The following is a 72,089-nucleotide window of genomic DNA, read 5'->3' as shown; positions in this document are numbered from 1 at the left end:
TAGCCGCTTTTACGGGTGTAGTGGCGGCGGTGTGTGGGCTCGCATCGGCGTTTATTCAGCGCTGATTGCGGGACGGTCCATTGCCGTCGCACTTTTTGCTGACAAATGTTGGCGACTTTCAAGCCTTTGAGTCGCCGAGCAGCTGAATAGGGGAATAATGTTGACTTAAAACGTTAGTCAAAGTTCCAAGTTAAAACTCCTTTATTTGTTATCAAATCCTTAAAATCCGTAGAAAAACAGTGATCAAAAACATTCCAAGCTTGAGCGGTCAGCAAAAGTCTACTTCCCCCATCACCCACTCATTCACAAAATTTCCCTCGGGCCGTGAACAGGTGATATAGCAATCACTATTACAGACACCACGTGACCCAAAGCTACGCCTATCCATAACAATATCCTTTAGTCTAGATTGTGTGCTGTGTATGTAGCTTAGTTTCCATTATATTCTTGGGTTAAAAGAATGTGACCATTTTTGGATTTGTTAGACAGGCGTGCATTACCCTGTACCCTTGATCTGCTGTGAATGTGTTACACTGTTTCTTGACATTTCATACTGCTGAATCATGAAGAGAATGTTGTGTGCAGAGGACCTTGTGCCGATAATAGAAGAGACTGACCACATTCCATACCCCCACCTTTACAGAGAGCAGAGAAACAAGGAGCCGAGATCATAACTTAGGCGCCGTAAGAGAGAAAGAATGTAATGTTTAGGCTTTTACGACTAGGTGGGGGCCACTAGAGGCTATAAGAAGCGGAGTAGCCCGTCACCATTTTGAGATTTGCTGTGACCCTCTTCACGCATGTCTCCCCATCCGGATGGCTTATGCTCATAAGTGTTGAATTGTATGGAAATAAAGGATTGTTGATTGAGCATTTATACACCGAGTATTGTCCTTCCTTCAGCCCAAAGATTAAAAGAATTGGGAGATTTTAACACCCTGCATCAAAAGCATTCTTAAACATTCTTCACTGTATGGATTTTACCAGCACGTCACGCAGCGACTCACAACAGAGGACACACTCTGGACCTCGTGACCCATGGGCTGTTCACCAGTGTGTCCTCTGTTGTTGACTTGGCTGTCTCTGACCACTACTGTGTGTTTTTAACATCACCTGTTTTAGTCAGCAAGAGATCTCGGTGCGAATTGTGAGGAGGCGCTATCTAACCTCTGAAGTGGCTGCAAATTTTACCAGGGTTTTAGACAAATGCCCCCCTTTGATTCTACCTGCACCCTGTGATTTGATTCTTAATCATTTTAACAGCAAACTGAAGAAAAGCCTTGACTCCGTTGCGCCACTCACCACCAAAAAGATTAATGTAAAACGTGCATCACCCTGGAGAAACGAAGAAGTCAAAACACTCAAAAGAAATTGCAGGAAAAATAAAAATGTAATTAACCATCAAATACTCTGAGAACAACTTAAAATGTACAATAATACACTAAGGAATTCAAGAAATTCATACTTTGCCAAAATAATCAGTAATAACAAAAATAATCCCAAGGTCCTCTTTTCCACCATAGATCATTTATTTAACCCTGATTTTAACAGCTCCCAAAGAAGCCCCACAGACTCGCTCTGTGAGCAGTTTGCAGACCACTTCAGGGGAAAGATCAGCGCCATCAGATCTGATATTTTATTTAATTGTGATATGATTTTAAACACATCTGAGGGCTCGATTGTACCTGAGGAGACACTGGACAGCTTTGTCCTGGTTAATGCTGAGAACCTTCAGAAAGTTTTCTCCACAGTGAGACCCACCACATGTCTTTTAGATCCAATCCCTTCTTCACTTTTTAAAACACTTTATGGATTTTTTGAGGCTGAGCTTTTATACATGATGAATTGCTCTCTTCAGTTGGATGTCTTCCCTGCTGCCTTTAAAACGGCGGCGGCGAGGCCCCTTCTGAAGAAGAGCAATTTGGATTGTAATGATTTTAATAATTACAGACCTGTATCCAACTTACCATTTTTAGGTAAAATCTTAGAAAAACTTGTTTTTACTCAGATTAATGACTTTTTGAATGATAGACAGATCCTGGAGATATTCCAGTCTGGATTTAGGGTGAACCACAGCACAGAGACGGCTCTCCTAAAGGTTTTAAATGATCTTAGATGTAACTGGGACTCCCAAAAGCTCTCAGTCCTGGTGCTACTGGGGCAGCCTTTGATACAGTAGACCACGCTATTCTTTTAAACAGACTGAAACACATGGTGGGCCTCTCTGGTGGCGCACAGAACTGGTTCACTTCCTATCTCTCAGACAGAACTTATGTGAATATGGATACATGCTCCTCTAAGATCCATAAAATTACATGTGGTGTGCCCCAAGGGTCGATTCTAGGCCCTGTACTTTTTAATTTGTATACGCTCCCTCTTGGCGGTGTCATCAGGAGGCATGGAGTGAACTCCCACAGTTACGCTGTTGACACGCAGCTGTACATCTCTGTGTCTCCTGATGACACCAGACCAATGGATGCTCTTTTTAACTGTATTCTAGATATTAAATCTTGGATAGCAGAAAATTTTTTACAGCTTAACCAGGACAAAACTGAAATTTTAATCATCGGTCCCGAGGCTCAGAGAGAGAAACTCTTGTCTAAATTAGAGGCATTTTCACTGTCCATCGCTACAAGTGAAAAACCTGGGTGTTATTTTTGACTCTGAGCTTGGTTTTATCCCACATGTTAAACATGTAACCAAAATGGGATTTTATTATCTAAAAAATATAGCCAGAGTCCGCCCTATTCTCTCTCGGGCCAACACGGAGATGCTGATGCGTGCTTTTATTACCAGTCGCATTGATTATTGTAATGCCCTGCTCTCTGGTCTTCCTAAGAAGAAGAAGAATATTTCACCTTTACAACTTTTACAAAACTCTGCAGCTCGTGTGCTGACGAAGACCAGAGGGCGGGCCCACATTACACCGGTTTTAGAATCGCTGCATTGGCTCCCCGTATGTTTCAGGATTGATTTTAAAGTTCTTTTATTGGTTTTTAAATGTCTTAATGGTCTTGGGCCTTCTTATCTCTCAGATCTGCTTTTACCATATGAGCCCTCGCGGACTCTGAGGGCCTGAGTCATATGGGCCTGCATGAATAAACTTTCTGAATCCTTTATCATCTGCAACTGAAAATAGTTGTGGATGATTAATATAGCTTTCTAATGTGACGTTCTTGTCCCTGGCTCTCTCTCTCTCCCTCCCGCTCTGTTCCTGTGCTACTGCAAGTGTAACTACTGCCCCTCCCCCCTTTGCCCAGCGCAAAACACAAGGCTCGCATGCGGAGTGAAGGCAAAAAAAAGTGAGAGAGAGAGAGAGGGTGAGAGAAAGAAAAAAAAAACACTAGTCTGACACCACTAGCCGTGTCTGGGTCTAAACTCTGCTGCAGGTCCATATATCAAACGATCACTATGGCATTACTGAGAGTTGAAAAACTGTCTAAAGTCTTTCATCTTTAATAAAATGATCAGCGTTCTGCTCTACCAGGTGTAACAATTGAGTTTAACATCCAGGCATCCATGAAAACTGAATTTATGACATTTAACGGAGTTAGAAGTTAGCAGGGAGTTAGCTCGCTAGCTTCTATCTAAATACAATATAGCATGTCCTGACTGCGGGGTTTTGGAAACAAATTAAAACGTACAGCTCTGCTATCACTTGCAGCATAAATGAAGACAGAAAACTAAACAGCAGTGACGTTTGTAAGGTTACTGAAGTTGGGCTAGCTGGTATATAATGATGTGCTACGTGACCGCTAGCGACACAGCTATGTTAGCATAATATAAACAAGCTAACTTTTTTCCACTCGATAAAAGTTAACGTGAGTGTTCTCGGTGGTCAGGAACAAATGTAATCGCATGGCAGGATGCTGTAAAACTTCAGCCAGGAGAACAACTGAGATAATCCATCCACAATACGAGGTTAGTCATTCATATACTGCTGCATGGGCTGGGCTGTAGTTACATCCTAAGGTTTTAAAAACTGAGCTTAAATAAATGATTAGCTGTAATAAAAGCCGAGGGAGGTCAACAGTGATCACTGACTGTTTTAGGAGCTTTTTGAGGTCAAATAGAAGAAAATACAACACAAAAGCCATATTAAACGCAGACTACTTTAGACCTGGAAGTAGGATTCGTCGCGTCATCACTGAACAACCGGATAAGGAGCCAGCTCTCGTCGTTCACGTCAAAGATCCGGCTCTAAGAGCCTTTTCACTAGCGCACGCGCGCAGCTTAGAAGGAGCATTGCTCCTAGCCATTAGGAACCCTCATATTAACCTTTATCGAGTGGAAAAAAGTCCACCGTTTGTTAGCGTTCGTCCTCCAGCTTTACTGTTTATCTTATGCTAACATAGCTTGTCGCGCTAGCGATCAAATAGCACATCATTATATACCAGCTAGCCCAACTTCAGTAACCCTACAAACGTCGCTGCTGTTTACATTCCTTTTGTCATTTATGTTGGAAGTGATAGCAGAGTTGTACGTTTTAATTTGTTTAGTAAATCTCCCAGTCAGAACATGGTATATTATATTTAGATGGAAGCTAGCGAGCTAACTCCCTGCTAACTTCTAACTCCGTTAAATTTCATAAATTCAGTTTTCATGGATGCCTGGATGTTAAACTTAATTGTTACACCTGGCAAAGCAGCCACACTGATCATATTATTACAGATGAACAAATTTAGACAGTTTTTCAACTCTCGGTAATGCTGCAGTGATCATATTATTGCACTTTTGCAGTGGAGTTTGGGCCCATACATGGCTAATAACGTCTGACATATTGTTGTAATGTTGGCACTTTTAATATAGAGGACACAAAAGAAAACACCTGAAAGTTCAAAGAAAGCACTTGATTTTTTAAAATTGTTTTTTAACAGGTTTTGCCTAAACATGATTTCCTTTACATTTTCCAGTTTACTGACTCATTACTTCCACAATAGAAGGATCTAATTTTCATTGTAATCAGACAAAGTAAATTAAATACAAACAACCACAATTTAAATATCAGAAACATTTCATGTATGGAGTTAAACATGAATCATTGTTTCAATAATATATTTATTGTTGTCATAAACAGACAAGAAGACAACAACAAACTGCTCCTCCCATTCAACACATGTCAGTCCATATCCCAGCAAACTAAATCAGAAAGAAAGAAACAGTGAGAACTAAAAGAGAAACAAAGAGCTTTGGAACAACGAGGCAGCAGGAGGACAGCTGCAGTTTAACAGCTTCAACTCACTGACAGAAAACAACATGAGAAACATCATCATCCTCAACTCATGTGCTGCACTGACACCTTCAACGGACACACCTTCACTTTACCAACAGTGCTAATACATGGGAACATCCTGTGAGTGAAAGTGTGTGTGAAGGTGTGTATGTGTGTGTTAGTATCAGGATCAGAGAACGACAGCTTTCCTCTGTTCCAGTCCAGATTCACTCTGATCCTCTGGAACTTCTTCTGGACTGAGAGAGCAGAATCTGCTGATGGTGAACGCGCTGAATATTTACCTAAAAAGAAACCTATTCTCCATAATCCAGACAGCATGATTCCCTTCCTCTGCACAGACTCTGCAAATACACCCAGTCCCCACCATTTACTGTCTCCAACATCAACATCCCAGTTGTGAGTCCCTGAGTTAAAGCCCTCAGAGCCCAGGACAGAGCTGAATAATTCAAACCTCTCTGGATTATCAGGAAGCTGCTGCCTCTCTCCTTCAGTCACACTGGTCAGATCTTCAGACAGGATGAGGTTTGGATGAGCAGTGTTTGGGTCCAGAATGAGAGGAGTGTAGGAGACCATGTCCTTCATGTTGTTCCAGATGTTGAAGGTCAGGTTGCCCAGGTGTTTGGCCTGGTCTATCAGAGCTCCTGAGGGCAGCTGTGGATCATCCAGCAGGGGGCAGCGCTGGACTCTTTCCACTGCAGCCTTGTAGTTGTGCAGGAATGAGACGTCTTCAGCTCTCAGCTCCTCCTCTGTGGCTCTGACTGTGTCTGAAAGAGCTGCTATCTCTCTGCTCAGAGCCTCCATCTTCTCCTTCATCATCCCACTCTTCTGCTCCTTTTCCTCCCTCAGTGCAGCCAGCCTGGCCTCCTCTTCCTCTGCTAGAAACTGGTGAAGCTTCTTAAACTGCTCCTTAATCTGCCTCTCTGTGTGTCGGGCCTGGACCTTAATGTGTTCTGCTGTTTGATCAAACTTCACTTGAACTTCCTCACAAACCTTTAACTTCTTCTTTAAGGGCTCCAGAGTTTCCTGAAGTTCCTTCTTGTGTTGTTGTGCAGCTTCATCGATGGGTCTGAATCTGTGATTGGTGTGTTTTTCTGAGTCTCTGCAGATGACACACACTGGCTGCTGATGGTCCAGACAGAAGAGTTTGAGTTTCTCAGAGTGCAGACTGCAGAGAGCCTCTGAAGCTCTCTGATCTCTCTCCTGTAAGAACGACTCACACAGGTTCTTTAAAGCCAGGTTTGAAGGTGGATCATCCACTGATATTTCCTTACAAACTGGACACTCACGTGTTGGTGTCTCTTTCCACTGTCTCTTCAGACAGTGTTCACAGAAGCTGTGGCTACATGACAGAAGAACAGGATCTCTGAAGACCTCCTGACAGACCGGACAGCAGAGATCCTCCTCTGATCTGGAAGCCATTGAGTCTGTGAGTGAAGCTGAAAACAGCAGACAGGCAGTACAGTCAGTCCTGGCTCCCCTCCCTCCTCTACCACCTTCACTGAAACTTCCTTTGAGTCGTGTTTTTGCTCAAACTCACATTCAGTGTGTGGAGCGTCAGCAGCTTGAAGCAGCAGTGTTGGAGTTTTCCACTTTTCTCTCCTGTAGCTGGACTCACTCAGAGGAAGCTGCTAGTTTGGTCTGAGCTCAGTCTGATCGTCTGTGCGTCTCTCTTTACGGGGGAAGAAAAACAGCCTGTTTCCTGGTCTGTTGCATTTGAGTAATGTGGGGGGCGGAGCTTCATTCAACTTCCTCTTATAAATGTGTGAGTGTGACATCAGAGCGCAGAGTTATATTGCAGGTCAGAAATGAAACCTTTTCTCAAACTCAGAAAACAAAGTGTGACTCAGTGGTGCAGCTGTTTGGCAGTTTTTTATTTCAGACTTTGTTCTGGTTATTGTTCAGGTTCCACAGCATTGGGAGTGTAATGCAGGCTCACAAACAGGGTGGATGTACTTTGTGACAGACTTTTAAAAGTGAAATGGATTGTAAATGTGTGTTTTTGGCTCCTCTCACTCGTTTAATCTTCACATATCTGGCTGGTTTGTCAAGAGAGAGCCTCTTTGCATAAGTGCTTCGATGATTTTGGAGATGTCTGCCCATATGTCCTACATGTTTCAGTCGCCAATTCTGAATTATAACTAACATTAAAAACATGTTTTATTTATTTATTTATTTATTAACCTTTATTTTAACCAGGAAGATCCCATTGAAATTAAAAACCTCTTTTTCAAGGGAGACCTGGCCAAGATAGGCAGCAGCAGATGTCTCACAGTTACAGAAATTACTCAAACACAGGCAGCAACAACACACATGCAACAATAAGTGAAAGAATACAAATAAAATAAAAATAAAATTCAATAAAATTCAAATAAAATAAAAAGTCAGTTAAAATGACAATCAATCTAATTGAAACAGTTGCATGTTATGGACTTGGCCTAAAGGATTCGTAGTTTAGATTTAAAATCACTGTTTATGGAAGACAGAGAGCAAATAAATCAGATTAACATCCGATCGTTGGGGTTTTGTTCAATAATCAGCGTATCCTTTGTATAAACGCATGAACTTTATTAAAGAGATAATCAGGGGTGATTTTAGCCCATTTCGCTAAAAGTGGAAGGCCTTTTTTGAAAAATTAACCTGTAATAAGACATACCATATCAAGATAGAATTGTTACTATAAAACTAAAGACGAATCAAACTGTTGACAATTTTAATCTAGTTCTCAATTTTAAGAAAGGCTGGTGACCCCTGCTATTGAGTCTGACAGCTGCAGGGATTATATACAAATATTCAACTGGTTCTATGCCAGATTTAAACCAAGTCTAAATTTTAAAAAAGGACTTTATAAGATAGATCTTTTGACTATCACTACAAAGATTACCAACAGTGGTCCTCATACCACAGTTTGATATCAGAAAACACCGAGAGCATACATTGATATGACACCACAGCCAAGGCCAGGAAGATCGTGAAGGACCTCAGCCATCTGTTCTCTCTGTTGAGGTCAGGAAAGCGATTCCGCTCCCTGAAGACCAACACAGAGACTGAGGAGGAGCTTCTTCCCGCAGGCGATACGGTCTCTCAATCACAATCACACCACCACACAGTACTGACCCACACATACAGTTCTTACACACACACTGGACATTCTGGACATTTGTTTTCACTTCATCACTTAAATCACTTTAAGCATATTTGCACTGCACAAGACATAATGTGGATTGCACAACACTGGACATTATACTCCTCATTTCCAGCTAATACTTGTACAGCTGCTGTTATTTTGTATATATATATATATATATTTATTTATATTTCTTCATACATTCTTATATAGTTCTATACTGTGTATTGTGTATTTTGTTGTACAGTTATTAGTACAGTTACACTGAAAAAGTACACAACAATGGGGAAAGTACAAGAGGAAAAAAAGAGACCTCTGCTCATGCTGGGCACCTATGGGAGGACAGCATGAGAACAGGAAACTAAAAAACTCCTCTGCACAGAGAGCACATAAATGTCCACAGTACAACATTGGAGCACGTGACAAGCCACGGGGTTGGGTAGGCGGTGAGGAGTAGTGCGAAGGAAAACACAGCAGTCATCCTGCACAGCGCTACCATTCCAGCGCGGCACACAGACCCGCCATCTTCCCCCACAGGAAAAAAGGATCGAAGGCGTTTGGAAAGGGAGGGGGATAAGTGTTTGCTTTTCAGTGTAAATGTATGTGTGTGCGTGTCCAGAGTTCAGCGGGGACAGTGTCCTTCGCCCTATCAGGCTAAGTAAACAGTCTGCAAGCCAACCCGGGTGGCCTTACACAGAATGGGAAGGATAGTCATCACACAGTCGTTATCAGGGAATTGTTTTTGTTCAGCACCAGCCTTGGACCCGCAGCTGGCGCCGTGGTGTCCATATGTTGATGTCGTTGATTTTTCTTCTCTGCGAGCAGCTCAGGAGAATTTCAAAGCTGTTCTTTAACAGTCCGACACTGGTCTCTCAATCTCCCGTTGGATAGCCGCGAGCCTCCCCACGATGGTATCAAACTTCTGTTCCGTGGTGTTGGTGAGACCCCACAACTGCGGTGATCCGTTCTGCGATGTGATCCAACTTTCGCTCAAGGGTCTCATTTTGAGCAGGCCTCTCTTTGATGTATCCCGCTGCCAATTTTATTTTTTTGACGGTGCAAAATGTTTCGTCAACATCGTCGACATACAGCACTGCACTTCAGAGTCACACTGCTAGCGATCGATGCAGCGATTCTGTACTGTACAGGAGACGGCACGGAGGAGATCGTTTGCAGCGATCAGGACACAATGTGATGTAAAAAAAAATGCAAACTTGCACTAAAAAAATCTGTGAAACAGCGAGGTGAAAGGTGAACTGCGTTATAGCGAGGGACCTCTGTAATTTTGAAGGTAAGTCACAACATACCCTTCGTAAATACTAATGTATAGAAACCCTTACCAGCAATCGTTCATTTTTTGTGTGGCTTTTTTTTTTCACAGTTTGTTAACATGCTGTGTAGTTGTGTACTTGACTAGCTGATATCGACATAATGGGGAAACATCTGGTTTGACTATTGTTCACCTGTAGTTTGAATGCTGAACATTTGCCTGTTTAAATCATGAGACCAGTCACTATACAGAGATGTGCTTCTGAATGTGGACGATGTGTCTTCTGCTGCAGTGATGCCGTTCTGCTTGTGTTGAGTGATGTAAACAACTGATCGATCTAAACTCTTTAAACGTCAAAATTGATCATTAGATTTTTTATGACACAACAGTGGTGAGTGTTCCCACCTTATGCTCTTTGTAACGTAATGCAATCTTTCAGTTTTTGAGTTTTGGACATGATTTTGGAGGATATCTTCGCAGTAGCGATTGACCGCAAAGTAAAGCTACAGGAAATGTATAACCCCACATCCGGTCTCAAACCAGGAAGTTAGCATTTTCTTGTGCACAGGGTCTATTATGGATCTTCAGATCCACATTATGTCAGCAGCTATTCTCCACCGTGAATTATGTTAAAAACAAACACCGCTCGCGCCTCACAGATGGCAGCTTACAGTCCTGCATAAAGATGAAAGTAAAGCCCCGATTTGCAGACGCTGTGCGTAGAGGTTCTGGAGCAGAAGTCCCATTGTAAACATACCACGGCAGACCCGACGATGTTTGCATGATGGTTTTTTTTTTGCAATATCTTTTGAAAGCCAGGTCAAGTCTCCAAAAGTCCAAAGGCGAAATAAGGGAGGCGGCTCACAACAGTTTTTGTTTGCTTGTCATGGTCCCTGTGCCTTCTTAGCTGACTCTGTATGGCTAGAAGTGTTTCCTGTTGTGCTGTCTCTCTCTCTCTCTCTCTCTCTCTCTCTCTCTCTCTCTCTCTCTCTCTCTCTCTCTCGCGTGCGCATAACTGCCTGACCTCATCGGCCACTGGACTGTCGCCGTTCGAAGCCTCTCTGGGCTACCAACCACCACTGTTCCCAGCCGTGGAGGGTGAGCATGCCATCCCTTCAGTGCAACACCATTTCTGCAGGTACCACTGGGCATGGCGTGCCACCGAAGCCGCTCTGCTACAGACAGCGGAGTGCAACAAGATGCTGACCGCCGCCAGGTCCCTGCTCCTCGCAACATGTGTATACATAATGTATTTCATGTCTCCCAGGTCAAACGCGTGCTGTCCAGCCCGTTGTGCCCTACTTTCAGGCCCCCTCTGCCCGCCCGGCTTGTGGATGGGCAGGAAGTGTTTAATATCACCTGCACTATGCATTATGTCTCTCTTCCACAGCATGTCTTTATCCTGTCTTCCTTCTCTCACCCCAACCGGTCGCAGCAGATGGCCCCGCCCCTCCCTGAGCCTGGTTCTGCCGGAGGTTTCTTCCTGTTTTTTTTTTTTTTTTTTTTTTTGGCCTGTCCCGTTTGGCTCTTTTGCCATCAGAATTGTTGTCTAAAGGCAAAGAAAGATGCCCAACGGATTTACTTTACCAAATTGACCATCCCAGCCTTGCCGTAATGGTCCATTTGATTCACCTTTTATTGTTTATTTTATTTTCACTTGTTGAATACGGGACAGACTTGACTGGGGGAAAGAAGGGGAGAAAGAAAGAGGGAAAGAGAAACAGCTGAGAAGAGGGACGGGGGAGAAGGGCAAAAAACATAAACCAACAGAACGGGCAGAGAAAAAAAATGCATATATCAATCACCTGGATCACCTGCTGAGAAAGAAAAAAGAAAGCAAGCAGAAGAGAACAAGAGTAATAGAATAAACAACATCACAATGATATATGGGAATATGACAGTAAATACTAAATGTTAAACATTATTGTGCAGCACATAAGATCAACAGAACACAGTGTGCTTTGAGGTAGGAGCCAAAAAGGGTGTAGTTTGTGGGTGTGATCACCCGTGTGTACACCTGTGAGCATGGACGCGCTTGTTTTTTGTTTTTTTAAAAGGTTCCTTCATGTAATAATCTGCTAGAGGGTGTGGGGGGGCCACAGCCCCGTCCTCCAGGGCGTGAAGCAGGTGTGGAGGAGATCAAAACTCCAGACATCCAGACGCCCCCAGAACACAAGAGACCAAGGAAGACCAACAGAGGGGCAGCTGCGCCACTGTCCCGGAAAGAGCTGAGGAGAGTCCCAGATGAGGGCTCACTCAGCAGCCGCGGAGCAGAAGCCAGGGGGAGTTGCAGTGACGCGCCCGTGAGCTCCGCCGGCAGCCAGCTGCGCCTGAGTGACCGAGCCCCAGGCCGAGAGGCCGGGGGCACCCCACCTCCGAAGTGGCCCGAGCGAGCCCCAGGCTCCAGGCCCCGATAAGCGGCCGCCAAGGAGTGAGCCGGTGTGTACCTGGACGCCCATCCCCGGACACAAAGAACCACCAACGCACCGATGTCTGAGGGGGTCCGCCACTGGCAGGGGAAGTGGTGGTAGGGGGAGATAGGCCTCCAAACCTTGGAGGGCCTGAGGTGTCCCCAGAGAGGTGGCGCCTGACACCCAACCTGACATATAGACACAGACATACAGGCACACACAGATACAAACATCCATTCCCACCCTCATGCTCTCATATGCACTTACTCCACACTCAACCAACGTGGAGACATACATAAAGAGACGTTGTACACACGAGGTTTCTTCCTGTTAAAAGGGAGTTTTTCCTTCCCACTGTCGCCAAAGTGCTTGCTCATAGGGGGTCATATGATTGTTGGGTTTTTCTCTGTATTTATTATTGTGCTATCTACTGTACAATATGAAGCACCTTGAGGCGACTGTTTGTTGTGATTTGGCGCTGTATAAATAAAATTGAATTGAATTGAAAATTGAATTAATATTCAGCAGTAGGATAGTGCAAAACATAGTATTAATAACTCTAACGAAGTAATATACACTGAACAAAAATATAAACGCAACACCTTTGTTACTGCTCCCATTCCCCATGGGATGGACGTAGAGACCTAAAATTCATTCCAGATACACAATATAACCATCCCTCCCAAACAGTGGTCACAAATCAGTCCAAATGTGTGGTAGTGGGCACATCTGCTATATTGAGATAATCCATCCCACCTCACAGGTGTGCCACATCAGGATGCTGATCTGACATCATGAGTAGTGCACAGGTGTACCTCAGACTGCCCACAACAAAAGGCCACCCTGGAATGTGCAGTTTTGTCTCACAGCAAAATGCCACAGATGCCACAAGCAATGAGGGAGCGGGCAATTGGCATGCTGACAGCAGGAATGTCAACCAGATCTGTCGCCCGTGCATTGAATGTTCATTTCTCAACCATAAGCCGTCTCCACAGGCGTTTCAGAGAATATGGCAGCACATCCAACCGGCCTCACAACCGCAGACCTCGTGTAACCACACCAGCCCAGGACCTCCACATCCAGCAGGTTCACCTCCAAGATCGTCTGAGACCAGCCACCCAGACAGCTGCTGGAACAATTGGTTTGCACAACCAAACAATTTCTGCACAAACTGTCAGAAACCGTCTCAGGGACGCTCAACTGCATGCCCGTCGTCCTCATCGGGGTCTTGACCTGACTCCAGCTCGTCGCCGTAACAGACTTGTGTGGGCAAATGCTCACATTCGATGGCGTCTGGCACGTTGGAGAGGTGTGCGCTTCACGGATGAATCATGGTTCACATTGTTCAGGGCAGATGGCAGCTGAGAATGTCCCAGTTCTTGCATGGCCAGCATACTCACCGGACATGTCACCCATTGAGCATGTTCGGGATGTGCTTGACCGGCGTATATGACAGCGTGTACCAGTTCCCACGAATATCCAACAACCTCGCACAGCCATTGAAGTGGAGTGGACCAACATTCCACAGGCCACAATTGACAATCTGATAGACTCCATGCGACGATGTGTTGCACTGCATGAGGCAAATGGTGGTCACACCAGATACTGACCGGTTCTGGGTCCCCAGACCCCCAATAGCGCAAAAAGCTTTAGTTATGATAATATATATAATAATATATATAATAATATATATAAATTTCCAGTGTGTGGGGATCATTTGTCACCAACTGCATCAGGTGCTACAACCCTGGTCTACATATCACCGTTGATGAACAGCTTTTCCCATCAAAGACCTGGTGCTGTTTCCTGCAGTATATTGCAAGTAAACCTGACAAGTTTGGGATCAAGTTTTGGGTGGCTTGCGACCTAAAATCCAAGTACATTTGCAATGTCTTCCCATATCTTGGCAAGGACCCCAATCGTCCCACTGGGGAGAGACTTTCTGAAAATGTAGTCATGAGGCTGATGGAACCATTCCTAGACAAGGGCAGAAATGTTACCACGGACAATTTTTTCACATCGCTTTCACTTGCGCAAAAACTTCTTAGACGGAAAACCACCATCCTCGGCACAGTCAACAAGATTTGCAGGGAAATTCCTCAATCCACTAGACAGACAGATCGCAATGAATTCACCACTCAGGTATGTTGCAGGTCTTTTGTGGTTCTATGTTTATGTGTTTCATTGTGTGTAAAAGGGCTATGGAAATAACAATTTATCTTATTTCTTAGGTGTTTTCAACCTCTGCTGCCACGCTGACGGCGTATGCGGCCAAACGGAAGAAGACAGTCTATATTCTTAGCAGCATGCACAGCGTGGTTCAGACTGATAACACTACCAAAAGGAAGCCAAACACTGTCACCCTTTACAACAAAACAAAGTGTGGCGTGGATGTGATGGACCAGATGGTTCGGGAGTACACTGTCCGCAGAGGAACACGGCGCTGGCCAGTTGCCGTGTTTTATAACATGATTGACATGGCAGCACTGAATGCACATGTGCTGTATCAAGCATGCACCGGGATGAAGGAAAGACAGGTGGACTTCCTGGTGGAGCTTGCAAGAGAGTTGGCTCACTCTCATGTAGCTGCGAAGAAGGCAAGAAAATAACAGTTGCTTTGGACACAACCCTCCACACCTAGCCCTGGAAAAAGAGCCATGTGTCAGGTCAAACACAAATGCAAGAACAATCATGCCACTGTGCGATGTGTTCACTGCAACAGATACACATGTGGTAAATGCAGACTACAGATACCATGGCAGTGCCAGGATTGTGAGTGATTGCTGAAAATGTTGAAATGTACTCACTCACTTTTTATTATTATTTGTAAATATGTGTACAAATGGTTGGTTTTTTGTACTGTTTTTATCAATAAATCTCAGCAACAAAGGACGATGAAACACAAAAGGAAGTTCACAGCTTTTAGCAGCTCCCCCACCCCCTCATTCACACACCCCCACTCCCCTCCTTTCAGAATTCCCAGGTAACAACTTAATATACATATGAATGACTAGCCAATTTAGCTTCCACTTGGCTGAAGCTAAAGCCTAGCTAAAAGCCATTTGGCTGCTCTCCGGGTTTTAAAGGTAGAAAAGCCAAATGGCTGCTCTCCGGGGGTTTAAGTGTGAACATGCTGTTGCAAACTCTGCTTTAGTGGTTGCACTCAGATGTAGAAGCCAAAGTGTCATGGGTGCAAAACCTCTGTTTTTTATGATTTGCTGTTTCATCCACTTTAGTAAAGTGTCCTGTGTTACAGCAACAGTGAGTTGTGGTATCACTTAATGAATGTTAGGTTTTAATCTGCATTAGACTTACTGACCTTCTTTCAATCAGCATCCCAATAGTCCTAAGTGCACTGACAAAAAATACAAGTATAAATAGATAAAATGCTGTTTTGGAGAAGATTCTCTCAGAGGGTATCGATGTTGCCACAATGCACAGTGTCGGTGTCGTCACTTTGGCAAAACTTGGATAAATTGAAGCCTTGGTATCCCACCAGCTCAGTGGGTCTGCACTTCTCTGGCAAAGGGCCCCATCAATGTAGGATCTCACTTCCAGTATTGCATTTGCTGAGGGATTCCTTCTGGTAGTGTCTGTACTTGCTTGTCTGTGAAGGTTCTCAGTCATCCAGGTCATCGTAGTCAAAGGAGCTTGCAAAGAAAAGCGTCTGGACTTCTTTAAGTTGCTTGAAGACGTTTCACCTCTCATCCGAGAAGCTTCTTCAGTTCTAAGGTCAAATGGTGGAGAGACCCAGATATAAACCTAGTGGGAGTGACCCCCACAGAGGGACAAAAGGACCCCCTGATGATCCTCTAATCACCTGAGCCAAGGTGTGAAATTGGGTGTGGGACCCAATCAGCCAGAGTTTCGGGTGTGTTCATTGTGAAACCTGGCCCCACCTTGTCATGCGAATTCCTGAGGTCAGATGGCCCAGGATGTGAGTGGGCGTTAAGGCGTCTGGAGGCGTCTTGAGATCCCTTCCCAGACGCCTTAACGGTCACTCCCACTAGGTTTATATCTGGGACTCTCCACCATTTGACCTTAGAACTGAAGAAGCTTCTCGGATGAGAGGTGAAACGTCTTCAAGCAACTTAAAGAAGTCCAGACGCTTTTCTTTGCAAGCTCCTTTGTCTGTAGTTGCTTGTTCTTCAAAGAACCTCCAAAGAGCAGATGCTTGTTGCTCCTTCTGTTTACCCTCTTCTCCCTCTTGGTCCCCTGGCAGTGGAGTTGGTTTGCTGGATCTTGCTGCTGCAGTTATTCTCTGAAGAGCTTCATCCACCGCTCTGTTGTCATTAAAGACCAGCTTCTTAAATCTTGGATCAAGAATGGTGTTTTCAGAGGGAACAGCGTTATATTCCACTCTGTGGAACTTTCTGTGCATACATAGGATTCAATGCATGAATAAACTTTCTGAATCCTTTATCACCCACAAGTAAAAATGGTTGGAAATCAAGTGCAATCCAGATTGCCAGGTCTTTATCTTGCTGGGGTCACAGACTTCTGCATAACTGTGTGTCTGGGTTGTTGTAGGTGGTTATGGTGATATACTGCATGATGCCGTAGAAACTCAATTTCAATTTTCAATTCAATTTTATTTATATAGCGCCAAATCACAACAACAGTCACCTCAAGGCGCTTTATATTGTACAGTAGATTGTACAGTAATAGATACAGAGAAAAACCCAACAATCACATGACCCCCTATGAGCAAGCACCTTGGCGACAGTGGGAAGGAAAAACTCCCTTTTAACAGGAAGAAACCTCCGTGGGTCAGTGGTGGGCCTCTTCAGATGCAATTTGTTTTTCTCTAAGACAATGAGACAAAAGTGCAGTTTGTAAGAACTGACCTGTTCCGTTCTAGAGAGAAAAGTTTCTCAGGTATGAGGTAAAAAAAAAAAGGATCTGTGAATCTTGACTATGTTTAGCTCCACACAAAAGAGACAACAGTTTTCTCCACAGTGAAGATAGTATCATTCCCAGCTCATCAATGAGCTACTCCACATGTGTATGAGGACTCCATTCACGCCAAGGTTTAAAATCCTGGCTGTATAAGCTAGAGCTAAATCCCCCCACTGAGCAGAAAAATGGGGGAAATTTGACTCAAACGTATTGCAAAAATGTTTGATACGCTCCACAAGCATAAACTAAGACTTACAAATGTGTAAAATGATTTGTGTAACTTACAACTGCGTGCTTCAATCCACACATAATCACGAAGCAATCTGATCACACGTTTGAATTTACTTTTTATCTTTGACATTTACATAACCCATTATTTTAAAATTTCACAATTACCTCATAACTCATACAACACATTTGTTTTATCATTTACTTTCACACGTGTATTGTAGAATAGCTTTGGATTAAGATTGTTACACTCTGATACTAACAGACACAAAACTACGACTGCCTCTCAGGAATGTGGATGGTGGTTGTAAACCAATGTAGTGTGGTTTGTACTATGGTTGCCATGGTGATGTGAGAGGCGTCATCCTGATATGAAAGGCGCAAGACATGAAACGTGAGCTGGACACTGGATTCAAAGCAAATAAGGGGAACTAGGGTTTTCCCCCAACTTTGTGACCAATAAAACAAACATAATAAATAATAGTAATGATAATAAAAATTCTGCTTTTATCACGCAATTATTTTATTATTTACCACACGCAATTAAAGTGTTTACAGCTTGGGTGTGTGTGTCACTCTGAGCAGTTTGGGGAGGTGGAGGTCAATGGCGCCATGTAAAACTAAATTGAAATTCTAACAGTTTAACAAGAAATTGTGAAAACGTGTAATTTCAGCATATTTTTCTTCTCTCTCATAAAATGAACTGGACACAGGTGTGTAGATCCTTTATATAAAGAAAGTGTTTTAGAAGAGAAAATGAGCAAATTCATGAAGCTGAACTTTTGCATAAAATATCAGTATTCAGGTTTGAGCATATGATTTGTAAAATCGTTTTTACGTGTGGTCATTTCTCTCTAATTAAAATGGTAAATGCGCTTTTCTAGTCCCTAAGGACCCCAAAACGCTTTACACAACCCATTCACACACTGGTGATGGCAGCTACATGTAGCAACAGCCACCCTGGGGCGCACTGACAGAGGCGAGGCTGCCGGACACTGACCACCACCAGTAGGCAACGGGTGAAGGGTCTTGCCCAAGGACGCAACGACTGAGACTGTCCAAGCCGGGGCTCGAACCGGCAGCCTTCCGATTACAAGGCGAACTCCCAACTCTTGAGCCTCTTGAGCCACAATTGCCCACGGTAGTAATAGTAGTAATAGGGAGAGAAGAAGGGGAAACTCTGGCACGTTTCAAATTCTTAAGCTTTGTTGAGATTTGCAACGTTGGTTGAGATTGTTTAATCAGAAAGTGGAAAAGAGGGAAATTCAAGCTTTTCCTCCCTTTTTGTTTCATTTTTCTGAAGTTACGCACTTCATTTGAACATCCACAATTTGAAATTTGTTCACTTATATGTTGGGTGATGAAAAATAGTTTTTTAACTATTTGTCAAATTACTTATCTAATGTTGTTGTTAAGTGCGTGTGTATGTAATCTAACAGTTGACATTATGATCAATAAAATTCCAAGTACACTTCTTTAAATTTTAGTGGATTAGCCCAGGTTTAAAGATTCAAATATTTAATATCACATTTGACCTCTGACTTTTACTTTAAAGTCAAAACTGTCATGGTCCTGGGTCGTTGACCCAGCGTTTTGTGATTATTTTCCTCTGTTCTGGTTGTTCTGTGTCCTCCCCCCTTGTGTCCGGTTCGGGTCCTAGATTTCCTGTTTTGTTTTGAAAGTCTGTGTCTGTTGCCATTGTGTTCAGCTTGTCTCCTCCGGTCCTCATGTGTATTAAGTTCAGCTGTTCTTCCCTCCTGTGTGTGATTACCTGATTACCTTGTGTGTGTGTGTGTATATTTAGTGGGTGTCGTTCTGTGTTCGTTGTCGGCTCGTCTGCGTTCCCTGCGTTCTCTGCATTCATCCGTGTATCTCTGTGTTCTATGGTGTTCCTATTCCTGCGTCTCTCTGCCCCGCACCCCTTTTGTATGGTCTCAGGTTTGTCATTTAGTTCTCCCAGTTTAGGTTTCTTCAGTCGTTTTGTCATGCCTCACTGCCTGTTTCTGCCATTGCTACTTTGTAAATAAACATCACTCGTATCATCAGTCACTGCTGCATTTTGGGTCCTCCTTTTCCTCCACACCACACGGCTCACCCCGCCAGCCGTGACAAAAACACTGATTTGAAGGTCAACGTCACTATAATATTATAACGGACTACTTAATATAACAATAATTTTCAGACTGACAAGAAAACACTGGTAAGGAATAATTAACTAAGATGATTTATTTTATTGTAATGACTATTTTCACTTCAGATTTACATATTTACAAAAGTGTTTGTCCCCTTCCTGATTTTCTTTTTTTGTTTCTCATACTTCAATGTTGAAGATTATCAAACAAATTTTGAATTTGAATTTATTTATTTAAAAGGGACAGTGCAGTTTAACATAGTCCAAGTACAAAACATGAAGCTGATGTAACGCACATAAGTTTATAGCTATTGCTAATTTTCAACAATTGTCCCTTGTTGGGCTTACAATCAAAATAGATACATTTTACAATAAAATATACATTTTCATTTCATCACACAAAGATAACACAAGTAAACACGTCACCGTTTCTAAATGAAGATGTTTTTATTAAGTAGAACCCTCATATTTAGTCTTTTTGTATACCTACTTTATGTCTCATCTATCCAAAGAGCTGCTAAATATTAAAGCACAGCAAACACCCAAAGACCACATAAAAACCCTGTAAAATATAACATGTATACATCTGAAAGATACTATAACAAAAATAGACAAACATGATAACATGAATGGGGGAAAAAGTACAAAACTACGACCACAACAGTAACTATGCAAAAAGAACTTCACACATCACCTACTCTGCTTAGTAGAGTCAGCTTCCTCTGCTTCTGCAAAGTAACAGTTAAGGTAAAGTGTCAGATACAAGTACATCCAGCATGCATTGCAACTGGACTCACTTGAAAGCTGTGATCCAAATTTTAATTAGGTACGGTTTAGGACTCTTATGGTGCCGTTTATCGCTGCAATTGTTATGGGAATCAAAAAGTCTATCTAAGCAGTAAACTGACATTAATAGTGCAATGTTTTGTGTTTTTAATCCTCCCTAAGTTATATTTTGGTTCTTCAAGTCAGCAGAGGAAAGAAATAGAAGTATAGATCTTAATACAATGCTTCCACAAAAACCTGCGCAGTGACTCCAGAAGAACAGTGTCGAAAATGATGAATGTAAGTCTGTCACTTCAGATGATTACAAAATTAATGAGTCTAAAATTATTTCTACCAAACTACAACTGCAGCTGAACAAATGAGCTGTTGGTGGAACTTTACACTCTGAAATATTGAAAGATTTAAAGGATGAGACAGCTCAGCACAGCATGTTATTAACTTCACACATGAAGTGGTTCAGTCCAGTCAGTCTTCAGTTTTGCAGCCACCGTCCACATCCTGCTTCTTCAACTGGTCGTCACGGTAACTCTGGACTTTCCTCCAACGAATCCTGAAGTCTGTCAGTCCTTCTGACAGCATGAGGCCTGACAGCTGGACAAAATGTGCAGATGATGAAAAACATGAAGCATAGTTTGAACTTGTGTCAAGTTTGTGTTGGTGACTGAACTGCTGACCTGCTGTGAAACCTGCTGCTGGATCTCTGTGCTGTGCATGTCTGCCTCTGACTGAAGCTTCATTTTCACCACTGTTTGCTTTGTCACTGCTAAAAATGAACCACATATAACAACACAAACATTAGTGTTTTACATGATGACAGGATCTTACAGTGTTTGCATTCTGGACCTCACCTGTGAAACAGAAAAAACGAACTTTGCCGCTACACATGCCATCAGACCATTTCCCTGAGATTAAATGAAATGATACACAGTACTCAACAAAATTCGGATTATTATTAGGCTCAGCAGGATTCCAGTTAGTGAATGTGGAGGTTGTGTTGTCAGACCAGGGGGCCCAGGGATCCCTGTAGAGGCCAATCCACACATACTGAACCCCTGATCTCTTCAAAGTGAGCGTGATGTTGGATTTCTCCTCTTTGCTTCTTATACTGGTCAGGTCTGTGTGGTATGTCCTGCAGTACGACTGAGCCGCTGACCAGGAGCGGCTCTCCTTCACTAAGATGTAACTTGTGTTTTTGGCTGTAAAAGATTCAAGAAAGGACGAATTTTGAAACACGTTATGAAGCTCATAAAATTGTAGGACAACTATGCCAACAATTCTTTTTTCCTACCATTGTAACACAGGAAAGGGTAAGAATCTCCACAGGGTCTATCATCCATCTGTGTTTGTCCCTGAAGAGCCACACAGTATTCCTTTGCATTTACACAGTCTGGTTGGCCGTTAGCCCAGATCAAAAATTCATGTGTGCTGCCAACATAAAAAAGTGTTCCCTCCATTGACCACTTCCATCTGTAACGATCATTATATAGACCTATCCAAGCATAGTCATCAACGTTTGGTGCCATTGAGAAAAGCAGTTGGTTGATGTTGCTGTTGTAGATGGTGACCAAGTCAGTGAAGTGTTCTCTGCAGTAACTCTGAGCTTCAGTCCAGGTCTTCAGCTGGCTCACAAAGTGGTATTCTCTGGAGTCGGGAGGAAGAGTGGAAAGTCCTCCTGAAAAAAGTATCACTAATTATTGTTGAAACTGGGCTCTTGGGCTGAAAAAGACAAACTTACAGAAATAACAATTACAAATATTTACTATGTGATGCAAGTATGAGGTGGGACATATGGTATTAATACATCAGATAAAGACATGCATTTATTTACATGTTATTTAGTTTTATTCTTTCTTACACAGATTTCTGTAGTTTTTATTTCACCTCACTGTGCGCCTTTGAACATCAAACTTATTTAGGCTAAACAGAGACAACAATAACACCAAAAAGACAGTTCTACTGGTTAATCCATTAGCGGGACTTATACAATAAAAAGAGCAAAAAGAGGCAAAAACATATACCGTAATTGTCGGGCTATAAGCCGCTACTTTTTGCACAAGCTTTGAACCCTGCGGCTTTTAGTCAGGTGCGGCTTTTCTATGGATTTTCCATGATTTTTGTGATATCGTAAGACGATTTGTTTTGTTTGTTCCGCTGTTGTACGGCACTACGTTGCCTGGCGGAAGGATTGGGGTTCAAGAGTGGTATGTTAGTCACATGTCCGTCCGCCAGGCAACGTAGTGCCGTACGAAGTAGCGCGAAAAACAAACTTCAAAGTAGCGCTACGCATTCAGCGGGAGGCGTGGATGACGAGCGGCGATAAACTTGCGAAAAGCAAGTTATGCTCAACTCCACCGGTGGATTCTGACAGCGTGGAAAAGTGCGAAAACATCCACGATTACCAACGGATTTTGAAGGGCTGGACTGCTGCATGATGGAGAGGAGGACACCGCCACGGCCCTTCTGAGGGTGTTCGACTCTGACACTGACAACGAGGATTTCTTTGGTTTTGAAAGTGACAACGAAGGAGAGAAGCGGAGAGTGGATGACGAAGCCATCCTGAGCCTGTTCGTTTCCGACACTGGAGAAGAGGACTTTGGTGGTTTTAGAGCGCAGGAAGAAGAGAAAGATGGTGAATGACTGACTTTTCTTCTTGTTAAAGCCGTGTCACTGCACCTGAGCCTAAAAGGTAGTCCGAATCTATTTTTCTGGTGTGCTGTAGGTTACTGTTATGTACTACATGTGCAAATATGTACCCATAACTTGTTTTTCAAAATATTAATAAAAGGGGTGTGTCTCCAAACAGCCATCTCTTTCCTGACAATTCCCTTTGTGCATATTCTCTTACATATGATAAGTCAACATTGAAACACCTGCGGCTTTTAGTCAGGTGCGGCTAATGTATGTACAAAACAGGATTTTCCCCTGATTTTAGCTTGTGCGGCTAATATTCAGGTGCGCTTTGTAGTCCGGGAAATACGGTAATTATGTTTAAATATATGTAACATATGTTGAAGGTAAGATTGTTTTGAGGAAATCTGAAAGTGGTTCTTTATGGCCTCAAACTCTTCCCACACCGGAGATATTGCTCGGGATCAGCTGCCTCCAAAGACCTAAAGGCTAACTAAGCTTGATATTATCACTCCGTTTTCAGCTTAATGGCTTCTCGCTGCTTTGAGTGCATCTTGATCAGTTGACCAGCTCAGACTCCCTTTTCACCCGGATATTCAGATTCAAATTGTGGTTGTAACACTACATCACTCGGGTTTAGATCAGGTCAGCCATTCCTTCCAATCATGCCCTGGATTACCCACACAACCATTGAAGTCTCCCACTAAAAGAGTGGGAGTACCTACTCTTGAGGGTTTTTCACCCAGAGTCCCCAGGTGAAAAACAGTCAAACACAGGGAGGATCTCTGGCTGGCTTTAGTGGCATCTAATAACCAGCTCGCAAAATAAAACAAAATAAAAACAAACCAACAAATTAGGGCTGTCAACATTAACGCAGTCACCACGATTAACGTGATTAAAATTTTTTTATCGTAATTAATCTATTTAGAGCTCAGAGTGAATCAAAATCCCTGAAATGTCACTGCCAACACATTTCTGGTAGCTTGTCCAAAGTTTGTCCATTCTGTGCTGCAGATTGGTTCATTTGAATCGCGTTAACCGTGATGACGGCGCTAACGCGTTAACGTCGTCAGCCCTACAACAAACACAAAAACTGAAGACATTATGATACAGACTTATAATTTGCACCCATGTGTTTTCTAAATTCTATCACACACATATACGTCAAAAGTGAGCGTGAGGGCCCTCACTGCACCTACTGCTGCTGCGGTTGCAGGTGTTAACAAAAGGTGAGATGTTATTTGGCTGTAAGAGATAGCAAAACATGAAACTAAGAAAACAAAGAAGAATGAAAACACTGCGTGAACTAAAAGACGATGACACTCAGTTAAAACACCATGAATAAACTATAAACTGAGTAAACTATGAAACACAATGACTGTAACAATGGTGATGATATCAGACGACCTGACACCTACTGAACGGAAACACGCAGACTAAATACACATAAGTAATGATCAAGGGAAGTGGAATCACATGGGGAAACAGCTGACAATGAACATAATGACAGGACAGGCGAAGTGGAACTAAATCTGACAAACAGAAAACACTGGACTCTTTTTTAAAAACAAAACAGGAAACATGAAGACATGGATATGACACAGACTTGACAATGAGAATCACACAAACCCAAAACATGACAGATAAGACACACGTAACAACTAAGGAACTTTAACACAGGGGTGAACACACAAGTGGAACCTGATAAACCATGAGTAAAACTGTAAACTAGGCATGACCAAATGTATCTAGATAACTGGAGAAAAAACTACAATACAGATGAAAGGACAGGATAACATGGAGCTCAGAAATACTGGGTCGCATGACCCAGGACCATGACAATTAGTTTATGTTGTGGGGTTGGGTGCTGATACTGGAGTGCAAAATTACTTATGGAAGATAGACAAGAAAAGGTCAAAGCCATCAGGTCCGCAGGAAACTAAAATAATTTTAAATCACATGAGCCAAGTTTGTATTCAAAGCAGAAAAAAAAAATAACAGAACAAATGTTTGAACAGAGAAATTTAACAATTTTATACACTAAGTTCGCTCATTTAAAATTTGATTCCTGCTACAGGTCCTGAAACAGTTGGGACAGAGGCAACAGATGTTTGAAAAAAATGTAGAAGAACCCACCCACCACTTTAATCACACTCTAGATCTTGTTTTAACATATGGCATAGAAACAGAACATTTAACAGTGTTTCCTGAAAACCCTCTCCTGTCTGATCATTTCCTGATAACATTTACATTTACAATAATTGATTACACAGCAGTGGAGAGTAGACTTTATCTTAGACTTTAGTAGATGTCTTTCTGAAAGCGCTGTAACTAGGTTTAAGAATATAATCCACCCACTGTTATCATCTTCAATGGCCTGTACCAACACAGAGCAGAGCAGCTATTTGAACGCTACTCCAACAGAGGTCGATTATCTTCTTAATAATTTTACCTCCTCACTATATTAAGCACCTTGTGGTGACCGTTGTTGTGATTTGGCGCTGTTTAATAGAACTGAATTATTCTCCTTGTGTTGAAATATTTACCACAAAGACAGAGATGGGCCACAAAGACGCGGGTATTGTAATGGGGAAATTCTAGTTGTTCTGTTATCACTAAAAGTTGTAAAATGTTGTATCACTAAAATATCATTCTCAGTTAGTTGTTATTTAATATGTTTACAGCGCCCTCTGTGGTTGCTTCAAGTAATGCACTTTAGAAACGGCTTTATTTTGAAACAACTTTATTGACCAGGAAGTCGGCACAAGAAAGCAAGTGAGTAAAACAAAGGGAAACATATCGGCACACAGTTTATGGTGTCCTGTTGGAAAAAATACTGTCCACATCTTCGGTTTATGGTTGTATCGCCGGTATGTATTTAAAGTATAAATTGCAACTTTTTGTACAATATGTTGCCCGCTAATGCAGTATTTGGCTGTAAAGCTAGTCCTTTTGTTAAGCTAGTTACCCGCGATTTTGGAGGTCGTCTGGGATAGCATTAGTAGTAGTTTAAAAAGTTTACATAATTAGACATATGCTATGTAGTAGCATTGTGGTATATAAATGCATATTATGTTGCACATATGTATGTCATGACTGTATTATTTGTCTTGGGTTTAGATTTACACTTTTGAATGTCAGTAAACCTGTTGACAACGCTCATCGGTCTTCAGAGTGGTGATATAAGAAAGGTGTTAACGCCCCTGCATCGGACATGCACCCATAACACACACTAGTCTATCCTCACATTTAGATTTAGATGAAAGATTTGTGTCAATATGACCTGATGAAAACTGCTTAGCTTTGCTTAACGATGTTTAACTATGTTATCTGCTAAGTATTAGGACATAGAAAAATGAAACTCCCAAGAAGACCAGTGCCAAGAGCTTCCTGCAGAATAAATAGTGGGAAAGTCTTCCCTGCCTAGCAACAGTTAGGGGGGACAATAAACAGTTGAAAGTAAAAGGTTACAGCGAGAATGTGTGATGTTATAAAAGGGATGCTGCGAAATCCCAAGGTCAGCTCTCCAGCATGCAGTAATTAAAATATCTTGACCACAGCTGACCTTGTTGCAAATCTCATTGTTAGCAAAATGTTTCATTTGGCAAAGACTTGACGTCAGGTGTTGTTCCTGATGGAACTCTACTTTGTTTGTGCTTAGTCTCAGCAGTAGTAATACACTGGTTTGTGGTTAATAACAGTAAAAATAAGAAGGAGGAGAAAAAGAAGCAAGAAAAAAATCCCCATTATTGGGACAATATTAACTCAGCAGTGAAAACATGAAAAACATCTTAGTTTAATAGATCTTACATAAATAACTATAAAAAGTCCTTTAATAAATCCAAAATTAAATGTAAAAAAATGAATTTACATTTGAAATTAATGAAGGTGTTGTAGCATGAGGAGATGAGATTTCATCTTTGTCCTTGTGGCTGATGTGTTAATAAATACATGGTTAAAAAACATTACATGTAATCTGATTACCAAAATGACAGCAGTCTGTCTCGATGTGTTTATAGACTATATTTCAAATGTTTTAGATATTAATATCACTGACCTGAGAGCAGCAGGATGAGAAATAAACAGGTTTCTTCCATTCTTTGCTTCTGTATAATAGATGTAGTCATCAAAGATGTTTATCATTTAAGGTTTCTTATCTCCAGTCCAATAAGTTGCTTAGTTTATATGCATATCCACAATAATTATATCAAAAAGGTTTTGAGCATTTAAAATCTATAATTCCCTAAAACAATAGTTTAAATCAGAATAATAGAAAAAAATAATGATGGGTGACTTACATGACAACGTATCTTGTGATCTCTTCAGGGAAACTGAGTTTAACCAGGTCTTTATTTGATCCTTTAAAATATTTTACTGTCAAATCAATTCCCCTGAAGGGAGTGAACTTTCTGTAGAAATTGGGCACGTGTGGAGTTGAAGTAAAAACGTGTTTCAATGAATGTTAATTATAATGTTATTACATTCATGTAGTCAAGTAAATGCTGTTAACATACTTTTATCAACTAAATCTCTTGTTTATGTTTTGAGGTTGTAAATTACATGCCTCTGCGCTTAGAGACATAATCAAGGTTACACAAAGGTGAATACTTTTTACCAACATTCAAATCATTAGGGAAATCAGGCTGTTAAAGCAGGCAAGAAAAAGACAAATAAGCTCAGACATGTTTCCGAGAATCAGACAACATAGGCAAAAAAATAAAAAGCAAATAACCTCAGATGTGGTTCTAGGAACCAGGAGCATGGGTGTTAGTAACAGGAGGGTAAGATATATGGAGTGTGTGCTTGTCATTTGTCTTTATCATTCAGGGCACTGTACAGTTTATTAGGAGGCAATTTCATTAACTACACGCAAAAAAAATATTAATGGTGCCCCTAGGTAGAACTTAACCAAAAAGCATTTTTAACTTTAAAAAGTAAGTTGTGTACATGTATATGCTTCAGTGAGCTGACTAATCAATTTTAAAACTCAGTGCACCACAAAAACACTCCTTAACTTAAATGTTTGAGTATATTGAACAAAATACTTTTATCATTACTCAACAACAGAAAATATTAAACTGTATATAAAAGTGAGTTTGAACATCATCCATGTTTGAATTACATGCTCTGCACCATATTGAAAACATTATTAAAAGTGAAATTAAAAAAAACAAAAAAAACAATAGAGGAAACAGAAAAAATCTGAGGTTGTCAACACTACCTGGTAAGTTTCTTGTTTTATAGTGTTTTATCAATATGTGCTAGTTATATAATTTCAATGTGCAAAACATTTTTGTCACAAAACAAATAACTTAATTTTATAATTTAGCATTGTAAAATTCATTTTAAACATTAGATAGCTGTTCTTTTAGCTAGCAAAAACAGTACTCACTATTGTTTGTCCCTATATCTGTGTAAGTTTATTCTGAAAATGGCAGCTACAAGACATGCATAGACGCTTAGATTGTGTTATGCCAGTTGTTACTGTACAAACATAAAAGGATATAAATCTTTTCCTTTTTCACTTGCGCCACCGGGCCCTCTGACCACCACCAGTAGGCAATGGGTGAAGTGTTTTGCCCACGGACACAACGACTGAGACTGTCCAAACTGGGGCACAAACCGGCACCCTTCCGATTACAAGACGAACTCCCAACGCTTGAGCCACGATCGCCCGTGGCTCATTAGACCATGATGCCTCTGCCTTTCTAAATGGAGGGACAGTAACTGCATGTGTATATGTAAGCGTGTAAAACCTGAAGATAGTCAAATGAAATAAACTGCAATGGAGCAAAATATGTGTGTGTGTGGTTGAAGGATGGATGTGATTGTGCATGCCTCGCGCACGGGGGGGTTGTGTGTCACAGTTTGTGAACCCTGACTGTGTTCGGTGACTTTAATAAGCACTGAACAGATGAATTACATGTTCTAATAGTACACTTTAAAATATAGTCATTAAACACCTGAAATGTACTGTAATTTAGCAGAGCAAAACTGTTTAAAAAAATAATAACTCTAGCTAGCCATTTTTTAGCTAGCACACATTCCTCAGAAATATTAATCTGCAATACTTTAGTTTCACAATGGTTGCTAAATGATGTGAACTTACACTCCATTTTTGTTTAGCTCATTGTTATGCTACGATAGAAAAAGTACCTTGTCAGTTTTTCACTTCACTAATTAAAATTTGTCACTTGTCAGAGTGTGTTTGGTTATCTGATAGACGATGTAGACAGCATATAAGTTTGAATCATGCGGTCAGTTGCTGCTTTCAAAATAAGACACAATACTACAACAAGGGAAAGACCCAGGGAAACCAAGTTAACTATAAAACCCCTGAAAACCATAAATTTCACACCGTAGCCTCAACTCTCGTGGCCCGGTACCAAACGACTCACGGACCAGTTTTAAAGATGGCGCCGGTGAGGTCGGCTGCCGTCACGACTGCTCCGACCACTTTTTCTTTGTCTTTGCTTTTTAAGTTAGTTTTCAGCGTTTCTAAATCGGCAAAATCATCACCATTGGGTACATTAGGTATGACCGTGACACTCTTGTTTCTATTGGTATACAATGTACTCACAATTCGAAGTTTTTAACTCCGGATCCGAGCTGGCCGAGTGAGATCTTGAGGGAGAACAAAGGGAAGCGGCGGCCTAGAGGGAAGCGAGCCGGCGTCAGGAACAGGCTGAGAGCTCGTGCACACCGCACACCTCTGCCTAGCATCCTGCTCGCCAACGTCCAGTCACTGGAGAACAAGCTTGACGACCTCAGGGCCAGGATGAAGTTCCAGAGAGACATTCGGGACTGCAATCTCCTCTACTTCACCGAGACATCCAGCCGGCCGAGTTCTTCTCGGTTCACCGCATGGACAGGACACGGGACTCGGGGAAGTCAAGGGGAGGCGGCGTGTGTTTAATGGTGAACAACAACTGGTGCAACAGTGCGAACGTTGTTCCTCTCACACGCTCCTGCACACCAAATCTGGAACTACTGTCCATCATGTGTCGTCCTTTTTATCTACCTCGGGAATTTACATCGGTCATTGTAAGTGCCGTTTATATTCCACCACAAGCGGACACGGTCACCGCCTTATGCGAGCTGCATGAGGCACTCACACAGCACCAGACACAACACCGGGACGCTGCGCTTATTGTGATGGGGGACTTTAATAGCGCCAACCTCAAACGCGCAGCGCCGAACTTTTATCAACACATCACCTGCCCCACCAGGGGTGAAAGGACACTGGACCACTGCTACACTACGGTCAAGGACGTTTGGCAAATCTGATCACGCCGCCATCTTCCTCATGCCAAAATACAAACAAAGGCTGAAACAGGAAGTTCCGGTTCAGAGGAAGGTCGCGCGCTGGACGGATCAATCGGTGGCCGCGTTACAGGACGCACTCGATGACGCAGACTGGGGCATGTTCAGAAACAGCTCCGACGATGACGTCAACGTGTTTACGGAAGCGGTTGTGGGATTCATCAGGAAACTAGCGGATGATACCGTGGAGACAAAGACTATCACAACGTTTCCCAACCAGAAGCCGTGGGTGGATAAAACCATCCGCGACGCTCTGAGATCCCGCACCGCTGCCTACAACACGGGACTCATGACGGGGGACATGGACCCGTACAAAGCCGCGTCATATAACGTGCGGAGGGCGGTGAAAGAGGCGAAGCAGCGCTACGGGAGGAAACTAGAGTCACAACTCCAACAGAGTGACTCTAGGAGCCTGTGGCGGGGACTAAGGACAATAACGGACTATAAAGCACCAACAACCGGTATGACGAACGCGGCCGTGACTCTGGCAGACGAGCTGAACACTTTCTATGCTCGCTTCGAGGCTGCAGCTAAGGTCTCCAACAATGCTAGTGTTAGCGGCGCTAACGGCTGCAGACAGGAAGATACTGCCAGCACCGGAAACGTGCTCGTCATCTCCGAGCATGAAGTAAGGAGAGCCTTCAAGAGAGTGAACACCAGGAAAGCAGCAGGACCAGACGGCATCCCAGGTCGTATCCTAAGAGACTGCGCATACCAGCTAGCTCCTGTGTTCACTGAGATATTCAACATCTCTTTATCTCAGTCGGTGATCCCCACATGCTTCAAAGAGTCCATCATTGTTCCTGTCCCGAAGAAACCCCACCCTGCTTCTCTCAATGACTATCGCCCTGTAGCCCTCACCTCAGTAGTGATGAAGTGCTTTGAACGCCTGGTCAGAGACTTCATCATTTCTTCACTACCAGACACACTGGACCCACTACAGTTCGCTTACCGTCCAAATCGTTCCACAGACGATGCCATCTCTCATCTCCTCCACACATCACTCACTCACTTGGACACTAGAAGGGGGAATTATGTTAAAATGCTCTTCATAGACTACAGCTCTGCATTTAACACCATAATTCCCTCCACACTCACCACCAAGCTGGAGCATCTGGGACTCAGCTCATCTATGTGTCAGTGGATCTCCAACTTCCTAACTGGCAGACCACAGGCAGTAAGGATGGGCGGACATGTCTCAGCCTCCACCACTCTCAGCACTGGAGCCCCCCAGGGGTGTGTTCTGAGCCCCCTGCTGTACTCTTTGTACACATATGACTGTGTGGCCACTACCAGCTCCACCACCATCATCAAGTTTGCTGACGACACCGTCGTGGTGGGCCTGATCTCTGATAACAACGAGACGGCCTACCTGAAGGAGATTAGGAATCTGGAGAACTGGTGCCAGAGGAACAACCTCCTTCTAAACGTCAGTAAGACAAAGGAGCTGATAGTGGACTTCAGCACTAAGCAGGAGAGGAACTACCAGACCCCCGTCATCAACGAGTGCCCAGTGGAGAGAGTGGACAGCTTCAAATACCTCGGAGTTCACATCACGCAGGACCTGTCATGGTCCTGTCACATCAACACCGTGGTGAAAAAGGCCCGACAGCGTCTCTACCACCTCAGACGCTTGAGAGACTTCCAACTGCCCTCCAAGGTGCTCAGGAACTTTTACTCGTGCACCATAGAGAGCATCCTGGCGGGAAACATCTTAACCTGGTTCGGGAACAGCACCATGCAGGACAGACGAGCTCTACAGAGGGTTGTGCGGTCAGCTGAGCGCACCATCCGCTCCGAGCTCCCTGACCTGCACTCAATCTACAGCAGGCGGTGCTGGACCAAGGCCAGGAAGATCGTGAAGGACCTCAGCCATCCCAACAACAGACTGTTCTCTCTGTTGAGGTCAGGAAAGCGATTCCGCTCCCTGAAGACCAACACAGAGAGACTGAGGAGGAGCTTCTTCCCGCAGGCGATACGGTCTCTCAATCACACCACCACACAGTACTGACCCACACATATGGTTCTTACACACACACTGGACTTTCTGGACATTGTTTTTGCACAACACTGGTCACTATATTCTTCATTTCCAGTTAATACTTGTACAGCTGCTGTTATTGTGTATATATTTATTTAGATTTAGATTTCTTCATACATTCTTATATAGTTCTATATTGTGTATTGTGTATTTTGTTGTACAGTTATTTTATTTTCAACTTTAATTTATATATTTTATCTTATTCTTCCCAGTTAAATTTACCCTTCATTCTAATTTGTGTTGTACAGTTATTTCATTTTTAACCTTAATTTATATTTTATTCCTTCCTAGTTAAATTTACCCTTTTTAATTTTGCATATTTATTTCCTATCTTATTCATAGCCTTTCCTTTTTTTGTTTTCTTTAGGTCACGAGCAGTTGTCCAAGCATTTCACTACATATCGTACTGTGTATGACTGTGTACGTGACAAATAAAATTTGAATTTGAATTTGAATTTGAATTTTGAATTTGATAGCACTCAATGTCTACGTGTATTTAAAATTGAGAGGTGGGCAACGACGCCAGGGGTGAGGTGTACACCCTGATGGTCTTTTGGATTCCGTGTAGCGTGCCCACCCCCAAGATCCTATATGTATGTGTAATGAGAGTGTGAGTAATTTGAATGTCTAAGTTGTGGGATAAAATTGAGGCAGAGGCAGCTAGAAGGGGATGGGTGGGTGGGTGGGGGGGGGGGGGGGGATGCCTCCTCTGCACCCTGGTGACATACCCCTACTCCAAGGCACTGCATGTGTGGGTGGTTGTGGTGGAGCGGGAAGAGGGAGGCAGCTGGAGATGGGGAGGGAAGGAAGGGAGGGGCAAGTGACCCCTCCCTGGGGCCAGCTCCCCCGCTGACCCCAGTAGGCACCCCCCATTCTCCACGGACCGGGGCCCAGTGCAGCAGCGAAGTACAGTCCACCTGACCCCACCACAGAGAAAACTGCACCCACCCCATCATCCACTGATCTTCCAATTCAATTCAATTTTATTTATATAGCGCCAAATCACAACAAAAGTCGACTCAAGGTGCTTCATAGATACAGAGAAAAACCCAACAATCATATGACCCCCTATGAGCAAGCACTTTGGCGACAGTGGGAAAGAAAAACTCCCTTTTAACAGGAAGAAACCTCCGGCAGAACCAGGCTCAGGGAGGGGCGGCCATCTACTGCGACCGGTTGGGGTGAGAGAAGGAAGACAGGATAAAGACATGCTGTGGAAGAGAGACAGAGGTTAATAACAGATATGATTCAATGCAGAGAGGTCTATTAACACATAGTGAGTGAGAAAGGTGACTGGAAAGGAAAAACTCAATGCATCATGGGAATCCCCCGGCAGCCTACGTCTATTGCAGCATAACTAAGGGAGGATTCAGGGTCACCTGGTCCAGCCCTGACCATATGCTTTAGCAAAAAGGAAAGTTTTAAGCCTAATCTTAAAAGTAGAGATAGTGTCTGTCTCCCGAATCCAAACTGGAAGCTGGTTTCACAGAAGAGGGGCCTTAAAACTGAAGGCTCTCCCTCCCATTCTACTTTTAAATACTCTAGGAACAACAAGTAGGCCTGCAGAGCGAGAGCGAAGTGCTCTAATAGGGTGATATGGTACTACAAGGTCATTAAGATGTGATGGGGCCTGATTATTTAAGACCTTGTATGTGAGGAGCAGGATTTTGAATTCAATTCTGGATTTAACAGGAAGCTAATGAAGGGAAGCCAAAACAGGAGAAATATGCTCTCTCTTTCTAGTCCCTGTCAGGACTCTTGCTGCAGCATTTTGGATTAGCTGAAGGCTTTTCAGTGAGTTTTTTGGACATCCTGTTAATAATGAATTACAGTAGTTCAGCCTGGAAGTAATAAATGCATGAACTAGTTTTTCAGCATCACTCTGAGACAGGATATTTCTAACTTTAGAGATGTTGCGCAAATGGAAGAACGCAGTCTTACATATTTGTTTAATATGTGCGTTGAAGGACATATCCTGGTCGAAAATGACTCCAAGGTTCCTCACAGCGTTACTGGAGGCCAAGGTAATGCCATCCAGAGTAAGAATCTGCTTAGATACCATATTTCTAAGCTTTTCAGGGCCGAGTACAATAACCTCAGTTTTATCTGAATTAAGAAGCAGAAAATTAGCAGTCATCCAGGTCTTTATGTCTTTAAGACATTCCTGCAGTTTAACTAATTGGTGTGTGTTATCTGGCTTCATGGACAGATAGAGTTGCGTGTCATCTGCATAGCAGTGAAAATGTATGCTATGTCTTCTAATGATGCTGCCTAAGGGAAGCATGTATAATGTAAACAGAATTGGTCCTAGCACTGAACCCTGTGGAACTCCATAATTAACCTCAGTGTGTGAAGAGGACTCTCCATTTACATGCACAATTTGGAGTCTATTAGATAGATATGATACAAACCACTGCAGTGCAGTATCTGTAATACCTAAAGCATGTTCTAATCGCTCTAATAGGATATTATGGTCAACAGTATCGAACGCTGCACTGAGGTCTAGCAGGACAAGCACAGAGATGAGTCCACTGTCAGAGGCCATAAGAAGATCATTTGTAACCTTCACTAAAGCTGTTCCTGTGCTGTGATGAGCTCTGAAACCTGACTGAAACTCTTCAAATAAACCATTTCTCTGCAGATGATCTGTTAGCTGTTTGACAACTACTCTTTCAAGGATTTTTGATATGAAAGGAAGGTTGGAGATTGGCCTATAATTAGCTAAGACTGCTGGGTCTAGAGATGGCTTTTTGAGTAAAGGTTTAACTACAGCCAGCTTGAAGGCCTGTGGTACATAGCCAATTATTAGATATAGGTTGATCATAATTAAAATTGAAGAATTAATTAATGGCAGGACTTCAAATAGGATCAAAATCAAAACAGACATCTACCGGTAATTTCAGTGAGTAGACTTTAATTTAATCATGTCCAATTTGGAACATTTTGGAAATAATTCAACAGGTAGTGCCTTACCTTTGTATAAGCCGGCTTATGCCCACTCACGTCAGACCACTGGCTTGTGCCTGTCCGTTCGACAACCTCGGACCGTCCAAACCTCCAACTTCCACCCCAATACCACAGGACGAGCCCCCAAACTGTTACGGATTCAAATATTGGGGATGGATACAAGAGGAAAAACCACAATAACAACACTGGTCCGGCCGGGTTGAGTCAAACAATGATTTTAATGATCACACGCGTGGGAGATGGACACCGTACGCAGACAGCATCAGATCTCAAAATGGTGGAGCATTGATCAAACTCTTATAGCCTCTAGTGGCCCCCACCTTATCATAAAAGCCTAAACATTCACATGCTTTTTCTCACACGGCGCCTAAGCTACGACCTTGGCTCCCTGTTTATCTGCTCCTGCTGAGATGGGGCAGAAAACTCCAGCATGTTCCGTTCTCTTCTAATCAGACAAATAAGGCGATGACTTTCTGCGAACAGTATTTCTTATAACTCAGCAGTATAATGCATCATAAAACAATATCATTCATTCACACTAAATCAGAAGTGTAATGCAAATCAGTTTAACAAATGCAATAGTTATCAGCTTCTTCTAATTCAGGAGAATAATGCAAACTAAAACTACATAATAATTCACAATCTTTAATTAGGGGTATAACATGGCATAAAATAATATTATAATCTAATAATTCCCCCTGATGAGCTCATTAGAATAATGAGAAGTTCATGAAGTCAACTAGTTAACGTTAAAGGGATGGTTGGCTCAAAAGAGCTCTGACTTTTTCCCAGCCTGGCTACAGAGCTGAAGAGAAACCTGGGGTTGTTCTTATTTTCTTCAATCAGTGATGAATAGTAAGATGTTCTGGCTTTGCGGAGGGCTTTCTTATAAATCAGCAAACTATTTCTCCAGGCTAAACGATGATCCTCTAAATTTGTGACACGCCATTTCCTCTCCAGATTACGAGTCATCTGCTTTAGGGTACGTGTTTGAGAATTATACCACGGAGTCAGGTACTTCTGATTTGAGGCCTTAGTTTTCACTGGAGCTACAGTATCCAGAGTCGTACGTAGTGAGGAGGTGAAATTATTAACAAGATAATCGACCTCTGTTGGGGTAGCATTCAGATAGCTGCTCTGCTCTATGATGATACAGGGCATTGAAGATGATAACAGTGGGTGGATTATATTCTTAAACTTAGTTACAGCGCTTTCAGAAAGACATCCACTGTGATAAAGTCTACTCTCCACCGCTGTGTAATCAATTATTGTAAATGTAAATGTTATCAGGAAATGATCAGACAGGAGAGGGTTTTCAGGAAACACTGTTAAATGTTCAGTTTCGATGCCATATGTTAAAACAAGATCTAGAGTGTGATTAAAGTGGTGGGTGGGTTCTTTTACATTTTGAGTGAAACCAATTGAGTCTAATAACAGATTAAATGCCATGTTGAGGCTGTCATTTTTAGCATCTACATGGATGTTAAAATCACCCACAATAATTATTTTATCTGAGCTCAGAACTAAATTAGATATAAAATCTGAGAAATCAGACAGAAACTCTGTGTAAGGCCCAGGTGGACGATAGATGATAACAAGTAAGACTGGTTTCTGAGTTTCACAGCTGGTCAATGGTCAATGGTCAATGGTAACTTTATTGTCCCTGACGGGAAATTGATTCGCAGTATGTCAAAACGAACAACAAACATACAACCAACACATCACGTACACTCAATAAAAATATAATATAATATAATATAAGCCTGATAAAACAACCTAGATTATCCATCGGAAAAAGTGCAATGTGCAATGGCAACAACACTTACAATTTAGTGTTGTTAATTAAGATAATAGCACTAGGTACAAACGACAATTTATGTCGCTTTGTCTTCACTGCAGTCATTTTATAACGATGACCTGATGGAAGCAGTTGAAAATCGTTAAAGAGAGGATGATCTGAACACAACAGGACAGAGGTTACCTTCCTCAGCACCTGCCTGTTATAAAAGTCCACAAGCTGGACCTGAGACCTCCCTGAAATCTTGCCCGCCACTTTAACCAGATTGTTAAGTCTGGTCTTATTATCCATGGACATAATACCGTACCAAGCAATGATACAGAAAGTTAAAACAGATTCAATAAAACTTTTATAAAAGAGAGTCATCATTTCAGATGAAACCTTAAAACCTCTCAACCTCCTTAAAAAGTACAGTCTTTGTTGAGCCTTTTTCACTGTAGCAGCAAGATGCGAGGAGAGAGACAACAACCTTGTGGTGAGCCAGTGGAAGAGTTCAGCTGTTTGGAAAAACAGCCGTTTATTCTCACACACTGTGATCTATCAGTTAAGAAGTCTAAGATCCAACCAACGAGATTAAAATTAAGTTTAAATTGGTTAAGAAGCTTGTCCACTAAAAGATGTGGCTGGATAGTATTAAAAGCTGAAGAAAAATCGATAAATAAAAGCCGAGCATGAGCTTTGGCGCCATCAAGATGGCGATAAAGGAAGTTCAACAGAGTGACCACTGCATCATCCACACCTCTACAAGGCCTGTATGCAAATTGTAGTGGATCTATCAGCTTCTCTACTTGCTGCAGGATCTCCTTCCTGACAAGTTTTTCGAAGGACTTCATCACTAAAGATGTTAGAGCGACAGGCCTAAAATCATTTAATGATGTAGGTTTTGTGGTCTTAGCAACTGGAGAAATAATTGATTTTTTCCATACCTCTGGAACCTTCTGTTGCTGAAGAGATAAAAGAAAGATGTGATAAAAAAATACCACATAATTGCTCAGCGCATGTTCTAAGCACCTGGCCACATATATTATCAGGACCTGGACTTTTATTAGTCTTACTCATTTTAAAAAGATTTCCCACCCTTCTTTCATCAAAGAACAAAGCTGGGGGGCCTCTGGTGCTCTCTGTTAAGGAATCAAGTGTATTCCTTGGAATATTAGCATTAAATCTCGAATAAAATCTGTTCAGCTCATTGGCTAACTGAAAGTCTGAACTAAAACCAGGGAGACTTATCTTATTACAGTCACTGAGACAGTGACCAGTCATATGTTTCATGCCAGCCCAAGCCACCCTTAAGTTATTGCTACCCATCTCCGCCTCTACCTTATCCTTGTATTTTATTTTAGCTTTTTTAATTTCTGATCTAATCTCCTTCCTAATTTCTCTGACTTTCAAGGTATTCCCTTCAGTAAAAGCTTTATTCCTTTCGTGAATCAGCCTCATAAGAACTTTAGAGGACCATGGTTTGTTATTAGGGAAAGAATGCACAACCTTTGAGGGAATAATCGTGTCTCTACAGAAGGATATATATCCGCAGACAACGTCAGTGAGTTCATTAATGTCTCTACATGATTCAGTAAACACCGACCAGTCTGTACAGTCAAAGCAGCCCTGCAGGGCTAAAGAGGCATCACACCTTTATACGGTGTTTCCTCACTTTCTCTCTTCTCAGTACAGTCTTATAGACTGGCAGAAGATGCACCGTGTCGTGATCCGAGGATCCGAGAGCGGGGCCAGCCACAGATGTATACGCACCTTTTATAGAGCCATAACATAAATCCAGAGTCTTATTGAAGCGAGTGGGACAGTGCACATACTGATAAAAACTGCTCAGTGTTTTCTTCAAGTCGCAGCGATTAAAGTCCCCAAGAACAATATTAGGGGCTTCAGGAGAGAGAGATTGTAGAGAGTGGATGGCATTGGAGATGGTGTCAGTCGCATTCTTAGGATTCGCTTTGGGGTGGATGTAAACGACGGTGACGTTGATCTGTGGGAATTCCCTCGGCAGATCAAACGGCCTCAAAGACACAGAGAGGAGCTCAATGTCAGGCAGACACACTTGTCTGCGAACGGTCACGTTTTTACACCATTTCTGATTTATATACAAACACACCCCTCCTCCTTGCGATTTCTGGGTAGCTCCGGGGTCTCGATCCAAGCGTATGGGAACCCCGAAGCCATTTAGTTCCAGAGAACAATCAGGGTCAGAATCCTTGAGCCAAGTCTCTGTGAATGCCATTAGACATGCATCCCTGTAGTCACGTAAATGTGCAACATTCAAATGCAGATCATCTAATTTACTCCTCAGAGACTGCACATTAGCCAGAATTATTGATGGTAAAGGAATACGGTTGTACCGTATTTGCTTCCGCAATCGCTGACGTAGGCCTCCCTTCTTACCCCGCTTCCTTGCTTTGACTCTGTTAAAAATAAAAGTGGCCCTGTGATTACTGGATAATCCAGAGCTGGAAAACACTGGAGGGTGAAAAGAGTCCAAAGACGGGCCTGTCCACCGAAGATCCAGAAGAAACTCCCGTGAGTATGAAATTGTATGGGAGTAGCACTGACTCCAAACAACCGTCAGGATTGCCAATAAAACCAAGCAAAATAAAAAACCCATCTTCAACAAATGAAGTTCCACAAAACACAAGCCGATGCTGTAGGATTTCCTCAGGCAAAAAAAAAAGAAAAATAAGATAAAATAAAAGAATAAAAAAGTAAAAAATAAGTTAAGACACTGACACTAACAGACAGAGACAACCTGCTGGTCGCCACAAGAGCAGCGCCCTCTTGGACAATGTTAAGCACCAGGCTTTCAAATGAATTAAAAGTCTGTCTTGGTCTTATATAATCCATCATACAAAATGTAATCAAATGGAAAGGTCCCTTTTTAAAACTTGTTTTATCAGTTTTAATCTTTTAACTTTATGCATCAAGAAAAAATGTAATTATATGCAACATTCTCTGACTTGAATAAATTAGTTTAACATTTAAACTTATTTTCTGCACATTCCAGCATATAAAATAAAATATTTTTTTTGTGTTTACACTCAGTCTTTTAAATAGATGCAAGTAAAACACAGCAGAAAATAAATAAAGTCACAGACTAGCGGTCCTGTTGCTCTATTTTCACCTGTAAAGCAGGACTGGAGTAGGTGGAGGTTTACCCTGGTGCAGGTGTGCCGCGGTCAGTTGAAGAATCCGCGAGTGTCTCTGAATTTCCCATTACGCCGTTGCGCACTCGGTGCTTGCTTGGAACAAGTATAAATTGTACAATATAATATTATTATTATATTATTAGTATAGTACAAATATAAATTAAACACAAAACACTCACTCGTTCTCTCTTTCTGCTGTTACTCCCAAAACGTTCCCCTCTCCCTAAACAACCAAATCCAACGTGTTGCCTTTTTTTATTGGTCAACATGTTACATTTTCCCCCAACTGTAAAGAGGTGGCGGTTTTCTTTCGTTACTGGTTTTGTGCTGTCCTTAGGAAATGCTTCTTTATTTTGCTGCTACTCTTACTGTATAACAATAGTATTTAGAAAAAAAAACATTTCTTATATAAATATATATTTAATCATAACTCTGGTTTTAGTGGCCTGTCATTAAAATGTAATGAGTGGTTTACACTTTGAAGTCTGAACTTTCAAAACAAGCTGAAACAGAGCCTCAGTGTGGCTGCAGCTTGTTGCTATGTCAGCTCAAATCAGTGATGTGATTTGGAGATGCAGCACAAAGAGGGTCAATTACACTCACCTTCATTCCATTTACAGAGTGTAACAACTAACCACCTGTGTGAAATCTGAAATGCTCAAGGTGTTGATTCAAATGTGTTCTGGCACAATCATAGTCATTGGCTGCTGCTGAAAACAAGACATAAAGATGAAAACAATGAATTCCCCCTAATAAACTGTACGGTGCCCTGAATCATAAAGACAAATGACAAGCACAGACTCCATAATCCTTCCCCACTTCTTGCAACTCACACCATTGTTGTCTGTTCCTAGAAACACGTCTACCTTATTTGCTTTTAGGATTTTACCTGCTTTAACAGCTTGATTTCCCTAATGATTTGCATGTTGGTGAAGTAGGTTCACCTTTGATAACCTTGCTTGTGTTTCTTTAAGCCCAGAGGTGCGTCATTTCCAGATATGTTTTCTTTTGGAGAAGCACATGCCCATGATATGAACACATGGGCAATAATACCACTATATTTAGTTTTCGGAGCAGCACTACTACATGTAGTTGTTTTATTGTCAATAAAACTCTTTGAAACATGAGCATTATAGAATGCTTTATTGGTCAATATATCATAGAAACACGTTAAATAAAAGCTTAAAGTTTGCTTTGGTGCCACTGCGAAAACATTTAATGACATAAAAAACCTGTTGGCTTTATAGAACATCTGCAAGTCCACTTGTTACCTTTTTAAAAATTACAGATAGGCCAGAATTAGAAAAGGTAAGGTGATAATCAATAAACTGGTTTTGCCTTTGATCAAAGTTCAGAAAATGCACTAAACATAATACTGCAATAGTTTAGATAAAAGTGTTTATAGCATTTGCTTATCTACACGAATACAATAATATTATTAATTAGCATTTCTTAAAACATTTTTATTACCATACAGGGCTCTAGACTAACTTTTTGACATGGGCGCACCGGTACGCCTAACTTTAAAAATTTAGGCGTACCGGCACAAAAGTTAGGCGCACTCAAATTTTTCAACCGCATCGCTTAACACCGCAGTTTTACATGTGCACTTTCTTTGGGGGGGGAAGTCCATACAGACAATATTAATTTCTAAATTATTAACTAACAAACTTGTGCTTAAAGTGCTTTGTCAATATTGTAGAAAATGTTAAAAACTTAATCATCATCTTGGCCTCCTCTGACGACCTGTTTGCTGCTGTCTGCTGCTGAAAGGCCGTGGGGAGAGGGGACACTTGGGCAGTGCATTTACTGCAGCATATAATGTGTTTTCTGGATACACTGTGCTTTTTCAGCATTCAAATATTGATGGCACCGTGTCAGAGCACTGGCTATGAATTTCAGACAGATCAGGCCTTAACTTAACAAAAAAGTTATCAATAGTTCTTTTCATCTTTTCTTATTACCCACAGCTACAGTACATCCACTTCTCTCAGGCCTAGGCTGCTCACTAGGGCTGAGTATCATCACTGATTTCTATAATCCATTCAATTCCGGTTCTCAAAGTCCTGATTTGATTCAATTTAGCCTCAGACAGTCAGAAATATTATAATTCTGATCATTTATCAGTACTGATACACATGAGACTTCATCAGAATTGTGAAAATCACAGCAGATGCCTTTGTGTGAAAGTAACTGAGAATAAAACACAGGAAAACATGAAGGAGATTTTCCTGGTCTGGCTTTTTATAGCAGATAACCTTAAAAATATTCTGCAATTTTGCATAATTTTAAGAAATTTAAATTTCTTCAGTATTGAACAGCAGAAATTAGGCTTTCTTGTCCGAGGTCATTTAAGTGAAAAAAGAAAAAGCGCTGTAAACAACGGTAGACTGGTGGGTAATAAGCGAATGAATAATGCAGAAAACAGATTTGAGACGGGAAACTGTTCCTGAAGTACAGAGAGAGAGAGAGCTGTGCAGGAAGTGTGATTTTTATCGTGGTGGAAGCAAAACAGCAAAAGTCAGAGGGAATTCATGACGACATTGATCAAATGTGAAGCGCAGTTTGCTGCTTCTTTTGCTGCAGGCTCGGTGAATTTTGGTTGGAGAGAGGCAAAACCTGCAGCTCAGAATCAGCGCAAAAAGACGTAAACACAGCGCGGACCCGAAGAATCGCTAAGCTCCGACAGCGTGTCCGTGTTCAGGCCGTCGGGTGAGAAAGCCGAGAAAGACGAAGCTGATTCTGATGTGTTGGGTCCGCTCCGTGTTTAGGTCTTTGTGTGGAATCCGTTAATGAATTGATATCGCTTTATTCAAGCTACTCACCTCTCTCTTCCACCTGCACTTTCAACTGGACCACGGCCAATCAGAGAGGTCCCGCCCCTGACTATCTCTGATTGGTTTAGTCCACGATAGGGGCATAATGTGTGTCTGTTGTTGACCACACGGAGAGTTACAGAGATTTTTTTTTGTTACCGGAACAGTTGGTCGCACCTGTGCGACCAAATATTTATTTTTAGTCGCACCACTGAAAAATTTGGTCGCATTTGCGACCAAATTGGTCGCACTCTAGAGCCCTGCCATACCATTTTCATAACTCCACACGTCTTCACTTTCCACAGAAAGTTCACTCCCTCCTGATGTCCTCATTTGACAGTAAAATATATTAAGAGATCAATCAAATAAAGACCTTGTTAAACGTCAGCCCCAGTCAGCAGATGATCAGATGAGCTGCTTTACTGTAAGCTTAACTAAAAAACTTAATAGACTGGAGATAAGAAACCTTAATGTTAAAAATGTGTGATAAAAATGTTGTACAATAATAATTATGACTATATCTGTTATACAGATTCCAAGAATGGATGGAAGGTGTTCACTGTTCATCCTGCTGCTCTCAGGTCAGTAATATTAATATCTTCAACATTTGAAATATAGCTTTTAAACACACTAAGGAACACTGAAGTGATTTAGGTAATCAGATTACATGTACAGTTAAAAAAAATGTCTATTCATTAACACATCAACCACAAGAACAGAGAGAAAGTCTTTGCCTCACCATACCATGATTCTTATATTCATTTTAAATTATGTTACATATAAAAAAATAAATATTGGATTTATTGATTTATTTATTTGGGTGTATTTTATTTATTTATTTTCTTTTTTACAGCTATTTCTATGATAGCTATTGAACCAAATAGTTATTGTGAATTACTGTCATGAAAAACAGCCAGTTTATCCCTCTTGCCAGTCCTAAGCCCAGATAGAATAATTACATTTCCATACTGGATTGTTAGCACCCCGAGTTAACACTTGCCAACACCAGTGCTGTTGATGAGCTTGGTGCTGGCACAGGAGGAGGATAGGTGAATGTGTGTAAAGGAAAGGCAGTATGATGGTGAGAGTAGGGATTTTAAATATAGTGACTATGACTGTAAATGGAAAGAACTGGCTGGTGTGTTGCAGACAATAAAGGTACAAACACTGGTACTGGCATTAAATAAATTAACGATGTAAACTTAATTTAAAAAACAATGCTGCTGAATAAAATTGTTTTAATTAATTAAAATGTTGTAATTATATTCAAGATCATCTATTTTCCTTCATTTTAAATAATTTCCCCCAGGGATCAATAAAGTATTCTGATTCTGATTCTGATTGAGATAGTTCAACTTATTATTTTTGATCAACTTCAACTATTTTGCCCCCAAGTATCTTCTAGTCTTTGTTTTTATTGGTTTTCTTTTTTGAAATATTACATAAACATTGTAAAAAAAAAAGCTTTGATGTTCATTTTAACAGCCACAATAAAGGCTCACTTTTTGTTTAACTTCGGTTCAGTTGTCCTGTGTCTGCTGTTTGGGTCCGTACCTTAAACACACCGGCAATCCAGCCGTGACATCTGCGAAGCCTTAGGTCGGGTTGCTGGTCAGACCAGCCTTATGGGCTCAAAGTGTGGTCATAAATATTTTGTACTTGTAAATAAGCTTATCAGTACGAATTATGACCCAATTTTTCCTCCTTTCAGCTGATTGTTCAATCAAAAAAATTTTGAACAGAACAGATTGGTTGGTGGGGTACTGAAGCAATTGATTGCCTTAAAATTTTGACCTTTTCTCTGACATGTTTCTTGAATTTTTTCATGTCCAGATCTTTGATTTTTGTGTAATTAAAAAAAATACAAAAGTGAAAAAGAAATATTGAGTTTTGCTAAAAAGAAAAAGTGACTCAATCCTTTTAAGTTATGTTCCAAAAATGCTGTAATACTTGTATTATTATTTGTACTATATTAGTTGTACATAATTGCACTACACACAATTAAAAGTATAGGTCACTCACCAGGAGACTTTTTTATGTTATTTTCCCTCCATTTAGACTCAAAGAAGCTTGATGTCTGAAGGCGCGCCGTGGTGTGAAATACAAACTTCCCCCAAAAATGTTGAACCAAGAATTGTGATAGATCAAAGGCTATAAAAAAATAAAAGGGCAGAAATCTATCTAAAACAGTAAGGAGTAAAATACCTGAATTCTACTTAAGTACAACAACAAATTACTGATACTTTGTTACTTTTTTTAGTTACTTTTACTTCCTGCCTCTGGTTAGCCTTACACCAAGATGGCCACATGTACATCATGTGAGGCCCAGCGTCTCTTCAGATTGTTTTTTTTTCTTTTTTTTTGTCCCGTTTGGATCTATAGCCATCAGAATTGTTGTCTTGAGGCTTGCTTTCTCTTCTGTTTTTATTTCTCCATACAGGTGATCCAGGTGTTTTGTTTGTTTTTCTCTCTTCCCCCCTTCTCACCGTCTCTTCTCCCCTTTGGTTTTCTTTCTCTCCCTCTCTTTCTTTCATTCTTTCTCCCTGTCCTATCCCCCAGTCATGTCTGTCCCGTTTGTAGCAACCGAAAATAAAATAAATTCATTTCCATCTCCTCTTTACAATCACGTTTAAGGGTGCGCGTATGTTTATTCAACCATGGCTATGATAATAGCTTATCGTGCACAGTCCTGAGTGGAGCGATAGTCCAAAATATCAGTACAGGTTAAATGAAGGATGTGCAAAAGGTCCTCAACGCTTTCACAGCTGGAGTTCAATATTTCAGAGTCCACAAAAGCAGCAGAAAATGTAGACACTTATTAGGCAATATACTCCACTATAATTCCTATTAATAATTGTTATTTAAGTCCAGTTATTTAAAAATCAATACTAATTTTCCATGACCGACTTCTACATGTTTGAGTAGTAAACAATTGCCATGCTGCTCTTATCTGCATGATCGCAGCTAAATTTTGTGTGTGTGTGTGCGTGCATGCGCGCGCGAGCATGAATAGTTAAGACCATGACTGCTGTGAAGCAACCTCTGTTATCACCATGCCGGGAATTTACTGAGTTAACCTCAGATGACATTTGCCCTCAATACATCAGCCATAAAAATACAGGCTCTGAAAGGTGCTCTGAATAAAACGTAAGTCTTTGGAGGACGTTTCTACCAGCTGTTGTGCAAAGCTAACTTAACCTTGTTCTATATTAATGCAATAATCAAATAATGTTAGCATATTGCTGCGGAGGTGTGGTCAATGGCTCAGCTGCAGGGGAGGTGGGCCAGTGCCAGGGAGATTGGAGGAACAGGTGGAGGTGATCCATCTGATAAGATTTTCCTTCTATTTCAGAATCAGGTTCTGGTTGTTTGGCAGAAATGGTCCATTATGAATGTAAAAAATTGTGAATATTTCAGCATCGTGGTAGATGAGATGAAGTGTGTTACGAAACAAGAGCAGATTTCATTTGGACTTAGTTCCTTTTATAATTGAACCATCAAGGAGAGTTTTCTACATTCTGAATCTGCTGGGAGACTAGCTGCAGTGCAACTTGAAAAGACTGTCCACTTATTGAAACGCTATGGTTTACAGAACAAAACTGTAGTGGTCATAAAGTGCCACTGACAGTTGGCACAAAGTGGAAATTCTTTGAATAAATCTAAGCATCATCACCTTAAATGCAAATTTATTTCCAGTACACTCAATGTAACTTCACACTGAGTATGAAAGCACAGCCGCTGTGCACCAGTCAAAGACTTTAATTCAGCACATTACTGCAGACTAACCTGCTCATCGTGGACAAAACTACCCAATATTTTCATTCGACATTTTATTTTATTTTTCATTCAACACAAACTTTGTATAGCAAGGTTTTTTGCCGTATGTTTCCCAAAATAGAAACACGTAATGTATCAAAGCACGCCAAATGCAAATCCAATACGTTTTCAACATTTTGTAGTTAAGTGCCCCAGCACATATTTATCAAACTTTGCAAATGAGAAGCAAAAACTGCTCAAAGTGATAATTTAAATCTGCTGTTATGGCTTTTTCAACACATTTGTACGTACATTTACATTTACATTTGTCAAAGTCAACATACAAGAAATAAAAAAGAACTTGTCCCACCGTTAATGTAAGTTATAACATGTACAGTCAATTAAAAAACAAACCATAAGGGTAAAAACATAAAAAATTAAAAAAGGTAGGCTAAGCGGGTTGCGTGAGTGCACACAGCTTTAAACTAATACTTTGTTCACACAGTTTTTGATTTAATCACAGCATTCAGTCTTCTTGAGTTGTGGTCAGCACAGCACATCTTGACAGGGCAATATTTGCCCACTCTTCCTTGCAAAACACTCAAAATCTATCAGATCACAAAGGCATCTCTTCTGCATGGCGTGCTTTTGAAGAAATATTCTCCCCCTAAAAGATTTGTTTTGTAATAGAAGTTAATAAGTTACAGCAAACATTAAAAGCTTTGAATGATTTTTAACATTACAAAAACCAGGCATTTTGAAGGGGTATGTAAACTTATTGTATTGGGTTTTTTTTTTTTTTTTAAAGAATTAATAGTAGTGTGTTTGTAATAAACAAGCCTTTTATAACCTTTGACCCCTCGCATATAGCTTCATCAGCAGATTTGTGAATCGATCAATAGGTGGTCTTTTCCCCCTCCCAGTGTAAATATCAACAGTACACCGAGTTCTTTTGATTCATCAGAGGCATCTGATGGAAGACAAAACACTGCTCCATTTAACACTTTATTACTTCTAGAAGGGAGGTGCATCCTGCATGACACGCTGCCGCAGATCTCAAAATGGTAGTGCGCCCCCAACAGTCTCATTACAGAAGCTCTCATTCCAGTCTAAACAACAGTGTCTCAGTAACTTTCCACTAGAGATGGTCCCTCTTATCTACATTTTCCCAGGCAAACATGAGCGAGAGTCTGCAGCTTTCTACTCCCCAAGGACACATGGTCTCATGCCTTTATTTTTCAGGGCTGTGTCCGCTTAATACTAAAGTATCTGACGTTATAACAATTATTAATAAAAAAAAGCATATCATTATTAAGGCACTGCAAATTATTTAATCCCAACACCAGTCAGATCAGCCCAGATATGCAGCTTCTGGCCTGAAGTCTAGTCACAGCAGCAGACTCCTGTATTCAGAGACAAACTGGGAGTGAACTGGTCTGAGAGTGGACACCAGTATAAAAACTATCTGATCCACTGCTCACACCGGAAACATGGCTGACAGGAAAAGGTCAATGTGAGATGACACCGATTAATTGAAAACAGTCAGAGAGGCGTGAAGCTCCGCCTCCTCCTGTGGCAGGTATAAAGGCAAAGTACATGTGATGATCAGAGCAGAGAGATATCAACATGGACATTAATCCCCTGCTGCTGCTGATGCTGTGGAGCTCAGGTAGGACACTAACATCACACGACACACACATGCATCATATAAAAGGATCAGTGAAGGAAAGAAAAAACTGCACTGTGACACTTGAACAGCTTCGTTCAGACGTCAAAAAACAAAAGTCAGTTTTTAATCTGTTTACGGTCACTTTGACCTGCAGCCTCACATGTTTTAAAACTTTATTAACTATTCTGCTGCAATCATTTAAGAGCCACAGTTTTCATCTTTCTGCAGAATTACTTTAGTTTGTAGGTTTATGTAACAGGAACCAATAAGAATACGACCCAAAAATCACTTACTTACGACCCCGAGCTGACTGTTGTGTCACTTTGGGGTCGTAAGTAAGTGATTTGAAAGAACAATAAAATACCAATGAAAGTGCAACTGCAGTACCAAACCCTACAAACGGTTTACCACATCTAGTAGTATGCATTCCACAGTCTTTAAACTAGAAGAGTTTGTGCCTTTGAAAGGGTTAAACAGGTCATTGTATTCCTGTTTTGTCTTTCTGGAGTATTTTAAAAATCCTGAAGCTGCTTCATTGACATTCCTGAGTTACGTTTACCTGCTGCTGTCATTCAAAATTTAGATTTTCAAACGGGGAGGTTTCCTGATCTGATGCAAGAAATCCCCCCTGACTGATGCATTGTCGCTGCAAAATTACACTTTAACTGGTGGCCTGCTGCACATAACGTATCAGGGGCTGAGAACATTCTGCTTTGATGCCACTGTGCAAACACAGGGGCGATCAATAACTGTTTGAGTCACTGATTGTCTTATTACTAAATCTCGATTCAAAAAAGTCTATAAAAAGACTTTACAGACTGCTACTACTAGTTATGTTTTTCTTTAGTCCCATGTGCTTTCATTTAACAGTACTTAATGGGAGTCCCATTAAGCTTTCTCTTCATACTATCTATTCAACGGAGGTTTCTTCCTACCAAGAGGGACTTTTTCATCCCCACTGTCATCATGTGCTTGTTCATAGGGAGTCATATTCATATTATTGTACTTTTCCAAGAGGTTTTGAGACAAAGTTAAGAGGCTTTGAGATTTGCACATGAGGCAGGTGACGCAGCCAAGAGAAAAAAAAAACACAAAACGATGGTTCTTCTCTCATTTTCTCCTCAGGACTCCAGGCTGAAGTAAAACACGATTCAACAGGTAAACAGAAAAAAAAATAGTACCAAAATCAAACTCACTAGAAAATTCCACGAGGAATTTCCCCTCCTTACTGAAACTCTCTGCTTTCTGTTCAGAGTTTATGAGGTTGGTGGGAGGAGCCAGTCGCTGTGCAGGCACACTGGAGCTGAAGCATCAGGGAGAATGGAGACGAGCTACTAGTGGAGATGTAGTGGACTACTTTGAAATGGAGGCAGCAGCTGCTTTCTGTCGAGATCTAAACTGTGGCTCTGCTGTTTCTTTACGAAAGAGACAGGTGTCATACCAATCTTTGTGGCTACTCATAGCTGAATGTCGACCTGATTATGATCTGCCAAGATGTGTAATGTCGTGGAACGCTTCTTCGGTTCTGGAGCTCACCTGTTCAGGTAAGCCAGACTGGTGATATTAGATGATGTCACCAGTCTGTGACATCATCTAATGATTGATAGAGGTTGGTGAAGCAGACAGCAAAGGTCCTGTTTGATAACTACTCCTGTTTCTGCATCTTGGCTTGACTTAACTCTTTAGTTTCTTTTCATATTTGTGCATGATTATTTTGAGTTTTTATGTATTTTTGCTTCTTTCTGTTCTGCATTCTATTGTTTTTAACTTATTTTCTGTACAGCACTTTGGTCCTGTGCTGGGTATTTTAAAGTGCTTTATAAATAATATTGGACTGGATTTTCATCATGTAATTAGAGCTGTGAGTAAGAAACAAGCTCACTTCATACAGGTCCTTTGAATACACTCCACAGCGCTTCTTGCAGACAATAACACAACCTGGTAAAAAATAGTTGAAAAGCTACAGACCCCGTTTGTCTGTTCATGTTAATCTCTGGCTCTCTTCCACAGCATGTCTACGGCCCTGTCTTCCTACCTTCACCTCTACCTGGTTGCAGTAGATGGCTGCACCTCCCTGAGTTAAACTGAATTTACATTCATATCATGCATAAAATCATGGCTGACTTTGCTCTGAGCACTACAGACAACTATTATTCTCCGAGCTCCATCTATTGCTAACCTTTCGTGCTTTAGTGATGGTCTTTCCTGCCCAATGTTTTTTTTTTTCTCTTATTAGCTGCTTGTGTATTTAAATCCCCTTCAATTTAGTTTCAGTTATTTAGCACCAAATACCTCAAGGCACTTTATATTGTAGGTAAAGACCTTACAATAATACAGAGAAAATCCAAAAGATCTGACAATCAACTGAGCAAGTGCTTGGTGAGAGAGGGAAGGAGAAACTCCCTGTTAACAAGAAGAACCTCTGATAGAACAGTAGTATCTCATAATTATGTCTTGATGCATGCTTAACCATCCAGGTATGTAATCTCAAGTGCCTTCATCCATCAGCTGAGATTGAAGTCAGTTCGATGAGTGACAAAATGTTTCTTCCACTGAAAGTGTTGAACTCCATGCCTGGAGTGCCGGTGTCCTGCAGGTTTTAGATGTGTGCTTGATCCAACACTGCTGATTGAAATGGCTAAATTACCGCCTCAACATGTCTTGAAGTTCTCCAGGAGCCTGGTAATGAACTAATCATTTGATTCACGTCTGTTGACCCAGGGTCATATCTAAAACCTGCAGGACACTGGCCCTCGAGGCCTGGAGTTCGACACCTCTGGTTTAGATGAACAGAATGAACCTTTTGGGGTGTCTCATAATTACACGCAGATGGGGTTGTGGCGGGGCCTGCGGTGACGTGCAGAAGAGGCGGACCCACCTGCACGGCATCCGCAATCATGCCCCGCCGAATTAAATATTGTACTGGGTCCTGTGGTTGGCGTTGTTGTTGTGATAATGTTGAGCGGGCAGCGGGAGAGCTGCAGCTCTGTGAGCATTGTGAACAGCAACCGTGTGAGTCAATAAAGTATGCTGCAAAGCATGAATTTGCACCCGGGTCTGCCGTGGTCTTTTACAGGGGTGTAAAACACATGGTGAGTGAAAAGGCCACAAGTATGCCCTAGTCTGGATGCAAGTGCTCTTTTGGAGAGTTCTGATAATATAAGGGCCTTAAGACAGGAAAGGCCAGTCATTTACTTAGTTAGCTTTCAGTGTGTTGTCACTACTTTCTGCTCTCCTCATACCTCTGTGTTTCCTTGTCGAGGTGAGTTTCCCTTTCTGGAGTTCCATCTTTTGTTCAGACTGGGTAACCTGCTGTATTCTGCTGCTCTGAGTGTCATTAAAGCTCAGTGAATGTCTTGGAGTTCGTCTGCATGGGGGTGGGCACGCTACACGGACTCCAAAAAGACCATCAGGGTGTACACCTCACCCCTGGCGTCGTTGCTCACCTCTCAATTTTAAATACAAGTAGACATTGAGGGCTATCAGGAGGGACTATGCGCTTACCTGCTGCTCTCTGGCAGGTAGCTCCATGCCCTCCTGGGTTTTAAATGCACCTTAAAACACACATGCATCAACACTACATATGAGTGGGCAGAGGGAGGCTTGGAGTCTTCTCTCACCCCCGTTCTCTGCAACCTGCTGGAGCGGGGGACCAGGAGGAGGAGTTGGCCGTCCGACTGGGGTCTGGAGTGTGGGGCCTCCCTGCTGCTGTGGAGTCGGGGCGGTCTGCCTCTCCCCACCGCAGGGAAAAGGGTAACACCACCTGGGTCTGGGTGCAGTTCCCCCCTCCAGGGGCAAGGGTACCTAGACCCGGTTGGTAGAGTACGCTTGGGGAGTGTGATTGTGTGTACAGTGTCTCTATGTCTGTCTCCACATTGGTTGAGTGTGGAGTAAGTGCATATGAGAGCATGAGGGGGGGAATGGATGTTTGTGTCTGTGTGTGCCTGTATGTCTGTGTCTATTTGTCAGGTTGGGTATCAGACGCCACCTCTCTGGGGACATCTCGGGCCCTCCAAGGTTTGGAGGCCTATCTCCCCCCACCACTTCCCCTACCGGTGGCAGACGCCCTCAGACGTCGGTGCGTTGGTGGTTCTTTGTGTCCGGGGATTGGCGTCCAGGTACACACCGGCTCACTCCTTGGTGGCGGCATGTCGGGGCCTGGAGCCTGGGGCTCGCTTGGGCCACTTCGGAGGTGGGGTGCCCCCGGCCTCTCGGCCTGGGGCTCGGTCACTCAGGCACAGCTGGCTGCCGGCGGAGCTCACGGGCGCGTCACTGCAACTCCCCCTGGCTTCTGCTCCGCGGCTGCTGAGTGAGCCCTCATCTGGGACTCTCCTCAGCTCTTACTGGGACAGTGGCGCGGCTGCCCCTCTGTTGGTCTTCCTTGGTCTCTTGTGTTCTGGGGGCCTCTGGATGTCTGGAGTTTTGATCTCCTCCATACCTGCTTCATGCCCTGGAGGACGGGGCTGTGGCCCCCCCACACCCTCTAGCAGATCGTTACATGAAGGAACCTTTTAAAAAAACAAGCGCGTCCATGCTCACAGGTGTACACACGGGTGATCACACACACAAACTACACCCTTTTTGGCTCCTACCTCAAAGCACACTGTGTTCTGTTGATCTTACGTGCTGCACAATAATGTTTAATATTTAGTATTTACTGTCATATTCCCATATATCATCGTGATGTTGTTTATTCTATTACTCTTGTTCTCTTCTGCTTGTTTTCTTTATTCTTTCTCAACAGGTGATCCAGGTGATCGATAGATGTATTTTTTTTTGTCTGCTTATTTAGTTGGTTTTTGTTTTTTTTGCCCTTTATCCCCCATCCCTCTTCTCAGCTGTTTTTCCCCCTCTTCCTTTCTCCCTTTTCTTTTCCTCATTCAAGTCTGTCCCGTATCTAGCAAGTGAAAATAAAAAAAATAAATAAAATAAACAATAAAAGGTGAATCAAATAGACCATTACGGCAAGGCTGGGATGGTCAATTTGATAAAGTAAATCGGTTGGGCATCTTTCTTTGCCTTTAGACAATAATTCTGATGGCAAAAGAACCAAACGGGACAAACGGGAGTTTGTCTGCATTTGATGACACATATCAGTGTGAACTGTGTGTGTCAGTAACATGTGTGTGTTCTGATGTTAATGATGAAATGATGTTGGGGTTGTGCTGCGTAGACTTTGAATCAGTGAAAAGTTGTTTGCTGACCTCTTCTTCTCGTGTCTGCTGTCTCTGATCTCTCTCTATTTGATCTCCTCTGATCTCTTCAGACTCTGTGAGGCTGCTGAATGGGACCAGTCTGTGTTCAGGCAGACTGGAGGTCAACTACAACCAGTCTAATCAGTCCAAGCAGAGCTGGACCTCCGTGTGTGAAGATCATTTTGACCAGCAGGATGCAGAGGTGGTCTGTAGGGAGCTTGGCTGCGGGCCTCCCTCAATCCTCCAGGGGGCACTCCATGGAGACATGGGGGCTCCAGTGTGGAGCAAAGAGTTCCAGTGTGAAGGCCACGAGTCTACTCTCCTGGACTGTAGGAGCTCAAACTCTACTAGAAGCAGCTGCTCACCAGGCAAAGCTGTTGGACTCACCTGCTCAGGTAGAAGAGCAGCTGCAGCTTCGATTTGCTTCAAACTCACTTCATTTTTTACTGATGACTCTCTGCTTTCTGTTCAGAGCCTATCAGGTTAGTGGGAGGAGCCAGTCGCTGTGCAGGTACACTGGAAATGAAACTGGGAGAGTGGAGACCAGTGGATGGAGATAATTGGGCCCTGAGGGAAGCAGCAGTTGCCTGTAAACAGCTGGACTGTGGCTCTGCTCTTGCTATAGAACACAGGAAGTCCTCAGACAGACCTGTGTGGAGGATACAACATGACTTTGTTAGGAGTAGATTTCCTCTGAGGGAGTTTGTAATACCAGTAAACTCTTCCTCCACTGTGGATCTGACATGCTCAGGTAACCACATCACTTCATCATTTGTTACATGAGGAGGTAGAGTAGACAGTGTGTTTTTCATCATGCTGACTTATGAGAGTTAACTTTTTATTGTCATTGCACAGTTTTACCTATAGTACAGTGAAAACGGGTGCCATGTTGGCACTACACACAGCACAACAAGACAACAACACACTATCTTAATGTAATAATTAAAGAGACATTAGATTAAGTGCATGATAAATAGAATTAGTATATGTTGGGGGGGGGGGGGGTGTGTCCAATGATTTTTGACCCTCTGAAGTGCTTTTTTTGTGCCATGGTGCTGCTGGAGAACCACACACAGATGCAGTTGTCAGCACACTTTCAATGGAGTAGCTGTAGAAGACGATCAGCAGGTCCATTTTTTTGAGGATTCTCAGGAAGTGGAGACACTGTTGGGCCTTCCTCATGTCCTCTTTTCTTCTTTGACATGGAAATTGTTTCCTTTCAACAATCACAAAGGATCTTCCATTTCCATAAATGTGCCCGGAGCAGATGAAGAAAAAGGTGTATCCGATGTGGAAGTGTTTTAGAAAGTGCTGTGATAAATACCTGTACATATGAGCACAGACTGTGTGCAGGTGATGGAGTTTGTTAACACCACGCTTACTTTGAAATAAGTGTTTAAGGACCAAAATATATTATTAGAACCTAGTTACACAGTGGGCTCTAATATAATGCAGAGTCTATAGAATGTTATTTATGTCACAACAAATGTGCAAGAAAATAGTCAAAACCAAATTCTTTGCACGTAAATTCAACAACTAGTGTGAGCAGAACTCAGCTGCGCACACAAAGAAGCCATCGTTAACACCTGATTGTCTCCTTTGAATGTGCTGGTACAGTTTTACACTGTAGTGAGTAGCTGTCTCCATTTGGAGAGAAATCCTTCTTGTGAGTGTAAAGATATTGTTAACTGTCTGGAGGCGGAGCCCAAATCATGATGGGGTCCTAATGGATGGACCCTTCAGGTTACTGTGTTGAACTGAGTTACACAGTGGCAGAAACGCTCGTTTAGACTGTATTTGGTAACAATTGAAGTTTGCTGAAACAATAATTAACAGTTATTGTTTGCAGCGCAGCATTGAAAATACTGACAACAGTCCCTGGATTATTTAATATCCAGGGACATTAATTAAACTATTTTGAACCAAAAGATTCTAAGGCGACTTCTGAAGCTCTGCAATCCTGTTCTATTATTCTGTTGGACAGTATCACATAGTTTCTATGACTTAATAAGTAAAATATGAAAAACTCATAATGAGAATCAGGAAAGGAAGTGTGGATCCGAATCTGGCAATTAGAACTTTGGCCAAAAGACAGACATTTAAACCTGCCAACAAAACGTTGCTCAGTCTGCAGCAAACACAGGAAACTGCACATACATAACTGGAAGGAAATGCTTAAAAACATACCCTAGAATTCAGCAATCTTTAAAAAAATTTTCCAGACATTTATACATCAGTCCATGCACTAGTGCACAGGAGTAATAACAGCTGTAGATGAACTTGCAAAAACGTGCAAAATGCACTTTCAGAAAGTTAAGAAATGTCCCTACCCTCACCTATGGTCACGAGCTGTGGGTAGTGACCAAAAGAACGAGATCGCGGATACAAGCAGAAATGAGCTTCGTTCAGAAGGGTGGCTGGCCTCTCCGTTAGAGATTGGGTGAGAAGTTTGACCATTGTGGCTTCTGGTTCATGAACCAGCCAGAGGAACCTGCTGTTTTAAGCAACAGAATTGTTTAGCATCCATCTAAAAATGTAAAACATAAAACTATAATTTTGGCAACTTTGTAACATTGATTTACCAGCTGTTATAATTATGATGTCTACATGTTTAATCTTGATCTTTTACTAAATTTACTACTGTTAACTCCTCTGATAACACTTAATGTCATTTATTAACAGTAATGGATGAACAAAGCAGGCCCAGTGGGTTGATTTGGCGAAACATAATACATTTTAATAACATTAAGGCTAACATTAGCATTAGCACCATGAAATGAATAATCAACCATTTGTTTGAGCACTTTAAAAAAAAGAGAGTAAACTTTTAACTCAATGTTGTCAAATCAAAAATGGTTGTTCAGTAAGTCCTCTAACACTATTAGATGTCACAAAAAGTATAACTACCTACCTTAGTTTCATCAAAAGCACTCAAAATAAGTTGGAGGGTTTTTTTATTCTTAATGTTTACATTCACAGTGACGTTTTCAGCATTTTCAGCAAGTATCAGATTTAAAATAGAATTTGTTTCCTACGTGAAATGAATAAATGTGATAAATATGAAACATTATAATATTACATTATTATAACATTTTAATATGTGGCGTAATTTGATCACAAAGGTTTTAATTACAAAGGTTTTTATAGTTTTCTCTTTATCTTGCAGTCAAAACACACACACACACACACACACACACACACACACACACACACACACACACATTTTTATACATCTCTGGCCACCCCTCCCTGGTTTGAAAAGCACCCAAAGACTTGAGTCAAGTAAAAGACCTGTTAGATGGTATCTCTTAGCTGGAATTTTTCTTCAGTCTTTAGGTTCTTCTTCATATTTGTGCACATTTGTCATTGTTCAGTTGTATATTTTGTTTCTTCTAAAGCTGTTTTTCTGTTGTCTTTGGGTCTGTTTGGTTTGGATTTACTGGACGAACTCTGATTTTCACACCTGAAAGTTTGAATCAGTGAAAAGTTGTTTGCTGACCTCTTCTTCTCGTGTCTGCTGTCTCTGATCTCTCTCTATTTGATCTCCTCTGATCTCTTCAGACTCTGTGAGGCTGCTGAATGGGACCAGTCTGTGTTCAGGCAGACTGGAGGTCAACTACAACCAGTCTAACCAGTCCAAGCAGAGCTGGACCTCCGTGTGTGAAGATCATTTTGACCAGCAGGATGCAGAGGTGGTCTGTAGGGAGCTTGGCTGCGGGCCTCCCTCAGCCCTCCAGGGGGCACTCCATGGAGACATGGGGGCTCCAGTGTGGAGCAAAGAGTTCCAGTGTGAAGGCCACGAGTCTACTCTCCTGGACTGTAGGAGCTCAAACTCTACTAGAAGCAGCTGCTCACCAGGCAAAGCTGTTGGACTCACCTGCTCAGGTAGAAGAGCAGCTGCAGCTTCGATTTGCTTCAAACTCATTTCATTTTTTACTGACTCTCTGCTTTCTGTCCAGAGCCTATCAGGTTAGTGGGAGGAGCCAGTCGCTGTGCAGGTACACTGGAAATGAAACTGGGAGAGTGGAGACCAGTGTATACAATGGCCAGGACCCTGAGGGAACCAGCTGCTTTTTGCAAACATCTGGACTGTGGCTCAGATGTTTCTGTAAAAAAGAGAGAGCCCTCAAACACACCTATGTGGCTTCTCAGATTTTTCTGTGAACCTTCTTATTTTTCTATGATGGGGTGTTTACAGTCACCAACCATCACCAGTGAATCATTTACTACTGGTTCAGTCATGGAGCTCACCTGTTCAGGTAAGCCAATCAGAATCAGAATCAGAATCAGAATCAGAATACTTTATTGATCCCTGGGGGAAATTATTTTTTGTTACAGTGCTCCATTTTAAACCAACATTAAGACAAGACAGACAATACGCTAACTAAGAATAGTACAATATATACATATATATACATACATACATACATAAGTCACTTATAAATAAATATTTGGAAAAGAAACATGTGTAGTTGTAGCAGCAAACAGTGTGTTAAGTGGATGCATTGTACAGGGAGATGGCCACAGGCAGGAATGATTTCCTGTGTCGTTCAGTGGTGCTTTTCGGTAATCTCAGTCTCTCACTGAACGAGCTCCTGTGACTGACCAACATGTCATGGAGTGGGTGGGAGGTGTTATCCAACATTGTCTTTATCTTGGACAGCATCCGCCTCTCCGACACCACCTTGAGGGAGTCCAGCTCCATCCCCACAACATTGCTGGCCTTACGGATCAGTTTATTAAGTCTGTTGGCATCTGCGACCCTCAGCCTGCTCCCCCAGCATGCAACAGCATAGAGGATCGCACTGGCCACAACAGACTCATAGAAAATCCTCAGCATTTTCTGGCAGATGTTGAAGGACCTCAGTCGCCTCAAAAAATAGAGACGACTCTGGCCCTTCCTGTAAAGTGCTGTGGTGTTTTTAGCCCAGTCCAGTTTATTGTCAATGTGTACTCCAAGGTATTTATAGTCCTCCACAATGTCAATCTGTGACATCATCAATTGTATAGCTAGAGGTGGGTGAAGCAGACAGACTTGAGTCCAGCAAACATGCTTTTTGATAATAGCTTCTGTTTTTGCATCTTAGCTAGATCCTTTAAATATACGTCACATTACTGGGACTGATCTAGCTCCCAGCACTACAGACAGCTTATTATTCTATGAGCTCCGCCTTTATCCTCTCCTGCCTTAGTGATGGCCTTCCCTCCTCAGTGTTTTCTTCTCTGATTAGCTCCTTGTGTACTTTAAAGGCCAGCCGTTTCATCAGTTAGCTTTCAGTGTCTGTTCACCACCTGCTGCTCTCCTCATATCTCTGTTTCCCTTTTAGGGTGACTTTCCTTTTCTGGAGTTCCATCTTTTGTTCAGACTGGGTAACCTGCTGTATTCTGCTGCTCCAAGTGTCATTACAGCTCACTGAATATGTTAGAGTTTGTTGATTTACCGCTGTATGAATACAATTCTATTGAATCTGATTAAATTGGACAGATGAGCATTTCAGACCCTTATTGTAACTGAGTACTTTTACTTTTACATGTACTTCTAAGTAAGAAGTAAGAATCACTGTGATCCATGATGTCATTTAAGTCCAGACCTCAAGTTAACTGAAATGTTGTGTTGGCATAAAGAAACCAACAAACCTCAGTACACTCAAACAATTCTGTAAAGAACAGTAGGTCGAAATTCCTACATAAGTATCTGAGAGTCTGATAAACTCATTAGCACTAGCTTTTCTGCTTGCTCACTTCTATCCTCTTCTTCTATATTTCTGTGCCTTCTTTCCACCTCACCACCATGTGAACCAGAGCTTTCAGCTGCTCTGCTCCCAGGCTGTGGAACTCTCTAACCCCAGATATAAGAAACATTGGTTCTCTCCCCCAGTTTATACCTCAACTCAACACCCATCTGTTCATATCTGCATATTCACTGTAAACCCACTTTTTGTTAATTCTATCTTGTGCTTTGTTTTATTGTTCTTCATTTTGTCATGTTTCTATTATGTGTTTTCTCCTATTGTAAAGTGTCCTTGGGTATCTTGAAATGCGCTTTATAAATACGTTTCATCATCATTATTATTGTTATTATTGTTTTTGTTGTTGTTTTTGTTGCTAAAGATGGATCTCTGTGCTGTCATGTCTCTCATGTCTCTCTAGGAGAACAGGGGCCTGGTGGACTGTAACCTCGGTGTTGGTGCTGCTGAAGGATGGCTGGCTGAAGAGGGAGGTTCTCAGGGAGCAGAAGAGGCAGTCCAGTGAGCTAATGTCACAGTCAGACACATTTTCATCTGACAAATGAGGAACCATCAGTTCAGATTTGAGTTTTTTCCCTTTAAACAGCCTTCAACTGTAATGATTCTGCAGTTTTCTTACTGACAGCATTAAAATACTAAACCTATCAGTGTGTCTGTAAGTCTGTGAAGTTTGTCTAATCTCCCTGCTCTCTGTTTCCTACTAGACATATCAAATATGAGCACAGGTGATGAGTTTCCTCTAAATAATCCAGTGGTGCGCTCTGCTGTTTTTGTTGCGGACATAATTTAATGTAGACTTTATTTGAAGGGTATTTATTAAAGAAATTTAGCAGTTGCAAAGCTAAAGGAGAATCAAATGATAATAACAATCACAGACTAATACTGAAACAACATCAGTTATACTTGTCTAATTAACCTACTCCGAGCTAATGCTTTTCATATCTTTGGGAGGAAAGAGACTGGCGAGGAGACGGACACTGAAGATGTGTTTATCTCAGTGTTTCATGTTAAAGAAAATAATCCAGGAGGAAAGCAATGGATTCCTTCTGAAAAATTCAACATGGCAACTTTGATCAACAGTGAAAAATCCAATTGAAATAGTGTCCAATATGAGGACATCAAGTCTGTATTAAAAGTCCAACCCTTTAAAATTGACCATCCCAATTTAATGGAAAGGCGTGAAGGTTTCAGAGAAGCTAACAATTCTGCTTTGGGACTTGATGTTTCTGATAAACTTACACTTGTAATGTCTCCTCAGTGACAGTGCTGTATATTGGTCCTAAACATCAGCACACTCACACTTTGATGTGTGGGTCAAGGTGTGGTGTGGGAGAGAGTAAGAGGAAGAAAATGTAACCAAGCAAACATGTAAGAAAGCCACTCATAAACATCAAGCAAACAGAAGTTCACAAGAAATCAGTGGACCATATTATGCAATTAGTTTGTAAATCCATGTTTGTGACAGTTTTTGCCTAATGATCATTTAATTGATCACTTGATCATTTCTTCTTGCGAAAGCCTGGAACGTGTTCAGATCAGACAGGCGGTTCCTTAAGATCCTTGATCATGAAGAAAATAAAATAAATAAATATAAGTAGCAAATGTATAATTGTTCCAAATCCATAATGAAAAAATAAAACAATCAAAGCTTCTCTGGAAATGAGCAGAACATAAACTGAAGCTATAACTGAATCCAAACGAGAATAGCTCCCGGCCCTGATGTTAACATAATTATAGATCACAAACAGCTGCATGAGAGTCGTTACTGTTTCAGCATCTCATCAGTTATTCAGGGTCAAAGCAGAACATCCTCCTTGCAACCCTCGGATCATCAGGGTGTCATTTATCTGAAGATCTGAATAAGTGATTGTTGTAAAATGCTCCACAGTTTGCTTTTATTACTATTTGAGTGGGAATGTTGTATTTCTGTTTGTTTTTTTTAATGTTCATGAGTTTATTGTAATAAGCTGAGAGGATTTTGTCTGAATGCTTTTACTCAGTTACTGTGAGATGAATTGTGATGTAAAAGTGTTTACCGGGGAATCTTAGTTACAGATCAGAGTCTATAGAACCATGAAATCAGTGTCTTGTAGTGACTTTTACAGAAACATGTGACTCCCTTGCCTGAGGCCAAAAACATCTATAAATCTGTGTTGCAGTAAACACAGTAGTCTTTCCTCTGTATGTTTGACTTCATAATTTGATTTATTGTAAGCAACACCAATGCTAACAGAGGGGGAAGTTTGCTGAAGCACACTGATCACTACAATTACATCTTCCTGGCTTTAGCAGTCTGATTATTTTTATTTCCTTGTTTGAGGATTTCTATAAAACCTGTGATGATCACAGTTATTAACAGTCTAGTATAATAAATAGATTAGTTCTGAATTTTGCAGGTTTGTCTGTGTCACTGTTTCACAGAACAGCATCATCAAGATGTGGCGATGCCAAAGTGTCCAGCAGGCATCACTGTGGAGATGGTTTCAGGTTGTTTCAACCTCAATACGATTCTGGCACAAATGCTTCGAATTTTTCAGCATTTCACAAAGTCTTGCCTTGCCCATCACTAGAAACAGGTGAGTGGAAGCAGAGGAAGAGAAAGGTTATAGCATAAAAGGTAATACAAGGAAACTTGGCTTAGCCTACTTATCGCACTATGATGGCAGATAATCTTGCAAAGACTGTTGTTGGTGAGGCTGATGAGTTACAGGTGGACTGACTGTGAGCGGGAAATGCAGAGCACCACCCCAAAAGGATGGAGTCTGCCTGCACGACCCAACCTGGACTTGGAGAGTTAGTCCATAACCTGATATTGTTGCCATACTCTTAAGGTTATGTTGGGAGACACAGAAAACCCTGTTGCAAGTAACTAATTAAGGAAATCATTATTTAGGGAAATTTTTATATTTTTCATGATTAAAATGACATGTATGTGTAAATTTACATATCTAAAACACATATTACATTGGATGTCATCAAATGCCTTGCAAATGATGTTATTTATTTAAATATAACTGGAATGTGCAAGATTTAATAAAATTCAAATCAAAGAATAAAACACACATAGCACCACTTTTCTGACATTTTAAGCCTGATTATAATGACATTTGCATTAACCACACTGACGATGTAAACAGTAAATACTTTCCCTTCTACAGATAGGGAAAATCTCTGGGCTGATGTGGATCTGGTCCAAACAGGTGTAGAAACACATGGTTGTTATGGGATACAGTGTGAATCTAATGTTTTTAATCTCTCTTGGCTAGGTGATGTCATTTAAGTCAGTGAGGGTTTACTGATTAATGATCTTATGCTGCACATTGGGACTGGACCAAAAACTAAACCTGTGAAAAATAAAGAATAAAGCAGAAATACATCGTCTTAAATTTACATTGCGTTAATATTTTTTCTATCACTGTGTGTAGAGATATTGTGTTTTAGTGTGTGAGTTCAGTGCTTTGATATATCACGGGATGTTAGCAACCAAAAAAATTATTTCTCATTGCAGATTTGTATTTTTTCTTTTCTGCTTTTTCTTTTCTCTCCAAACTATTTAAGGGAGAGTCTGATATGAATGTCTTCTGGCTGGAAAATAGCCAACAGTCAAAAAACAACAAAAAACTGACAGGATGTGAAATGTTTCACCACTAGGTGTGAGTAGACTACAGTCATGTGGGATCTATATTCTTACCCCAATTCGACTGCACAGTCCTAGAATAGATATCCAGCCCACTGGTGTTTTTCTACTACTGTGGGGACCAGATCTGGATCCACACCGGAGTTTTTCTAATCTGATTAAGGCTCATATTTTTTCAACTCTCTTTGAAGTGGATGTAACGGTGCTGGACTCTGACAAACAGTTTCATTACTTTCTAACAGTATGTGAGTTCATTGACAAAGTGTCAAAGGGAGAGTGTTAAGCTGGGGTAATGTTAACTTTAAACCAGGTGTTGTTGTTTAGCCTGCTCTTGTTAGCTGTCCAGAGACATCCAGAGATCCTATTCCTCAAAGTCAGCAATTTGAAATGGGGACAGCTTTAATGTGTCAGTCTGTGAGTAAGATGGTTGTAATGGTGGTTGTAGGGATTGCTGTGCTAACTCTCCAGAGCCATGTCAAAGTGCAACAATACATTTGTTTCTGTTAGTGATGGTAAATTTGATTTTTTTTACTGAATCGAGTTTTAATGAGTCACTCACCAAAGTGAATCAGGTATTTTGAGTCATTTGATTCACTGAGTCAGTTGACCAGAGAGTGCAAAAAATGTATATTTTCACTCAAACTTAATTTGTTTCTCTTTTCATGTAAATCCTACTGCTAAGATGAGTGATTCTAAAAGAAAACAACAAACATTTTCTAAAGGGAATATCTATTTTGTTTATCTTTATTTTATTAGTATTGTTATAACCCGGCTCTGCTAGGCGACAAGGGATGTAACATAAATGAGTCCAGAGGCAGGAGGGTTAGATAAAAAAAGAAAATAGAAGGTTTATTACCACAACTGAACACCATTAGTGAAACAACTCACAATGGGGGTGATTGAAACAAACACAACAAATAACTCATGTATTCAAATAACACTAATAAAACACTAATCATCTAAACATCTCACAGGCAGCTACTCAAGGTGCAGGTGCAGAGGCAGAGGAAGGAGGGACAGTCTGCACAGTCTATTCAAATCAACAAGTCCCCCACGAAGGAAGACTCCTCAGCCTTTTGTACTTCCCAGTAAATGCAGGCAGGCGTGTCATTGGTCCGTCGTGTTCAAGGCTCCTGCAGCAGCCAATGGTGTGTGTGGACTGGCACACTCTGATCTGCATGAAGTTGGGCGGGCATAGGTCCCTGGCCAGCCAATCACCTGTGAGTCCTGGAACACTTTGATTTCCATAGAGGAAGGTGGGGCCACCCGAGGCCAGAGGCCATAACAGTATTTTCCTTAAATGTGTTAAATATATATTTTCTCATCTAAATGTCCACTGAGCTGTGAGCCAGGTGGCAGTAATGCGCCTTAACATTGGTTGCCAAGCAAGAAGAAGAAGAAGCTGTGAACCGGGAGGGAGGGGGTTAGTGAGTCGTGAGTGATTCGCTTACGCTACGATTCAGCACAGGAAATGAGGGGGTGAGTAGGTCAAATGTGCTGTTAGCATGTTAGCAGAGCAATGCTACTTTGAACCGAGGAGCTATTGTCTTGATGTGAGCTTCTACTCGGGGTTTTTTTCTTCCAGTTCAGAGCAGAAATGTTTTTGTTAAGATACTGGATGTTGTGTTTTTCTCCACAATTTTAATTATAAGCTAGATATATTTCTACTAATGAAATTAGTTTGCTAACAGCAACAGGGATGAGTCAGTTGGGCTTGTGCATCATGATTCATGAGTCAGTAAAGTGATTCTCGAGTACTGAACGATTCGTTCATGATTCGCGCATCACTAGTTTCTGCAGTCTTCTGTCCTATACCTGAAAAAGATCAAATGTAAAAAAAGAACAGTTCAAGCCCTCTATCTTATTTTATTGATGATCAGTGACGTACAGCAATGCATTTTTATATCTGTTAAATTTTATTTTTTCCATGTTTAGAGGACGTGTTCAGATCTGCATTGATTCTAAGAAACATGTCTGAGAATTTACCAACCTTTCGCTGATGACGGTGTTATGACCCAGTGATGTGTTTGTTGGTATTGTGCCTCCCACCGGAGGATGGCTGGTGGTATTTTCCCTTTTCTTTTTTTCTCTCTCCTAGGAGGTGGACACCTGGGCGTGGCTGCTAGGTATCCAGGTGGAGTCTTTACCTATCCTCGGACTGGATAATTGATGGACCACCTCCAGTACTTAATGTCCGGATGACAGTCACCTGGCAGCGCTTTTGGGAACCCCGTTGACTCGATCACGGAGTTGTGTGTTGTGTTATTGTAGTGCAGGCTGGAGTATTCACGTGTACCTCTAGCCTTGCCATGTAAATAATTGTAAATAGGTTAACAAGTGGCGGTCACTTTTTGTTCCTTTGCTGTATAACTTTCACTGTCGCAGCCTAGTAGGCGTGAGAAGCCGTTTTCTTTTGTTGAACAAGTTTTCTCCTGTTTATCGTTAGATAGTTAGGTAAGTGACTTGTCTTTTGTTTTTATTTTTATTTTTGTGTAGGGAAGTGTAGGGAGTGTGTTTTAGGGGGTTTTGTTTATTGTTTTGGCATTGCTCACTGCCGATGAAAATAAATGGCTGCTTAAATACTTGAAAAAGGTGTCTTTGTTGGGGTTTGTGCGTGGGTGGGAAGTGAGTGGGGCAAAACTTTTGTTGCGTTCGATTACTTGCCGGGACCAGAACGTAACAATGGAGACAGCGTTCATCTATAACCACAAATTCTCTGTAACCACCAAGGCGGTGTCCATTGTTTATTCTGTGTCTTTTAATTGCACATATACAAACATGTCAAATGTGTCTTGCCATGCAACTTAGTGTTCTGCCAGCCACTTCACCATCGATCATATCTATTTGCCTGAGCCTGAGCACTCTGGCAGAAATTGAGAGAATTATTTCACAAGTCTTGTATTGGTGTTCATTTATGAAAGGTGCATTGCTATTCATGTCTACATCTACATATACCTGTAAATGAACTTCATCCAACTGAAAGAGATGATTTTGATTCCTCTAAGAGGGAGCCAGTTCTAATTGTCTGGAAATTTTCCTGTGACTTGCTCATTTGGCAGCACCTGAGAACATACCAATGAGTCAAGTAAATTGGACCCTTAAACATCAACATTATTTGAAAAGATAATCACAAAATTAAGTATGAAGAAAATAATAATAAAGGAAAAGGGGTTAATGCTGCCTCTTGCCTTGATAATATAGAACTATTTTGTTATATTTACTACATGCACTACATTATCATGCATTATAAATTCTTTCTTAACCACGGAAATCATTTTCATCTTATAGTAACAAACAGGACATCTAAGCTTCTTCTTTAGCAGGTGCTTCTTCTGCAGCCATTTAATGAGCCTCAGTGCCTTATATTTAGTTTGCTTTCCTTCCATTCTGGTGTGCAATCTTATTCCCAAAGACATTCAGGTGGAAATAATGAGTAATTTAAAGTGGCTTGGAATAGTATTCGGCCCCCTTGAACCTTTCCACATTTTGTCACATTACAGCCACAAACATGAATCATTTTTATTGGAATTCCACGTGAAAGACCAACACAAAGTGGTGCACACGTGAGAAGTGGAACGAAAATCATACATGATTCCAAACATTTTTTACAAATAAATAACTGCAAAGTGGGGTGTGCGTAATTATTCAGCCCCCCTTTGGTCTGAGTGCAGTCCTGCTAATGACTAAACAGAGTGCACCTGTGTGTAATCTAATGTCAGTGTAAGGGCACATATTTACGACCCTTAGAAAATGGTCACGGGGTTGTTTACAGCCTGAATCAGCCAAGAGGAAGCGACGTAGCGTGAAGAGGACGAGCATGCGCAGTGAGAGAGAAGATGAGCGGAGCAAAACAAAGCACACGTGTCCGGACAAGAGAAGACGCTAGGAAAGGGCCGCAGTCAGGGAAAGACCCGAACAAAGTGTAAACGGGAGGTTAGCGAGACAGTGTATGGTACCGCAGCGAGTCTAGGCTGGGTTTCCGCCCATGTATGAACTCTGACTCCGGCTACAGTGGCCTTACGGGTGCATCGCCGGGGCGAAGTGTCGGCGGAGATAGCGCTAGCAGAGGGGCTAATCGAGAGCTAAGGCTAGCGGCCGCTCCCCTCCAATCTGCCTCAGTTTCCTGGCGTTACCGGTAGAGTTTGGCGGTTAAGAACGTTCAGAAAGCGAGACAGCACGGCTGGCTGTCTGGCGAAGGACCAGCGAGTTTCCGGGAGAAGAATTGGGCGGCCTTGCTTCGCACGGCCTGGGGACTGCCGTAGCTCCGATAGCCCGCGGGACCGCCATTTTGGGCCTCAACGTCGGCGGTGTTTGGAGTACCCTGCCACCCAGACGACGCTCCGGTTGTTCACCCTGCTTCAGCTGGCTGTATGCAAAAGCTTCACCTACCCGTGGGTTCAGCACGCTCCATTTCAGGAGGGGCGAAGGTTTTATTTCCTTGTTTTGTGTGGACCGGAGAATGGACATTCTATTCCGGCTGTGGAAGTCCTGGACAGCCTAGCAGACTGTAACTCTGGTTCACGACACCTACCCCTTGAACTATCTATCCGTCCCACCCCAGAGACAATTTACTGGATTAAACTGTAAAGACTGGAAATGTTCTTTTGGTGTGTCTGACATTGTAAATGATGCGATGAGATTGTGTCAACAATTCTAGACAGGATAATTGCTGTGTTAACCTTTACTGTTCTTCTGTATTGTGAGTGCTTTTCCTGTGACTAGGGTGGGTTGTGCGGAGTCGAGGACTCCCAACACTGGGTCTCACCAGCCTGTTTTGATTTATTTTACCTCATTTTATTTCTTTCATTTCTTTGGTCCTGGGGAGGCTCCTTGCTGTTTTCCCTTTGCTCTCCAGGGCCCTGTGGACATTGTTAACCAAGTTTGGTTTTTTTTTTTGAGGGATCTCCAGACAAATATAAGGAGCCACGTTGCTTAAAAGGTCGTTGTTGAATGCTTTTGTCCGACCCAGGTTGCCTTGGAGTAGGGGCACCCGAGTTATTTGGTTAGGCACAGGACGACGGAGTTAAGTGGGACCGTGCTAGTATTCCGTGTGCAGGTGCTGCTATCATTGCAGGTCCGAGCCTGGAGTCTTCCTTTTGTGCCTACTGTTACCAGGTAACTAACCCCATTCTTACAGAAGTAAGTGTCCGGGTCAATTGTGCTAGAGGGGGTTACGGACTTAGATCCCACCACCCGCTAGTCGTTCAAGGCAGCCTGTGCGCCCCTCTACCCCTACATAGCCGGGCTAGTAGCCCCTCACAATTGGCATCACGAACAGGATTCATCAGTACCAGAGATGGGCAGTAACGCGTTAACGCGTATATCGATTGTGGGAGAGAGTATGAGCGTGCAGCGTTTAAAGCGTGGAAGTACTGACCTTACTTTAAGTTTGATTCCATAAAAAGTGACAAAAACATTAGTGTCCGTTGTGCGTGGGAAGAAAACTTCTTTTTACTGCAAAAAAACCCCCTAAACTTTCAAGCAAGCACCGAGTGCGCAATGACGTAATGGGAAACTCACAGAGAAACTCGCGGATTCTTCCACTGACCGCTGCGGCACACCTGCACCAGGGTAAACCTCCGCCTACCCTGCTCCTGCTTTACAGGAGAAAATAGAGCGACAGGACCGCTAGTCTTTGACTTAATTTATTTTCTGCTGTGTTTTACTTGCATCTATTTGAAAGACTGAGTGTAAACACAAAAAATATATATATTTTATGTGCTGGAATGTGCAGAAAGTAGGTTTAAATATTAAACAAATTTCTTCCAGTCAGAGAATGTTGCATATAGTTAAATTTTTGCTTGATGCATAAAGTTATAAGATTAAAACTAATAAAACAAGTTTTAAAAAGAGACTTTTCCATTTGATTACATTTTGTATGATGGATTATGTAGAAAAAGTAGAATTGGGCTGAAAGATCTATCGCTTTATCACCTATTCAGGTTGTAAATCATGTTTTTAAAAAGTAACTAAGTAACTAAGTAATTAATTACTTTTGAAAATTAGTAATCAGTAAAGTAACGGGATTACCTTTTTGGGGAAGTAATCAGTAATTAGTTACTGATTACTTTTTTCAAGTAACTTGACCAACACTGGTCAGTACAAATACAGCTGCTCTGTGACGCCTCAGAGGTTGTCTAAGAGAATATTGGGAGCAACAACACCATGAAGTCCAAAGAACACACCAGACAGGTCAGGGATAAAGTTATTGAGAAATTTAAAGCAGGCTTAGGCTACAAAAAGATTTCCCAAGCCTTGAACATCCCACGGAGCACTGTTCAAGCCATCATTCAGAAATGGAAGGAGTATGTGTAGGAGTGTTTAGCTTATTTTAGAGTTTAGAAATGTGTAAACATAGAATGTAGAACTATTGTAGAGACATTGACACTGCCCTCAATATAATAAAGGCTGACTGTGTCGTGAACTTAGGTGTAGATTGTAGGAGACCCCTCCCCCACTTGAACTGTGAATGTAAAACAGAGTGTCTGTGAAGGTTCTCAGTCATCCAGGTCATCGTAGTCAAAGGAGCTTGCAAAGAAAGACAAAATGCCAAAACACAGACTTAACAATGTGGTGTATGCTGTACAGTGCAGCGAGGAATGCCCAGACCTCTACATTGGAGAGACCAAACAGCCACTTCACAAGCGCATGGCACAACATAGAAGAGCCACCTCCACAGGACAAGACTCAGCAGTCCATCTGCATCTAAAGGTCAAAGGTCACTCTTTCAAGGATGCCAATGTTCACATTTTGGACAGAGAGGACAGATGGTTTGAAAGAGGAGTGAAAGAAGCCATGTATGTCCACTGTGAGCGACCATCTTTGAACAGAGGCGGTGGTTTACGACACCAACTGTCTGCCATCTATAATCCAGTTTTGAGATCCCTTCCCAGACGCCTTAACGCCCACTCACATCCTGGGCCATCTGATCTCAGGAATTCGCATGATAAGGTGGGGCCAGGTTTCACAATGAGCTCACCCGAAACTCTGGCTGATTGGGACCCACACCCAATTTCACACCTTGGCTCAGGCGATTAGAGGATCATTAGGGGGTCCTTTTGTCCCTCTGTGGGGGGTCACTCCCACTAGGTTTATATCTGGGACTCTCCACCATTTGACCTTAGAACTGAAGAAGCTTCTCGGATGAGAGGTGAAACGTCTTCAAGTAACTTAAAGAAGTCCAGACGCTTTTCTTTGCAAGCTCCTTTGACTAAAACAGAGTGGAATTTCCCCAGAGGATGTTTGGGGTGGGGTCTCAACATTTGTAACTGAATAACTGTGGTCTGGAAGGGAGATGGGTTTTATGACCTCTAGGGAGTCACCTACACCCACAGTGTTTTAACTGTCACGCACACACATCCACACGCACACTCACTCATGTGCATCCACACATACACACAGGTATGCGTACACAGTCACACACGAGCACTCACATAGGCACGCGGGAACGCGCACATGTAGGTTTCATGTGCTCGTCCACATAGACACAGACACAGAGTTTGCAGCACACCGTAGGGGGTTTTACGATGGGGACAGCCTCTATAAAGCTGGCTGTAACTAACAAAGGGGTGAAGATTTGGAGAGGGACACCGGCCTCATCTTCCCTTCTAGAAGTGCATGCATAAATGAGGATAAATGAAGATGAGTAAAGATAAATGAAGATGAGTAAAGATGAATAAAGATTTTGTGAAAATAACTACTGAGTTCCGCTGCCATCTCTGGATGCTCGAGGAATAAAAAGAACCGAGGTAAAACTGATTTCACAACATATGGCACAACTGTAAACTGGTAAATGGTCTGTATTTGTATAGCGCTTGGTCCTAAGGACCCCAAAGCACTTTACACTATACACAATCATCCACCCATTCACACACACATTCATACACTGGTGATGGCAAGCTACGAACTGGCAACCTTGCAATTAAAAGATGAACACTATATGAACATAACTCAGACGCCCTCTACAGGAAAGGGCAGAGCAGGCTGTACCTGCTGCGGAGACTCAGGTCGTTTGGGGTGGAGGGCCCACTCCTGAAGACCTTCTATGACTCTGTGGTGGCTTCTGCTATCTTTTATGGTGTGGTCTGCTGGGGCGGCAGCATCTCTGCTGGGGACAGGAAGAGACTGAACAGGGTGATCCGAAGGGCCAGCTCTGTTCTAGGATGCCCTCTGGACCCAGTGGAGGTGGTGAGTGAGAGGAGAATGGCGGCTAAGCTGTCATCCCTGTTGGACAACGTCTCCCACCCCATGCAGCAGACTGTGACAGCACTGAGCAGCTCCTTCAGTGGGAGACTGCGGCACCCACGGTGTGGGACGGAGAGATTTCGCAGGTCTTTCCTCCCCACTGCTGTCAGACTCCATAATAAAGACTTTAACTGAACAAACACACACATCCACACATGTGCAATAACACTAAGTGCAATAATCTTTTCTGGCATCGTTGTATTTTTACTCAGTTGTATATAGCATTCGTATTCTATTTTTATCTTATTGTATATTTTTATTCTATTTTATTCTACTGTATATAGTATATTATTTTATTCTATTCTGTACAGTTGTGTACTGTATTTATTCTTATTGTATTCTAATTTTTGCGTCATAACTTTTGCACTGTCCACTTCCTGCTGTGACAAAACAAATTTCCCACGTGTGGGACTAATAAAGGTTATCTTATCTTATCTTATCTTATCTTATCTTATCTTATCTTAATGCAATCCATTATTATTTAAATTTTCTGTACATTTACGTATTATGATTCATATTGCCGCATTCATTGACCTTGTTTATAGGTAATTTCATTGTTTAATCACATTAAAATGTTCCTAATTTAATGTTTAAAAGCATTTGAAAAAGTCAAAATCCCTTTTGAAATTAAATGAAATGTAAATGAAAAAAAATGTAAAATTAGGGCAACAGACTATTGTCATTACTGAAAATCACCGTATTTTCATTAGAAAGTTATTTTCCGTTATTTTCTGGTATTATTTTGGTGCCCCAGCTGCCAGAATATTACTGTTTTTTTAGGATTTTTTTTTACGGTGTGCTTCATGCCCTGGAGGACGGGGCTGTGGCTGCCCACACCCTCTAGCAGATCATTACATGAGGTAACCTTTTAAATACAAGCACGCTCATGCTCACAGGTGTACACACGGGTGCTCACACACACAAATTACACTCTTTTTGGCTCCTACCTCAAAGCACACTGATCTTACGTGCTGCACAATAATGTTTAATATTTAGTATTTTACTGTTATATTCCCATATATCATCATGAT

General features: G+C 41.7%; 3 protein-coding genes across 4 annotated transcripts; 1 reads left to right on the top strand and 2 right to left on the bottom strand.

The window, feature by feature from the left end:
* Window positions 1-4,804: 4,804 nt before the first annotated feature.
* Window positions 4,805-6,951, bottom strand: LOC309703571 (nuclear factor 7, ovary-like). The gene is made up of 2 exons (XM_082528484.1): window positions 6,771-6,951; window positions 4,805-6,669 (listed from the first exon to the last, which is right to left on the bottom strand). Exon 2 carries the CDS (start codon window positions 6,650-6,652, stop codon window positions 5,276-5,278), a length of 1,377 nt encoding a protein of 458 aa, XP_082384610.1. The 5' UTR covers window positions 6,653-6,669; window positions 6,771-6,951; the 3' UTR covers window positions 4,805-5,275.
* Window positions 6,952-19,508: 12,557 nt separating this feature from the next.
* On the bottom strand, window positions 19,509-26,813 carry LOC309703614 (C-type mannose receptor 2-like). Its single transcript, XM_082528537.1, has 5 exons — window positions 26,768-26,813; window positions 21,371-21,754; window positions 20,931-21,278; window positions 20,757-20,845; window positions 19,509-20,673 (listed from the first exon to the last, which is right to left on the bottom strand). The coding sequence occupies exons 1-5, from the start codon at window positions 26,805-26,807 to the stop codon at window positions 20,548-20,550; spliced, it is 987 nt and encodes a 328-aa protein (XP_082384663.1). The 5' UTR covers window positions 26,808-26,813; the 3' UTR covers window positions 19,509-20,547.
* Window positions 26,814-48,146: 21,333 nt separating this feature from the next.
* On the top strand, window positions 48,147-59,824 carry LOC309703545 (scavenger receptor cysteine-rich type 1 protein M130-like). Of its 2 annotated transcripts, XM_082528451.1 has the most exons (8): window positions 48,147-48,235; window positions 49,361-49,393; window positions 49,489-49,779; window positions 53,502-53,825; window positions 53,903-54,181; window positions 56,992-57,315; window positions 57,390-57,689; window positions 59,581-59,824. In XM_082528451.1, exons 1-8 carry the CDS (start codon window positions 48,193-48,195, stop codon window positions 59,604-59,606), a joined length of 1,620 nt encoding a protein of 539 aa, XP_082384577.1. In that variant the 5' UTR covers window positions 48,147-48,192; the 3' UTR covers window positions 59,607-59,824. The 2 variants fall into 2 exon arrangements, with proteins under 2 accessions (XP_082384577.1, XP_082384576.1); XM_082528450.1 differs by lacking the exon at window positions 59,581-59,824 and having other exon boundaries at window positions 57,390-58,371.
* Window positions 59,825-72,089: the final 12,265 nt, after the last annotated feature.

This window comes from Aulonocara stuartgranti, assembly GCF_965226115.1.
Source record: "Aulonocara stuartgranti genome assembly, chromosome: 3".
Lineage (NCBI taxonomy): Eukaryota > Metazoa > Chordata > Actinopteri > Cichliformes > Cichlidae > Aulonocara > Aulonocara stuartgranti.
This window is presented reverse-complemented; position numbering and strand designations above follow the sequence as displayed.

Excerpts from the sequence above, each read along its gene's own strand:
- LOC309703571 (XM_082528484.1), bottom strand. The coding sequence starts at position 6,652 with ATGGCTTCCAGATCAGAGGAGGATCTCTGCTGTCCGGTCTGTCAGGAG.
- LOC309703614 (XM_082528537.1), bottom strand. The coding sequence starts at position 26,807 with ATGGAAGAAACCTGTTTATTTCTCATCCTGCTGCTCTCAG. Across the intron at positions 21,755-26,767 it reads TCTCATCCTGCTGCTCTCAG|GAGGACTTTCCACTCTTCCT; the intron begins GTCAGTGATATT and ends TACTTTTTTCAG. Across the intron at positions 20,674-20,756 it reads AGCAGCAGGTTTCACAGCAG|CTGTCAGGCCTCATGCTGTC; the intron begins GTCAGCAGTTCA and ends CATTTTGTCCAG.
- LOC309703545 (XM_082528450.1), top strand. The coding sequence starts at position 48,193 with ATGGACATTAATCCCCTGCTGCTGCTGATGCTGTGGAGCTCAG. Across the intron at positions 54,182-56,991 it reads TGTGGATCTGACATGCTCAG|ACTCTGTGAGGCTGCTGAAT; the intron begins GTAACCACATCA and ends TGATCTCTTCAG. Across the intron at positions 57,316-57,389 it reads TGTTGGACTCACCTGCTCAG|AGCCTATCAGGTTAGTGGGA; the intron begins GTAGAAGAGCAG and ends CTTTCTGTCCAG.